Source organism: Rhododendron vialii, chromosome 6a (assembly GCF_030253575.1).
Source record: "Rhododendron vialii isolate Sample 1 chromosome 6a, ASM3025357v1".
Taxonomy (NCBI): Eukaryota; Viridiplantae; Streptophyta; class Magnoliopsida; order Ericales; family Ericaceae; genus Rhododendron; species Rhododendron vialii.
Window position 1 is genome coordinate 21,911,109 of NC_080562.1, and position 60,948 is coordinate 21,972,056.

Here is a 60,948-nt window from a genome sequence, read left to right on the forward strand (position 1 = left end):
TCTAGGGTGAGCACGCTTAAGCCTTGTACAAGGTAGGATTATAATCTATTACTTATTAGGCCTGTCAATGGACCGGATCCGATTTGAATCCGATCCAAATCTGATAGCGTCAATCCGATAATCCGAATCCGGTAATCCAAATTCGGATCAGATCAGATTGAATTAAATCCGTTATCAATCTGAATCCGAACTTTATTTTTTTTAATTTTTTTTTTTAAAATGGTAAATTTTTTATTTTGAAAAAAAATGTTAAATGTATAAATTAAGTATTAAGTAGTTGAAATAAAATATTCACAATTTCACCTTGGAATCCAATTTTAAGATGATCCATGAATTCGATTTTATCTTTAAATCTCTATAAACATATTCAAATTGAATTTTCATAATGCAGTTTCTAAATCTGTAAGAAATTCACTAAGCATGAAAAGTTCAAAAGATAGGTAACTTCAGTCGATTTTCTGTTTTTTTTATTTCTCGAGTCAAGATGACTATCTAAATTAGAAAATTTTGACGAAAAAGAAACAAAAATTCGATAAACATAAAAATAAAAATTATTAATTAAAAATAATTAAATTGTGCCAAGTACCATATTAGGTTGATTACTCGGGTACGGCCTAGTGGTATGAGAAATCAAATAAGTACTTGTTTTTTATGATGTCGCATATTCGAATTCGAATTCAAATGGTCAAATACTCTAAACTTTAGTTCTACTTAAAAATTTGTGCGGTCATTAATTTTGCAAGCTGATCTGATATGGACATCCGATCATGAAAGAAAGTAAAATGTTAGATCATCACATTACAAATACTACGATTATTTGCAGGCATGGCAAAACAGAAAACAATTTACTGCTTGTCCTTTGTTTCTTTTGCCGACCTGCACTGCGCTTTCCCAGAAGCAGCACAAGGAAGGAGGAGGAAGTCATTGGGGTCAGCGTTTGTATCGGTGGCGTGACCCCCTGGCTAATCCCCCCACCCTAGTTCACCCTCCCCATTACATTATCCTATTCAACAAAACCCGGTCAAATTTTCACGTGTAGATACATATAAAATTAATATATAGTACTACTAGGAGAGAGAGAGAGAGAGAGAGAGAGAGAGAGAGAGAGAGAATCATCCAGTTGGTTTGGTGGGTCGTAGAAGAACTCCCAATCAGAGCCATTCTAGCTTGTGTCCATTAGTAGGGGGCATTTTTATTTTTAAGAAGACAAGATAACGCTGAAAGTAGATCAAATCACATTTGACCCCTGGACACACGGTTGTGATTGATGGGTTTCGGATCAACGGTGCTGGCATATTGGGTTTGACAAATATGGTCCCACTTTGATTAAAAAAATTTACCTCCTTTTGTGCCTCTCTAGAGATGCTCATATATTGCTTCACTTCAGCTCCGTCTCCCTTTTCATTCCTCTCTCTCTTCTTTCTCTCTCTAATTGGAGGTAGCCAAGTCAGAGCAGCCGACAGGGAGCATCCGTCTCATCTTCAATACGGTGAGTCCTCCCTTCTCTCTCTTCTATCACTTATCTGAGTTGGTTATTTTGCTTGGGTTTGGATTACTTTAAGCGATTTCATTGCATATCTTCAGTTTCAGTTTATGTATTAGCCCTTGACTTCTTATTGTTTGTGCTGACTTTTGATTGCTTAAATAGCTTCTAGTTTTAATTGGGCAAATAAAGGTCTGTGGTTTTCATGTGATGTTAGGATCAGTTTGATTGGTAGAATTATTTTTTGATAGCTCAGATATCCGGGTCAGTTTATGCGCATCTGGGCCAGTTTGATTGGTAGAATTAGAGATGTGATTAGATAATAACTAATCTTACAGGTTATACATCCACTTACTGGCCAATCAAACATCACGACCTAACATATATTGAGATGTATTCTGGGTTTGGGCAATCTTGAAATGATGTTTGGGATCTTGTTTTATCTTCATTAAGATCTAGTTTTAGGTTGATGGACGATTTCTCGGTAGGAATTTCGTTATCCCAATCCCAACCAACCAAACACCCTCCTTTTGGTGGCGAGATTCGGATTGGAAGGATTTACTGATAATTTCTAAGCTGGAGGGTGCGTAAAGCTTATGTGTGAGTATTTGGATCTCCAAGTTTGGGTTCGAATTTAAAGATGTTTGATATACTTCTTCTTTTGGGTTAAAACTTGAGAGTGCGTGGCTTTTTTTTTTACAAATAAACTATCTTCTGAGAATAAATCGAGTAATCGACCACTGCAGCTTTATCCACCAATGGACAATACGAATTGAGTTTGCCCCCATCTTCCTCTGGGCCTCTACTAATAGCTTCAAACTTGAGTTTTCTTTTATCATGAAAAAATTCGCTCTTTTTGCTTGTTTTTTCCTCTTTTTTTTTTTTTTTTCTTGTGAGGAGAAGTCAAGGGCAGCCGTTTTATTTCCTCTGTTACATTCTTAGTGATTCATTTAAGTTGTGTTTGGATTGTGTTCTTGAAGAGGGATGTCTAGAGGGAAAGGGAAAGCGAAACCTGAGAAATAAATGAAGTTCCGACACTTCATTGTCATGTAACGTTTTCCTTACAAGTTCATCGTCTAAAATGGCAGCCTTCCAGTTCGAAAGACGGCATATTAGTATCCTTGTGCATTTTCAGCTCTTCGAAATTCAATTATACATGTGCCTTCCTGTTGGACAGACTTACATATTAGTATCCTTATGTGTTTCCTATGGCTTGTTTGTTTCTCCTCCTTTTCATTTATTGTGCTTGCAAGTCTGATGAATATCTTCTATCTCACGCCTATTGCATCTTTTCAGAATCGATTTCGTACATCTGAGGGGGAGAATTTGAAATGGATCTTAAGGAGATACCGAAGAAAGTACCCCCTGATCACCAATCTTTCAACAATTTCAATCTGCAGCAGTGTCAGCAGAAGTGGGAAGAAGAAGATTCTTCAATGCAAGACTACGAGATGAACACTGAACAAAGCCAGTTCCCAGAATTCAACCAACCATCTGAAGCCCCGTCTTCAGTTACTCCCAATCCAAATAATGAAACTAAAATCCCAGAATGGGATCCAAGGGCAATGCTGAGCAACCTGTCTTTCCTTGAACAAAAGATCCATCAACTCCAAGATTTGGTTCGTTTAATTATGGGCCGTAGAGGCCAGGGTCCCTCTCGGGCTGATGAACTTGTAACTCAGCAACAACAGCTTGTCACTGCTGATCTCACTTCAATTATAGTTCAACTGATTTCCACCGCAGGTAGTATTCGCCCATCAGTATCATGTTGGTTTGCACTCTAATTGATTCATCAAGGCTGTGTGTGGATCATGGAATTCAAAGAGGAATTTACAGAGGGAAGGGGAACCAAATAAGTAGATATAGGTTCTTCACTTTTTGGTTTTCCCCCCTTTAAATCCCTCCAAATACCATCTTCCGAACCTATCTTACCTGGAACGTTGATCATTTGGGTGTGAGGGATCAGGAACATGCACGTGGACACCACCTGCCCTAGATCATTGTACTTTAGGGGTAGACTTCTAAACATTCAAAAGTATTATAATGTTCTAGTGGTAGACCTCCGATCTTTGCAAAATACTATTTTCCATAATTCGTGCAAAATGTTCCCAGGATAGCTTAATGTCTAGTTTTTAGATGTCTTTCCAAAACTCTAGTATCTCCAGATCTTTTGTTTATTAACTCCAGTTTTTTGCGAAAAACTTTGGCAGATGCTTTGGATTGCTAAATTCACCACCAAGGTGTTGTGTTTCCAGGCATGCATGCATGCCAGGAAAAAAAATGTAAATCGCTAGGGTATTGGTTTCTGGTAACAGTGATCCAAAGATCCTAAGCACAGCCTTTTTGTTCAACTTTTAGCTGAGGTAAAAAAAATCTGCTGCTGCCTATCTATCTTCAATTGTCTTTCAACTTGTTTTTTACTTTCAGGTAGTCTTCTCCCTTCTGTAAAGCAAACCCTGTCAGCAAATCCCTCATTTGGTCAACTTGGTGGAGTTGTATTTCCGTCCGGCCCAAATTTTAATGGAAATGGAAACAAGGTTACTGATCAGCCCAACCATGTTGATCTCAAAACTGAACAAAATTGGACTGAAGAACATGAGTCAAAAGATGAAGAAGATGGTGACGAAGGGGAAAACCTTCCACCCGGTTCCTATGAAATCTTGCAACTAGAGAAAGAGGAAATTCTTGCTCCTCACACCCACTTTTGTATGATTTGTGGAAAAGGGTTCAAGAGGGATGCTAATTTACGCATGCACATGAGAGGCCATGGGGATGAGTATAAAACTGCTGCTGCACTAGCAAAACCTAATAAGGAATCGAGCTCTGAGCCAATGCTTATCAAGAGGTATTCATGCCCATATGCCGGTTGCAAGCGGAATAAAGATCATAAAAAGTTTCAGCCTCTTAAGACCATCTTGTGTGTCAAAAACCATTACAAGAGGACCCATTGTGACAAGAGTTACACTTGTAGTAGATGCAACACTAAAAAATTCTCTGTTATTGCGGATCTTAAAACCCATGAAAAGCATTGTGGGAGGGATAAATGGCTTTGTTCATGTGGCACAACATTCTCAAGAAAAGACAAGCTTTTTGGGCATATTACTCTTTTCCAAGGCCACACTCCTGCAATTCCACTGGATGAAACTAAAGGCTCGCTAGTTGGGCCATCTGATATAATGGAGACTACTGAAACAGCGGATAAGGTTGGATTTCTAGGTGTCAACTTCGGCTCAAACATTTCTAATGCGATTGGTGTTCAAAATGTCGGGGATGTTAAGGGGAGTGCTGATGATGATTCTGCGAGTTTTTTCTCGCCATTGAGTTTTGATGCGAGCAATCTTGGGGGGTTCCATGAGTTCCCACGACCTCCATTTGATGATTCAGACACTTCGTTTTCATTTCTGTTGTCTGGATCATTCAATTATGCGCGGAAGAATGGAGGGGAGTCTGGTTCTAATGATCTTGAATGATATGGGAAAGTTGATTTTGGGCTTGTGGAAGGAATCCATTCCATTGTTTCCTTTTGGTATAGGTATTTGTGTGGTAATGTGATTCCATGTACTAGTAATTTCTTGAGCTTTAATAATAGTAGTTCCTTTCTTTCTGTTATTGGTGGCTCTTCTGTATGATGGTGCTAAGTCGTTCACGGGCCTGAACATTGCACTTGCACCATTACTTGGGAGGGTAACAGTAAATATTTTGCAACAGAAGGCCTTGAAGCAATGTATGAAAAGTAATTACTCAGTGGTCTGGCATGGCCACGCGCCACTCCAGAACATTTTAACTACCATACACTCTTGTTGGTCCATACACCCTTGAAGCAATGTATGAAAAGTAGAGAAATGTTAAGTGTAAAGAAAATAGGCAAAGAAAAGACTCTTAAAGTGTACATGAACGGTTCAGATGCACTGCACAGTGAATTTGAGCCGTTCATGTACAATTTAAAGGTCTTTTCTTTGTTAATTTTCTTTGTTCCTAGTACTCTTCATGAAAAGTAATTACTCAGTGGTCTGGCATGGCTACGCGTCGCTCCGGAACATTTTAACTACCATACACTCTTGTTGGTCCATACACTTATTTATGAGTCCTTTGTCCAAAACTTATGTGGTGCTCCCAAGTGGTATGAGAACACCATACTCCCAATGAATTACAGTTCTTGGATTAAAAATAGATAAATCACAGCCCTTGGATCAAAATCAAAAACTAAACGTAGGGTGTTTTGACAAAAAAATAAAGGATTACTTACCACAGAAATAGGCAACACTTATCATTGACTAAGGCAACATTTACTACAACCGATCAGTCAGGTAACAAGTTACCATTAAGAAAAAAAAAAGAATAAAGAATATCCTATTTTCTGGCTGAAAAATTTGGAGATTTATATATTCACATCATTTTAAGCTATATACACAATATATTTTGCATTTTTACTAAGAATTCGGTAGTGGAAAACTTAAAAAATGGTGTTCGTTTATAAATCTAGTTTAAAATTTTAATTTATTATGAAAATATAATTAGAAGAATTATCTAAAAACAAAAAATTTAAAAAAATATTTTCCATAATTTTCAAATGACATTATAAATATATTTAATTAATTAATTTTTAAATAATAATTTATTATAGATATATTTAAATAACTTACTTTTAAATATTATGGAAAAAATATGATATTCATTTAATATTTTGATAGCTTACAAATTTAGTGTGTGTGTGTGTGTGTGTGTATATATATATATAAAATAGCGCTATAAGTTGATTGTTACAACAAAATTGAACAATAAATATATTTTTGCTTAATAGCTATTGAATAATTTTGTAGAATTCTCAATTGAATTTATGGTAGTATTTAATGAAATTAGACTATTCAATTTTATTAATATAATTTATAGTGATCAATATGATATAATTTGCAAATCTAACAACTAATAGTGTTGATATTAATATACTTGGTAGCGATCAATCAACAAGGATTGAGTCATTTATAATTGATTAAATTGGTTATATATTCAGCCAATTGATTAGATAATTTGAATAGATTAAGATCATATTTGGCAGGTGTGGTAGTTAACAATGATATTGATTGATAGTGATTAGTGAAAATTAATACAATTGGCTAAAGTAGGCTGACTAACTTGTTTAATTGCTTAACCACAGACTTATCTATTTCAATGCTTCAAATTAAATAATTAGCAAATTTCAAAAAATGGTTATTTGATAGTTAACATTGATCACTTGGCAAACGAGGGAGTAACAGTTTTTGTGGTTAACAGTGATCACTTGGCCAATGTAGGAGTAACCACTAATGAACCAGTAAATTGAAATATCTCATTTAATTGATCTTCTTTTGAAAGTAATTTTATTTAATTTACATATAATTAATACAAAAAGATCCAAATAAAATTTAATGTGGTAGGTACTAGGACATTAATGATGATACATAAATGTATACTTACCCGTCATTAATGCCATACTTACTATAGAATAAGACTTACTTACCAAAGCATAAGGCTAGATATACCACAAAACTTGACTTTTTACGATGGATTAAAATTCGTTGATAACACTTACCACGTGGTTGACAATACTTATTATAAAATAAGGGTAAAACGACTGTATGCTTAAATCAGTCTTATCATGCAAATTGGTCACGTTTTGCCACTTGCCTTGTTTACGTATCACAAATTATGATATTAATGGTATTAGGTTTTTTCATACCTACCTTAAACCCTACAAACTTATCCACTCTAACTCCTCTAGCTCCCATTCATCTCTCCTCTTGTCCAAAAAAATAAAGATTTAAGAAGAAGCTCCATAACAAGTTGAAGAAGCTCACTAAGTAAGTTTTTAAAAAAAAAACTGAATTTAGTTGCGATTATTACCTTGTACCAACTTACCGAAAGATTATAAGTTGAAGAATCTTGAATAGTGTTTCACAAGAACCTAATGAAGCTTCCATACAGTTTTTACGATTTAAGAAGAAGCTCCATACGATTTAAGAAGAAGCTCCATACGGTTTTTACGTTTTTTATGCTTATACTTACCATTTCTTATGGCCACACATACCACTTTTTATGGTATTTTTACTACGGATGAAAACCGTATTAGGAAATATTTGGAGAATAAGTTCTCCGTATTTGTGGTAAGCATATCCAGAATTTAGTAAAAAAACCCATTGTATTTGTGGTAAGTATGGTTATGAAAATGGTAGGTAATCTCTGTAGGTAATATAGTTTTGCTTGCCATACCATAGGTAATAGTATCTGTGGTAAACATATCGATGTTAGTATATTTTTGCTTAATAGCTATTGAATAATTTTGTAGGATTCTTAATTGAATTTATGGTAGTATTTAATGAAATTAGGCTATTCAATTTCATTAATATAGTTTATAGTGATCAATATAATATAATTTGCAAATCTAACAATTAATAGTGTTGATACTAATATACTTGGCAGCGATCAATCAACGAGAATTGATTCATTTGTAATTGATTGATTTGGTTATATGTTAAACCAATTGATCAAACGATTTGAATCGATTAAAATCATATTTGACAGATGTGGTAGTTAACAATGACGTTGATTGATAGTGATTAGCAAAGATTAATACAATTGGCTAAAGTAAGCTGACTAATTTGTTTAATTGATTAACTACAGACTTATCTATTTCAATCCTTCAAATTATACAATTAGTAAATTTCAAAAGTGGTTATTTGATAGTTAACATTGATTACTTGGCAAATGAAAGATTAACAGTCTTTGTGGTTAACATTAATCACTTGGCCAATGTAGCACTAACCACTAATGAATCAGTAAATTGAAATATCTTATTTATTTGATCCTTTTTTAAAAGTAATTTTATTAATATAAATGCTTTTATTTAATTTATCATAAAAGTAATACAAGTAGTTTCAAATAAAATTTAATGTGGTAGGTACTATTAAAAATAAATAAATAAATAAATAAATAAATAAATAAATATACACACACACACGGGGCGGTTTCGGGGACCTTTAAAAAAACCCTCCAAATCTTAATCTCAAAGTTTCCGATCAAATTTTGATGATTCGAGTCTCTCAATGTGTTCAGAACGTGATTTTAAGGGTGCCCGAGAGAAACTGGCCAAAAAACTAACCGGGAAGGGCTTGATTTGAGCAGTTTTTTATTAAACCGTTTAATAAAGTTCAATAAAAAACTGTTCGGATGAAGTCCTTCCCGGTTATTTTTTTTTGCTGATTTCTCATGGGCACCCTTAAAATCACGTTCTGATTACATGGAGTGGCTCGGATCATCAAAATTCGATCGAAAACTTGGGAGGTTTTTTTTAAATTTCTCCGGAACCGCCCTGATATATATATATATATATATATATATATATATATATATATACACACATATACACACACACACACACACTCCGGATCCCCTAAGGGATCCCGGATGGCTGTCTTGGTGCGGGCCTCCCCTCCCAGCCGTTGGATTTAATCCAACGACCACAGATTTAAAATGCAAACACGCGGATCTTAGGGAGGTTGGGTCGGGTAATTTAGTTCTCGGATCTCCTTTCACGGGTTAAAATAAAATCCTTTCCACCCGGTTTCCTCCCATTTTTTCTCATTCAAAGCAGACCACGAAGAGAGAGAGAGAGAGAGAGAGAGAGAGAGAAGAAGAAGAAGAAGAAGAAGAACGACGATTACGAAGTGAAGAAGAAGATCGATCTAGAGAAGAAGATCGAAGCAAACCCGCCCCAGGTATATCTCTCTCTCGTATCTCTCTCTTGAATCTCGGGCTCGTATCTCTCAACTGGACTTAAATTAGGGGTTTTTTTTCCTGATTTTGTTCCAGATTGATGAAGAAAGAAGACGAACGACAAGGTCTCTCTCTCTCTCTCTCTCTCTCTCTCTGTGAGTGTGTGTTCTATGTTTGAGACCAAATTTTATGATTTCAAAGCCCTAATTTTGGGATCCGAGTAGAAAAATGGTTTTTTTTTTTTTTCCCTTTTTGGTTCCATGTCCGTGGGTGTTCTAGTTTGAGCACGAAACTGATTTTGCTGGGTAACCCTAATTCGACCGTGGGCCTATGTATTTCCTTATGAAAACATTTGCGAATATTGTTATGTTGTTATGCAAGTTTATGGATGTTAATTTAGAAACAAAATCAAAATGTTTGGCTGATATTATGTTGATTTATTGAAAAATAAGAGTCTTGATGTGCTTATGTGTGTCTCATTTCATCAACACTCATTTAGTGTATAAACCAAGAGTGAGGAAAATGGGGTGTTGCTCATGCTGTAGGTAGACAAGGAACATGCCACCAGTTGTTTATGGCACATTAGCAGCTCCATGTGTTTTCTGTTGGCTGGATTGATTTGAAGCAAAAGAAACTGGGTTTCTCTATGGTCTTAACATTTCATTTTATGTGCTATTCACTGTGTATAAATCAGAATGTGTATAAAACCCTTATTCTAATTCAAGTTTAAACCCTAATCCTAATTCTTGTTCAATTTCATTGTCTCTGCTATTTCCACTTACATATTCAACCATTGGATTTGGACATTGAATAAGAAAAATTACAACTACAGAATTGTAAGTCCTTCAACATGATTAAGCAGAAAATTGGGAAAAAGGGTTCTCTTTAACTGTATGTGCAGAGCATTTGTCTTGAAAAAAACTAATGGTATAGCTCAAGAACAAAAAACTAATGATTTTCTTTGAGTTTAGTTCATGATGGAGACAGAACGGATTATGAGACTCCGGTGCAGCAAAGGATAGATGGAGATTCCGGCACAGCAAAGGATGGAGCGGCTCTCTTGCTAGAGAGCACACAGCCTTGCAAAGGGCTGTAGCACTTGATGTGCAGGAAGCTTACTCACCTTGTAGAATACAAAGTTCTTTCAAGGTTAGCTAAATGAAGCTTTTTCACCTTCTCTGGTAGATGGTACTGAAGAAGTAATAGGCCTTCTAAGATTGGCTAATGAATTTTTGTAGAGTACCAAACATTTTTCCAAGTGTATGCCGTTGATGGATAGTGTTTAGTTGTGTTATACTGTTATGGGAATGTGATTTGTAATAGATAAATTATGTAACGAATATGTTAGCAACAAAGTGGACAATGTGTTGTCTTGTTTGTAATGAAAAGTTTCAGTTGAGATATGTCATATGCCTTCAAATGAATACTCCTGAGTTTAGTTGAGTAATTTACCGCATTCCAAAAGCTCAAGTTCACAGTATCGAACGTCTTAGTGGACAGTGCTACTGCTCTTTATAGAACAGGAATTTTCCAGAAGAGGAGACCCATTTGCCAGGCAAATGCATTACTTGCTTGGGACACAAAAACTAAGTAGTATTTCTTGCCAAAAATTCATTAGGAAACGACACGGATACGGATACGGATTACTTGCCAAGAATCTCAGTCCAAAAAATCAAATTGTGACCAACTCAAATTTTGCAACAAGTCAAGAGGGAAACAGAAAGCCAATAAATTTCAATACAAATTAGCCATACATCCCATTCTTTTATAAAGAATCACACCAAGAAAATGGCCAAGGATATAACCTTGAGAGCTAGCCAAAGGAAACAACGGAACAAAAAAAAAAAAAGAAGCCGAAATTGGCCAACCTATACTATGTTCACCACCTTACAACAAAGCCAAAAAAAAAAAAAAATTCCAAACTTCATTACAAACAAGACAACACAATGTTCACTTTGTTTGTAACACATTCATTACATAATTTCTGCAGCCAGCTTGAAGGATTTTCCAACACACCGTAATCTGAGTAAGCAGAATAAGCTCTCTCAAAATCTGGAAGATGGGCGCCAACATATATCAACATCCGCCTAAGATATATACATCCTGCCAAACTCACCAAAATATACCTACATCAATAACATATCTGCGGCAGAACAGGAAATTCACAAATCAAAGTAAATAAAAGAAAGTCAACTTCAACACAGAAAACAATATAACGACACATAGAACAGTTTTGCCATCAATTTTGCAAATGGGCAATGGTTCATATCCAACTATAGTTTTAGGCAACTATGCGCGCAAGGGTTTTCTGCCCATTTCAAAATCTTCCGAGATACATTAATGATGCAACACAGACGATTACCATATTTATACCAGTTGTAGAAGCTTCCAAATTACAAGATAAACCTTATCACTAAAACAACACAAGGTTCATTGCTGACAACGCTACTATGCGGTATTGTGTACTACCAGAGAGGTTGTATAGTTCAAGGCACCAAAAAATGGGCACAACAAAGATACTACAAAATACTGGTGGTAGCTTACAAGGATACTACAAAATACTATGGATTGAAACTAGTGAAACTCACTGCTAGGCCTACTGCTCCCAATCCAAAAACAAACACTGTTGAGCCTTTCAGTGTTTTGGAAACATTCACAGTAGCACCAAAGCCTAACAAAACAAATGGCCCCATCAAGACTCTTATTTTTCAACAAATCAACATAATATCAGCCAAAAATTTTGATTTTGTTTCTAAATTAACATCCATAAACTTGCATAACAACATAACAACATTCGCAAATGATTTCATAAGGAAATACATAGGCCCATGGTCGAATTAGGGTTACCCAACAAAATCAGTTTCGTGCTCAAACTAGAACACCCACGGACATGGAACCAAAAAGGGAAATCAGGAAAAAAAAAACCCCATTTTTCTACTCGGATCCCAAAATTAGGGCTTTGAAATCATAAAATTTGGTCTCAAACATAGAACACAGAGAGAGAGAGAGAGAGAGAGAGAGAGAGAGAGAGAGAGAGAGAGAGACCTTGTTGTTCGTCTTTGTTCTTCATCAATCTGGAACAAAATAAGGAAAAAAACCCCTTAATTTACAGTCTAGTTGAGAGATACGAGCCCGAGATTCGAGAGAGAGATACGAGAGAGAGATATACCTGGGGTGGTTTTGCTTCGATCTTCTTCTCTAGATCGATCTTCTTCTTCGCTTCGTAATCGTCGTTCTTCTTCTTCTTCTTCTCTCTCTCTCTCTCTCTTCGTGGTCTGCTTTGAACGAGAAAAAATGGGAGGAAACCGGGTGGAAAGGATTTTATTATACACGTGAAAGGAGATCCGAGAACTAAATTACCCGACCCAACCTCCCCAAGATCCGCGTGTCTACATTTTAAATCCGTGGCCGTTGGATTAAATCCAACGGCTGGGAGGGGAGGTCCGCACCAAGACAGCCATCCGGTATCCCTTAGGGGATCCGGAGTGTGTGTGTATATATATATATATAACAAATGGTTATTTAAAAGTAAATATATCTATAATATAGTTTTTTCATAATATTTAAAAGTAAATTACTTAAATATATCTATAATAAATAGTTATTAAAAATAAATAAATTAAATACATTTATAATGTTATTTAGAAATTATGGAAAATATTTGTCAAATTTTTTGTTTTTAGATAATTTTTCTAATTATATTATATCTTCATAACAAATTAAAATTTTAAACTAGATGTATAATTGAACACCACTTTTTAGGTTTTCCACTTTCCAATTCTTAGTAAAAAGGCAAAATATATGGTGTATATAACTTAAAGTGGTGTGAATATATATATATATATATATATATATATATCCCCAAAATCTTCAAAAAAATTCGCCAAACAATAGGGTACTTTTTTTTAATTAATAGTAATCTGTTACCTGACCAACCGGTTGTTGTAAGTTTTGCCTTATACGATAGTAAGTGTTGCCTTAGTCAACGGTAAGTGTTGTCTGTTTCTGTGGTAAATAATTCTTCATTTTTTTTTTGGTCAAAAGTTCACAAAACCATCTCGTTTTTAATAAAACTACCCTACTTTTGGTTTTTGGTTTTGATCCAAGTGATTTATCTATTTTCAATCCAATGATCCATATTCAGTGGGAGTATGGTGCTCCCAAAACCGCTTGGAAGCACCATAGCCGAAGCCCCTGCCTGAATGGTGCGGAGGTCAAGAGTGAGTCCTTAGGCGATACGTCGCAATGTTCCAGTAGCACAAACAATTGTCCTATGTATTATCATCAATTCTCAAAAAATGGAGAAAAGTCAGACTTGGTCTTTCTTTTTGGTTCTAGAAAAATGAAACACGGCAAAATAAATCAGTCATATGCAATTTGATAGACTAAGCTCTTGAAGCTCAATGGTGGTCTGGACAAGGGGTGGCAAGTCCCACATCTAGAGTTCTGAAACTTATGTTGAGATCTCTTATTCATCACATAAAAGAAACTTATGGTTTGAGATGCATAAAGTCTATCTATGAGGTGATAGGCCCCCTCGCCACTCTCAATTCTTGTTCTCATGAACGTTAGTAGTAGTTTGAGATATTCTTGAAAGATAATTTTATTTATGAAATTGTTAGTATTAATAATGGATTGGGTACGGAACTTTTTTTTTCATCTTAAATTAAATAAGTGAAATAGATAAACCTTTTATCTATGGAAAATGATTTTCACACTCTCTTTTTAGCCACCCACACTCCTTTTTTTTGTCTTTATCCACTTGAATTTTGTAACGACCCTGATTTTTGGTAAATAAAAATTTCGTTAAATATTTAAATTTTATTTTTAATTACTTAGATTTCCTTTAAAATTCCCTTTTAACTTTAATAATCCGTCATAACTAGATTTGAGACTTATAAAATTATATTTCTTTGCACCGAACAATCTAGTCATTTTCAAAAGACAAGTGTACTTGTAGAAACACTTGTATATTTTCCTAATGTATAAAATAAAATCTTAAATTATATTTCTTGACTAGAAATCCTACGTGGTAAGTAGAATTAAGTTTTCAACCGATTAGTTGGAAGAACCGAACTACCAATTCATCTAGTTACAATCTCCTAACCATAGATGAACCTTTACCCATTGGACAATAAAAGTTAGGAAAACTTTTATCCATTGGACAATAGGAAATCTAGATTTTCTATCAAAGATATTTTGTGCTAGATTTAATAAAGTACTCATATATAGTTGTATATAGACTTATATACACATGCCTAAAGGACATTTGATTATTTCAAATATTATTCAAGTATATATTACATTATTCCTTTTATCCATTGGTCAAAAAATGCAAGGGAAAATATTATCCATTGGATAATAAGTTAGTCTTACTAACTAGTACTAGGATTTATTAAATAAATCACGTCCTAGATTTTCCCATGTGTTTATATGCATTAAAGATATGTGAATATCTAATTTCCTAGATTTCTAAGTACACTAATAAATATATAAGTACTAGTACTTCTTGAATTATTCTAATAAGAAAATCTTGGCCATATATTTTATTTGATACTTGGAAATCTTGATGGATTATATGGTACCTAATAGTACCTATATTTATATTTGAAAACTTGGACATGTGTGTGTGTGTGTGTATATAATAATAATAATATAATAGGAACATGTGCTTATTAGATTAGTTTATTAGAAAATTTTGATCTTATATTTTTTTTTATTGGATATTTGAAAATCTTAAAGATTATATAGTACCTTGTAAAGTTTTTTACTAGATTTTCTAAGTACACAAATATATTTATATATGGGTACATGTACCTTTTGGCCTATTATTTTTCTAGAAAAATCTTAACCATTGGACAATAATTGCTAGGAAAAATTTTATTTCTTGGGTAATAGCCAAAACTTTTGCTATAAATAGCACCACATCTTTACCATTTAACTCACACCTTCCAACCTTTCAACTTCTCTCTCTGGAAATCTTGAGTTCTTACTTTGTTCTTTCTTGTTCTTGGTGTTCTTGAGTTTTTCTTGAAGTTCTTCTTGAAACTAAGCCGCCACTAAGCCGCCACCCGACCACCCTCTCGATCCAAAAGTTAGTAGTTTTTAGTCAAGATCTAGTTTCGAGAGAAATTGTTCTCTTTCGAAGCTATCGAAAGCTTACCGTAGGAAGTCACTCTGTTCGATAGCCGACTTACTTTTCCGTAGCCGCCCTACCGCCAAGAAGAATGGTATATTATTCTTATCCTCTATCTCTAAGTATATGTAGAATCCCTTGACCACTCACTCAACGTATGGCATAGAACCGTGTTGGAAAGTAAAACGTAGAATCTCCTTATACCCTACCTTTAAGTATATAAGGTTATCTATTTCCTATAAGGTTTGAAATGCATGATAATTAGTAAATTTATTCTCGCTAATGGAAGTATGAACATGTTGGAATAATCGATTTTTACTCTAATAAACATGTGTTATTTTGAACTTCCCACAAAGGAAGAAAGAACGATTTCGAAAGATAAGACTTTGTCGTTTGGTAGAAGTATTCGTATTTTGATCTTTCGGATGGTTATGAGCATTTATACATGAATAGCTTGCATTACTTGTCTTGTTGTAAAGTATAAGTGATTTTCACTCCAAAGACGTCCGTACATGTGGCGTTATGCTTTAAGTAGTGATTTGAGCATGCTAAATAACATAGAGTTGGATGATCTTGTTAGTTTAGTTTCAAGATTATAATAAATGATTTATGTATACGTGAAAAGTCCTACCGCGGTGTCTATGCATGTGACGAGACACAAAAATCAAGAAAGATAGAAACATGATACCTAGGGTGTGTTAATGACAAGGTGTGTTCTGAAATAGCAATGTGGCCGGACTTGCCCATTGTGGGAATGTATGTGTGTGTTCCAATGAAAATCCGGATCAGCGGAACCATTGTGAGGTTGTGTGCGTTCCCATGGGAATCTGGAGCGGCGAAACTATGGTGAGGAATGACTTGGTTATCCGTGGAGAGGAGCTAATGCAAATTTTGTGTGCCAATGGGAACCCGGTGCGGCGGAGCCATTGTGAGGATACTCAGGAGACCGGAACGGCGGAGCTGAGGTTGGGTGTGTTAAAACGATTTTGGAAATGTTGATTTGGTAAGTGATAAATGGAGACACGGTCCAAGACGAGTCGCGTAGGAGGAACTCAGAAAATCATGGATACCAAAGTTAGTTTGAATTGTAAATGCGGATGTGTCATTGTTAACTGTTAATGTTATAATTTAATATTTGTAATTTAAGGGTTAGTGGGTATGGGTTTTCTATTGAGCCTTCGTAGCTCACGGTGTTACCTTTTGGTGACCCTGACATATTATATTGGTGCCGACGCTGGTATAATGTGTCAGATCTTATAGATGAACAGGGTGAACTCTACACCTTGAAGGCCTTTGGAGCTGAAGAGCTGGCTAAGATGGAGGAGCAGGCGGAGCTGTAGTTAGGAACCCTAGTTTCTCTCCCTTTTGTAATGAAAGTAATCTTATAGAGGTTATGATGTAATAATGAGTTCGACTCTATTTAGATATTCAATAAAATTGTCTATTTAACATTCTCAAAATTCGGGGCGTTACAAATTTATTATCTTGTCTTTTACGTATTTAATATCCTTTTACACACATCCAAGGATAATATTGTAAATTCATGTAGAAAAAGACAAAAAAAAGTGTGAGTGGCTAAAAGAGGAGCGTGAAAATCAATTCCATCTATCTATTTCACTTATTCGACTCGATCTTAAGGAGCCTTTCATGTACATGATTCGAATCCGATGAAAAGATTCTCTTCAAGTGAACAAAGACATCTATCTATACAAACAAAGACATCTATCTTCAAATAAATTATCCTTTGTATGGTGCTTCCACGATGGATGGAACAAAGACATATCTGATTATTAATTTTCCAATGTGACAGATAGATAAAGGCATCTATCTGCACGAACCAATCAATAGTTCAAGTTAGACACTCCCATAATCCATTTGCTCTTTGGAGAATTTCCTTCAACTATTCATGTCAAATCAGTAATATTGCGGGGTTGAAGGAAAATACCCAAATTCATGTCTTATTCTTTTTAATAATCCATACTAGACAACAATTTAATTTATAAAAGCGAAAGTAACTTATTTTCCTAGTTCAGATCAATAAAGTCAGGATATTCCGATTTATTTATTTCTTAGTTTACATCTAATGAATTTATCTGGACCAATACATGATTTTCTTTTAGTGTTCCTAACCCTCTGGCCGAAGACTAGTGGTAGGTGGTCCCGTATAGCTTTTGGATTAGGGTAGCCCAGTTTGTAAGCACAACAATGAATCTCAGCGAACCCTCAGACGACCTATCTAAAATTAGGGGGGAGATCCTCAGTAGTGGTGACCCTTTCATTCTTCCACGAATACTACTGACCCTTTCATTCTTCCACGAACTGATACATGTACCAAATGCTTATACGGGAAAGTTGACTCCTGAATCTAGAATCTGTAGGGTTGCTCCAAGAAATCCTGCATGCTAACGGCAATGTTAGGGAAGCTCAATAAATGCAGACGTGACCTCGAGTAGGGGTAGAGGAGGAGCAGGAGACATCAATTCTGACATAGCTAATAGAAGATCAGGATTTGAAACAAGGTAAGAACAAAACTTAAATCATTAACAGAACAACTATTAGCTTCCATCAAATTTCCTTCGTAAATAAACGGCTCATCTACCTTTCTGGAAAGGGTTTTGTTAATGTATGCCCTCAAGGCATATGTCAAGGCACTTGATAAGAGTACATTAATTTCCTTCATATTGCACCACTTTCATAGGGAATGTGTACAGCAATAAATTGAGTTCTCGGAAAGATTACTTTTTACTTTTAGACAAAAATGCCCCTTTGTGTACAGACAAATGTTTAAAAAAAGAAGTAGCCGACGATCCAAGACATAAAATGCAGAAGTTGACTAAGCATGGAACTTTCGAGTAATTTGTCTGCTTAGTTCTTCATGAGGTTTTTTTCCCTCAATGTTTTTCTTTTGAACGGCAAAATTTTTTACTCTCTCTGTCTCTAAATAAATGTCTAGCCCGCAAATCTAGTTTTTTAAAAAGCATAAAAATTATGAACCAAATTATTTTTTTTGGGAATAACGACAAATGTTCCAAAAATTCAGTCTGTTTTGGATTATTTTCATCCTTAGTGAACTCTTTTAAACTTTGCAAGAGAAGTGGAGTACATTTGGTGTCTCATTTATACTCTCATACACATGGGCATGGTTCGATTCCCATAACCACTCATCCCCCTCTCCAAGTCTCCTAAGATAGAATAGATTAAGTTTAATGAATGGAAAAAAAAAAAGAACTCTTTTAAAATTTCGATCATAATTATTTTCTTTTTAGATTTTTCTTATCGAGACAAACTAATAATTCAAAAAAAAATTGTCGCGAAACTAACCAATGCGGAAAAAAGTTCAAACAAAAAAAAAAATTCAACCTTTTCATTTAGCCAAATCCGGCAACAGCTTTTATTTTTCCCATCTTTAGCCCTCCCTTCTTTTCGTTTTCTTTATTGTAGCTTGTAGATTAACAGAGTAAACGAATAGTTGCACTGTATATCATCTTGGTCAATGAGATTTACCGTGTGTTGAAAGGGAAGGCAGTTGAAAAGATATCATAGGGGAAAAGCAAAAGGGTAATTTTGTCTCACTCAGAACAAGTTTTTCTCTTAGTTCAATATTGCCTAAACTATTTATTACGTTTACAACTGCCTATACAAATGGGTGTAGTTGGGCTCATTTAATGATAACTAACATATGCCCTCAGGGCACATATTAACAAAACCCATATGCCTTGCACGAATGGCATGCTCTCAAACCAAGCATGCCTTATATGAGCTATGCTTGGTGACCTCAGTTGAAACCAAGGTCACCAAGCATAGATTCACAATACAGACCTAGAGATGAAGCCACACCCTTCTACGGAGGTCATGAATGGCATGCCTTATATGACCTCGGATGGGTGTGGCCTCATCTCTTGGACTACGACTTGGTAGAATTCATTTTGAGATATACAGTTACTCATGTTTCTAAACTGGGCACACACTTTTAGCCTCACACACGTGCGCATGTGTCTCATTTAGAGACATGTTTGGAAACTTATGGCAGCATTAGTTTGTTCTCGGCTGGAATCATAAATGGGTTGTCTCCTCTCTGATGATCCTTTCTATAGGTAGAACTACTGTGAGCGGTCTAAATTAAACTTCGACCCTTATTTCTTCTATTATGGTATATAGACTCGATTGGTCTAATGAAATCCTGAATTAATAGGATACTTATTTTCGTTATGGCAGCGTAGAGATATGTTAGTATTTTGGTGTGGAACCGAGGTGGTTGGTTTTGGTTTGATACAAGAAAACCCTACTAACTGCAATTGGATGTGATTGTAATGGTTGTGGGTTAGCCCATCGAAAACCCTTGGAGATTCTAAGTACTGCGAGAATCTATTCAAAACCCCTTCATGATTCAGTGGATTCGAAATCGGCCTGTCCCCAACAAGCGTATGCGTCGTATTTAGTTGGAATCGCTGAGGTTGGATCCTTAACAAACTGTCGGTGATAAGCTGAAGGAAAAGATGATGTCATGTCTCAAGCAACTTATGTCTTCGGTGACAGTCCCACAATGGCCGAGCCGTTCAAAAAAAAAGAAAACATCCTACAATGGCCGAAACAGAGACTCACAATCCCATACGGTGAGCTAACTCCAAACACCAATCCTCAAACCATTATCAAAATTACTGCATTCATCTTGAAAGTACATTGCTCCAGTACTTAATTAAGCTAACATGCTTATGTTGAATCTGAAAAGATGAAAGCTTAAGTTCGTAATTGTCGAGTGTTGACAAATCTTGTAAACACTTTGTTTCATAAGTACTCCATCACAATTCCACAACTTGTGCTCACATGACATTGAAATCATCAGACAGACACAACTGAAACATATTCAGGCACCAAATAGGAGCTATCTGAAAGGAATTTGGAAAATTGTCAGTCATCCTAGATTCCTAGTCTCGAAAGGATACAAGGATAGCTATCTGAAAGGAATTTGGAAGAGTCATCCTAGATTCCTAGTCACGAAAGAATACAAGGATAGCTATCTGAAAGGAATTTGGAAAATTGTCAGTCATTCATTTTCAAATTGAATAATAAAAATTGATGTGAGTTAGCCTACAACTTTTTAATGTATTGAGCCGGTTCTAAAAGAGTGACTCATCTTAAGAAAATTTCTGGATCTGCCACTGATAATTATCCAGTGCTATGGGCCAATACCACCAAAAAAAAATTAATTTCTTTTGCATGCAGGCTAACTGAAACTAGATATGCAAACACCAAGCACATATCATTGTACCACATGTATACTAGTACCTTACAGTAGTTGAAAGAAGAAAATATCCGCATGACTGCATATATATTACTGTACCAACAAACTCTCTAACAACAATTATCCCTGTTTCGCAATTTGACAATGTTCGTAATCCAGAGCTCCCACGGATAGGGGTGATATCGGTCCGGTTTCGACCGCTTTGGGTGTTTTTTTTGGTCGAAACTGGTTATCTGGTTTTCATTCATGAGCCATATTTTGGATCTAACACATCAAAAAATTTACAATTCAATCCACAAAATATCAACCAAAAAATCATAATTCAACCTTTTTTTTGGGCCTAACAAAAAATGATCAATTTTGAGCCCAATACATAAAAAAACCCAAAAAAACAGTTTATATATATATATATATATATATATATATATATGATTGATTTTATATAATAAATATATTTATTAGACTAGTATCACCAAAAATTATCAACCAAAAAACCCATAATTCAACCTATCCCCTATGAAATGAAAGTCCCGCATTTTAACAAAGTGAGGGATCCCTCACTTGATCCGTGGTGTATATCAGTCAGGTTCCGGTGAGGGATCCCGCATTTTATTAAAATGTGTGACTCCCCTTCCTGATTAAATTTCGATGATCCGAGCCGCTTAAAGTGATCAGAATGTGATTTTAAGGGTCCTCGCGAGAAATTAGCAAAAAAAATAATCGGAAAGGGTTTCATCCGAGTAGTTTTCATTGAACGGTTCAAAAAAAACTGCTCGGATGAAGCCCTTCCCGGTCATTTTTTTTGCTGATTTCTAGCGAGAACCCTTAAAATCACGTTCTGCACACATTGAACGGTTCGGATTTTCAAAATTTGATCGGGAAATGAAAGTCCTGCATTTAACAAAGTGAGAGATCCCTCACTTGATCCGTGGTGTGTGTGTGTGTGTGTGTGTGTGTGTGTGTATATAACAGGTCCGGTTTCGATCGATTTTTAAAACACATAAATCAGATCGAAATTATTTTTCCGATTTTTATAAACCGGAACCGGATCAAAATTGTTCAACCGGTTTAAAAAATTCGGTCCAATCTCATTTTTTCAGTTTCGATCGATTTTCCGGTTTCGGTTAACCGCCCTACCCACGGATGTCCCAAGATGAATGCGGTCTTGCCATAATGAGTACAAGTTAAAATTCTTCACCCTTTCTGTAACGCCCCGATTTTTGAGAACGTTAATTTAATAAAATTTCCACATTTATTAAATAGAAAGAAACATAAAGTCATTACAAGTCAAATTATCCCCAAATTTGTGTTACACTTATTTAAATAGATAAGGTAAGGGTACTAGGGTAACTTCTACTCTTCTGGACGTCCGTCTTCTTCTGCATTATTCTGCTCAGCACCAAACTCTTTCAAATTATAAAATTCCCCCTGTACGTCTCTAAACTCTGGCATAAGATGCCAGGGTCACAAAAGTAACACCGTGAGCAATTAAGCCCAATAGCTAACTCCTACCCCTATGTTCCATACCCTAACAAAAATAACATATAACAATTTATCATTTCTATAAAAAAAATTTAGCATCACAAAATAACCAAAGGTGTCAGTGTCTTTTAGAGTTATCGCAGCGTATCATAAACTGTGTCATCATTTTTCAAGTATCGATTCCACTTTCCATTTTATTCCTCGAGCACTGGTTCCGCTGACCATCTTTCAGGACCTATCGGGCTCTTAGGCTAAGTTCAGATTTTGCCACCCAAAAGCACTGATTCCGCTGACCGTCTCTTTCAGGACCTATCGGGCTCTCAGTCTTTAATCATTTCTCATTTCATAACGCATACAGGGCACTAGTTCCGCTGACCATCCTTTCAGGACTTACCGGGCTCCTAGGCCACACACGCACACCCGAGCCATGATTCCGCCGACCATTCTTTCAGGACCTACCGGGCTCTCATGCTCACGCACGCACACTTGAGTCATGATTCCGCTGACCATCTTTAATGGACCTACTGGGTTCTCATGCTCACACAATCATTAATCTTTTCCATATTTCTCGTTTTTCGTGTCTCGTAAACATGCATCATTTTCTCGCGTTCACATTATTCTTTCAAAGCTTGCTAAAAATCATGCGATAATAAATCACTAATTTCATGCAATTCTATTTCCGACAACATTGAAAATTATAACATCACAACTTATCAACAATCATGCAATTAATTAAGCACTACAACGATAAAATCAACCTTTCAACTCAAACAATTTAATCACGGAATATCATAAATAAATAGTTAAACATATAGCACATCAACATTATACTTAGGTGAGCAGATAAGAGGTTTCTACCGTTCTTCTTGGCGGTAGAGCGGCTACGAAGTACATTGGGTGAAATCGCGAACGGAGTAACGTCGTTTCGGCTCGATCGAAGAATAAAAAGAGAATAGTTTTTTTTTCCCCTTTTTTCCCTCTTTCTTTCTCTCCTTCTATTCTACTTACTTGGTGATGTGTGTGGTGTGGGGAATGGAGGGGAGGGGTGAAGCCTATTTATACCCATGGAAAGAAGAATCTAGATTATATCCAAGGGATCAAATCAAATCTTACAAAATCTTATAATATCTAAACAAAATCTAATAATATCCAATAATATCCAAACAAATCTTCATCATATCTAACCTAATCTCAATCAAATCTTATCAAATCTAATAAAATCTTATAATATCCAATAAAATCTATATAATATCTAACAAAATCTTTATAATATCTAATAAAATCCAATCAAATCTACGTATATCTTAGGATATCCAATCATATCTTATCCTAATCATATCATATCTAATAAAATCCAATGAAATCTTATCCTAGATTTTTAGGATCACGGACCGAAGGTTAGGGTTTGCATGTACACATATACCTATATATAATAGGGTTTTAGTATTTTCTTTTCTTAAAAAAAAAATTATATCATTTACTAAAAGAATAGTAAATTCAAATATAAGAATTGCAAGATAAATGTTTAGTTTTTATTATGAAAAATTAGGGTTGTACAACCTCTCCCCCTTAGCAAATTTCGTCCTTGAAATTTAAATACGCACTATGATGGAAATAGGTGAGGGTAATTCTTTCGGACAACATCCTTTCATTCCCAGGTAGACTCTTCTACACCTTGGTGCCTCCACAGAACTCGCACTAATTTGATTGTCTTCCCTCGAATATTCTTTTCACTGTGATCTTGAATCTCTATTGGTTGTTCCTCGAATGTCATGTCGTCATTTAGAGTGACGTCTTCCCAATTGATAACATGAGTGAGATGAGCTATGTACTTGCGTAACATGGAGACATGAAACACATTGTGAACTCGATCCAGCTATGGCGGTAATGCCAAACGATAAGCTACCTTTCCTATTTTCTCTAAAATATCGAATGGTCCAATATATCGTGGTGACAATTTCCCCTTTTTCCCAAATCGAATCACCCCCCGACTCGGTCTGATTTTGAGAAATACATGATCTCCAACTTGAAAAGATAGGGGTCTGTTCTTTTTGTCCGCATAGCTTTTCTGTCGGCTCTGAGCAGTAATCAGCTTTTGTCGTATCACTTTGATCTTTTCAGTCGTGCTTCTAACCAAATCTGGTCCAACCAATCCAGGTTCTCCAACATCAGTCCAGCAAACAGGCGAGCGACAGGGTCGTCCATATAAGGCTTCATAAGGTGCCATCTCAATACTTGACTGATAGCTATTGTTATAGGCGAATTCAACCAGAGGTAAATGTCGTTCCCAATTTCCAGAGAAGTCAAGTGCACAAGCTCTCAACATGTCTTCCAAAATTTGAATTGTCCTTTCCGTCTGTCCGTCCGTTTGAGGATGAAAAGCGATATTGAGTCGAATGTCTATTCCCATTGCTTTCTGCAACCCCTTCAAAAGTTTGACACAAACCGTGGGTCTCGATCAGATATTATGGACATAGGTACTCCGTGTAATCGCACAATCTCTTGAATATAGAGCCAACTTAGAGTCTCCATGTTCTCAGTCATTTTTATCGGTAGAAAGTGTGCAGACTTGGTGAGACGGTCGACGATTACCCAAATGGCGGTGTTTGACTTTGGTGATCTGGGCAACCTAGTCACAAAATCCATAGAAATGTGCTCCCATTTCTAGGTTGGAATTGGTAAAGGTTGGAGATCTCCCCCTGGCTTTTGATGCTCAGCCTTGACTTATTGACAAACCAAGCAAGTTGACACAAAGTTAGCCACATCCTTCTTCATTCCCTCCCACCAATATGTTCTTCGCAGATCATGGTACATCTTCGTACCACCCGGATGAACAACGAAGTTTGAGTGATGAAATTCTCATAGTACGGCTTCTCGGAGGGTGCCAATGTTAGGTACAAAAATCAAACCCTTGAATCTAAGGCTATTGTCGGTGTGAATCGTCCACCCAGTAAGGGCTTTTCCTGCAGCTATCTGGAACCGTATAAACTCACAATCTTATTCAAACCTTTGCGCCAGTAAGATTTCTCGATGTAGTGCAGGTACAACAACAATAGCACACAAGTGTGCTTGTCCATTGTTTGATGATGGTTGCAGGTTGAACTCGTTAAGTGTCTCCACCATCTCCCATTCTTTCATAGCTACCTTAGCTTTCTGCTCTCGATTCTTTCGACTCAAAGCATCAGCTACCACGTTAGCTTTGCCTGGGTGGTAAGACATGGTAAATTTGTAATCCTTGAGATACTCCATCCACCTTCTCTGTCTAATGTTCAGCTCTTTTTGAGTGAACAAGTATTTGAGACTCTTGTGGTCGGTGAAAACTTCAAATTGCTCACCGTACAGATAATAACGCCAAGACTTGAGAGCGAAGACTATGGCTGCCAACTCCAGATCATGCGTAGGATAATTCCTCTCATGTGGTCTAAGTTGACGAGATCCATAGGCAACAACCTTCCCATCTTGCATCAGTACACAACCCAAACCATCCTTAGAGGCGTCACAATAAACTGTGTAACCTACATTCCGCTCTGGAATGATAAGTATGGGTGCACTGGTCAGTCTCTTCTTCAGCTCTTGGAATGCTTTCTCACAAGCTTCACTCCATTCAAACTTGACCCCTTTTTGTGTTAACCTTGTCATCGGCTTGGTGAGAATTGAAAAGTCCTGAATAAATTATCGATAATAACCAGCAAATCCTAAGAAACTTCTGATTTCAAACACTGACGTGGGTTGCTTCCAATTCTATATAGCTTCTACTTTGCTATCATCCATAGCGATTCCTTCCTTAGACACAACATGTCCCAAGAATTTAACCTCTTCAAGCCAGAACTCACATTTGCTAGCCTTAGCATAGAGTTGGTTATCTCTTAGCACTTGTAGTACGATTCTGAGGTGTTCTTCGTGCTCCTCCTTTGTGGGTGAGTATATCAATATGTCATCAATGAACACAACCACAAATCTGTCTAAATAGGGTTGAAAGATTTTGTTCATGAGACACATGAATACAGCTGGAGCATTAGTGAGTCCAAACGGCATCACCACAAACTCGTAATGTCCATATCTGGTTCTGAATGCAGTCTTGGGAATGTCTTCGTCTATGATCCTTAGCTGGTGGTACCCTGATCGAAGGTCAATTTTTGAGAAGCAGGTTGCTCCTCTCAATTGATCGAACAGGTCATCGATTCTAGGCAATGGGTAACGATTTTTTATTGTGACACGGTTCAGCTGCCTATAGTCGATACAGAGACGGAGTGTTCCTTCTTTCTTCTTCACAAATAAGGCTGGTGCTCCCCAAGGTGATGTGCTTGGTCGGATGTACCCCTTGTCAAGCAGGTCTTGCAACTGATTCTTGAGCTCCTTCAATTCAGCTGGTGCCATGTTGTATGGGGCCATAGAAATTGGTGTGGTTCCAGGTTGCAATTCTATTGTGAAGTCCAACTCTCGGCGAGGTGGTAATCCAGGGAGTTCATCAGGAAAGACGTCAGCATATTCACAGACAACATGTGGCAATCCTAACTCCTTACGATTAGTTTCTTCCAACTTGAGACTTGCTAGCCATCCAAATAGTTGGTCTTGCCACCTTGACCGTCGGTTTGTTGGATTTGGAGACTGTCTATCCCCCTTAAATTTGAAACAGGTTCCATCAGAAGCGTAAGCTGTCACCATCTTTTGATGGCAATCTATGACAGCTCGGTGTGACGATAGCCAGTCCATTCTCAAAATTATATCAAAGTCAGCCATATCGATTACTCGTAAGTCATAAGTTAAGCGTAGGTTGGCCACTTCTATCTCACACCCTTTACAGATTAGATTTACAAATATCTTTCCTCCCAAAGGTGATGCTACGCTCATGTTCGATCCTAAGGGTTCTGATTCTAATCCTAGTGCAGTTACACAAGCAGTAGATATGAACGAATGCAAAGTTCTGAAATCGAATAAAGCTTGAACACAAGTACTGAATAGCAGTAGCGTACCTTGGATCACAGAGGGATCCTGTTCCTCCTCTTCAGCTTGCAGAGCCAAGACACGCCCTCCGGTGTTCTGCTGTGTTCCAATGGGTTTCTTGCCATTCCAATTATTCTGTGGTGGCTTAGCTGTTTGTGGCATCTTGATATTTTGTTGCGACTGTAGTCCACTTTGATTTTGATTGCCATAGCCAACAGATTGGAATTGCTGCCGATTTCCACCTCCCATTGGTCTCTCCATTCTGGGCTGAGGACATTGACTGCTATAGTGTCCCAGAGCTTGGCAATTGTAGCACTGCACAGTCGAAATGTCCCTAACAGTCCCCTGCGGCGGCCTCTGGAACTGACTCTGCATTGGTCTAGTGTTCCTCCACTGTTGGTTGTTGGGCTGCTGATTGAATGGCCTAGTTGGGTATGGTCCTCGGTTGTTGTTGTTATTACTACTCTGGCCAGTTCTAATTGGTCCTCCAACGGTGGTCACCATCTTTTTCAATCTTGGCGGTAGAGCGGCTACGAAGTACGTTGGGTGAAATCGCGGACGGAGTAACGTCGTTTCGGCTCGATCAAAGAATAAAAAGAGAATAGTTTTTTTTTTTTTTCCCTTCCTTCCCTCTTTCTTTCTCTCCTTCTATTCTACTTACTTGGTGATGTGTGTGGTGTGGGGAATGGAGGGGAGGGGTGAAGCCTATTTATACCATGGAAAGAAGAATCTAGATTATATCCAAGGGATCAAATCAAATCTTACAAAATCTTATAATATCTAAACAAAATCTAATAATATCCAATAATATCCAAACAAATCTTTATCATATCTAACCTAATCTCAATCAAATCTTATCAAATCTAATAAAATCTTATAATATCCAATAAAATCTATATAATATCTAACAAAATTTTTATAATATCTAATAAAATCCAATCAAATCTACGTATATCTTAGGATATTAAATCATATCTTATCCTAATCATATCATATCTAATAAAATCCAATGAAATCTTATCCTAGATTTTTAGGATCACGGACCGAAAGTTAGGGTTTGCATGTACACATATACCTATATATAATAGGGTTTTAGTATTTTCTTTTCTTAAAAAAAAAAATTTATATCATTTACTAAAAGAATAGTAAATTCAAATATAAGAATTGCAAGATAAATATTTAGTTTTTATTATGAAAAATTAGGGTTGTTACACTTTCTTTTCAATAAACAGAAAGTCTACACTTCTCGACCCATTTTCCCGATCGGAATCCCGACGCTTTGCTAGGCCCACTCCGGCCACCGGACGGCTGATCTGAGCCGTCCAAAAATTCTAAAAAAAAAATCCGAGTGGGCCGACACGAGAATCAACGGCATCCGACGTGTTTAGGTGGCCGATTCGAACACTTCCTTTTTTGTGTATATATACACAATTATACACATAAAAAATGGAGTGTTTGGATCGGCCACCTAAACAAGTCGGATGCCGTTGATTCTTGCGTAGGCTCACTAGGATTTTTTTTTAGAATTTTTGGACGGCTCAGATCAAACGTCCGATGGCCGAAGTGGGTCCGACGAGGAGTCGAGATTCCGTTCGGGATTCCTCGGTCGGGAACTGTAGCTTTACTGTTCAATAAATATGCCAAAATGGAATGGCCAAACAGGATTTTTACAGGGAATGTCAACAGTCTGACACAAGGCATTTTGGAGTTGAGATAAGGGCAAAGTCCATTTTAACCATAGGTGGTTATCGTTACGTGCAGATATTCATTTCATGGTTAAAATGAGCACATATAATCTACTTGTGGTTTTTAAAAATAAGCAGATAGACCATTGTCCGTCCATTTTAACGGAAAGTGTTATACACTGTGTGAGGCAGTGGAATTATATAGATTTAGAACGATTTTGCCTTTAAAGCCCTCTCTCTTCTCCATTTCTCTTCCTCATTTCTTCCACCCCACCGCCCTCCTCCATTGAAACCGGCAATTCCCAGTTTGGATTGCCTCGAAAGAACTCGTCAACGCCGAATACGGTAGGAAGAGCCAACTTGCGAGAAGTCCAAGCCGGCAAGGGAACGTCGAGTTGAACGGCAGACCGTCGGCGAGGCTGCTTAGGCGCGGTGGAAGCACCGGAGGAGGATGGGTTCTCAACCCGACGTCATTTCTGGTCTCGAGTCATTGAGGTGTTCGGAGGTTTTGACGAGCAAAACCGCTCAAAACCCAGACGCTGCAGCCTCGCTTCACGATCGTCATACGGAGTAGCCGCTACAGTAGCTCGTTGGTCCTGGCGTGCTACTGTAGCACTCGCTCCTAGCAATATCCCCCCTCTCTCTCTCTCTTCCTCATTGTCTTCACAAGCACCAGATCTGTGCGTTTTACGGTGGTGTCGCCGTCGTTTGGCTCCGACGAAGGTAATAAAGGTTACCCCTTCCTCTCTTCCCTTCTTCCTCTGATGTTCTATTTGGGTTTTCCGGCGGCGAAGACGAGGAAGGTTGCCGGGATCGAACGGTTTTCAGATTACTCCATCTGGATTTTGATTTTCCGGCTGGATTTTCATATATTGTGTTTGTTTGATTCAAAGGTTTTCTGATTATTCCATCTGGGTTTTGAATTTTCGACTGATTTTTAGTGTATCGAAATCGAAATTAAAATCGATAAATTCTTGCCGTGATTCCGATTTGGATGTCGGTGGGTTTTGATATTGATTTGGATGTGCGTAGGAATGGTGTGGCGGTGAGTGTTTTGGTGATTTTTTTTTCATCAGTGTGTATTTCATCAGTGTGTACATTTATGTATATGCAAGGACATATTAGACATTTCTTCATTTCTGTTAACGGTGTAAGAGCATCTGCACTAGTCTTTCTAAATTTTGGACCAAATTAGAAAGAGAAAAGCCACTGTATTACTTTAGCTATCCACTTTTAAAATGTCTACTGCATCAAACTCTTTATTTTCGCTCTCTACCCTTCAACTAAATATTCAAATCTTTTTTAAAATGGTTTCGTACATGTTTACAAAGCATTCCCAGTGGGCTTGTCAGCCACTTCACCGGTGGGTTTGTTGACTCGAATACTGAAATTGTATTTTAATGGAGAGAAGAGTGAATAGTGTCTCTTTTCTTCTAACGAGGTACTGTAGCAAAATTAAAATTTTGTAAAGTAGCGACGAAGTCCACGAGCCTAGTGCAGAGAGGTTTTCAGTCTTTTGCTCTCTAATCTAGCGGCAGAAGAAGAATGGAGAGTGAGATGTGGATGCTCTAAACACTCGACCCCTCTTTTAGAAACCATTAGTAAGTTATGTGCTCACTTTTAAATTTTGAGGAGGGTATCCGCACATGACGATAATCACATGGGGTCAAAATGGACTTTGCCCTTGAAATAATTATGTCTACTTGTCTTCCTCTCTTCTCCAGACTTTTTCCATCATCGATGTTCCACTAGAAAACTCAACCATGGGCACACTTCTAGGCTATATGCTTTCTGAGCGTTCTAACAACAATTTGTCAAGGATAAGCCAGGACTATTTATATACCAAAGACCTATTAAGAGTCTAAGACGCAAACAAATCCATGGAATTTAACCAAACACGCACTGAATCCTAAGGACATGAGAGATATTAGTATGAAAGGGTCCTCTCTTTTTTTGCCAAGCATGAAAGGGTCCTCTTACTAACAGTTTCATCTGTAAATTTTGAGTGATGTGTGGGTAAGTATGTACGTAGAAGAGATTACACAGTATCAACCTGGTAAGACAATATCGTATTGATTCTTTGAACTTGATATATCGACTTCATGCACAATTGCCTCTTGTTTGATCCTCCAAGTCTTCTGTATACCTGCAGCCTCCAAGTAGCCCCCCCTCGCTTGGCATAAGCCACTACAAAATACACATACACATCAACTTTTATTTGTACCATAAATCTAGCTCATGATTTCCTGGATGTCTCTGGACACAAAAACAAAAGAACCAAAAAAAAAAAAGGAAGAAAGGGAGAAGAGGACACTTTCTTTTTCCTTAAAGAGTTTGGGCAATAATCAGAAAGACATGCAAACAGTTATTCAGAATATCATTGAGCTTCATATCAAACAACATTTTGCTTTCTATAAATAAAGAGTTACCATCAACTGCAAGAAGTACAAATTCACATTCTCAACCTTGGCAGCAGCCTGGGCAGATTTTCCATATAATTCCTCTCACAGCAAGCTGACCTTTCAATTTTTTGTCTCTCAAATCCTGCAAATTGTAAATAACTTTGAGGGCAATAGAAGAATAACTAAGTAAACGTAATTAATAAGGTCCAGTTTGGAAAAGTTTTTATTTTCAGTTTTTTATATTTGTTTCCGATATTTTTTGAAACAGGCACCATAAACATGTTTGTGTTACTGTTTTTGTTTACAAAATACATAATCAATTCCACTAGTTTACGAAAAATTCTAGAAACACAAAAAATGTGTGTTCATTTGTTTTGAAAATACTTTTGGTAGCCAAAAAAAAAATAGTATACAAAAACTTTTATGGTCACTAAACATGTTTTTTTATTTTTATTTTTTAATAAATAAATAAAAACTCATTTCTTACTTTTCATAAACGAAAATAAAAAAATTGGCAACTTTACCAAATAGAGCCTAAGAATCTCAAACAATTGTGTCGTACCTCCAAATTAGTGATTTCACCTCTAAGATACTTGTTTACTTTAGTATCTATCTCATCTAAAATCTCTTGCACACCAAAATTTTGTTGCCTCATTTCAGTAAATTTGCGTAAAAGACAAAGTACAAACATAGGAAGAATTACAGTGATACATATAATCAATGTGATACTCGAAGCAAATAACACCTTGGAAATCAAAGCGTTCGCCGCCATACTCTTGGAAATCTCTTTCGCTATGTCGGGTGGAGGCTTGAAAGTCCGATCGAGGCTAAAAGTAGAGTGCCAAATCACATTCCAATTTTAAATTTTAAATGAAAAGTAACGAAAAAAATAGAAATTAAATAGACATCCTATTTAGAAGGTCCATCCCAGTGATTTTGAATGAAGTTAAAATTTTCTTTTCATTTTTTTTTTTGAAACTTCTATATAGGATGCCTATTGTTTGATTTTTAGAGAAAGAGAATGGAAAATTTTAAAAACAAGTTTAACTTTCTCTCCAATTTTCTTTTGATTTTCCTTTTAGGGTCCATTTGATTAGCGAGAAAAATAAAATGGAAAGTGAAAATGATAGAAAGTGAAGTGAAAGAAAAGAAAAGAAAATTATTTTTTTTCCTCACATCCGTTTGATTAGAATAAAAGTTTTGCAAGAAAATAGTAGAAAAAATAAGATATCCTTGTTAGGAGGGATTAAAATTACCGAAATTAGAAGAAAAAAAGTGGAGGGAAGAGGATAAAGAAAGAAGTTAGAGTAATTGTGGTTGATTTTTTCGAGAAAAAAAATTTCCCTGCACATTTTGTGAGAAAAAATTAAGCAAGCTCTCATGCTTTAGAGGGTTGTACAGGAAAGTTCATTTTCTACCGCTTTCAAGAATATTCTTGCTAAGTGAACACAAAAGAAATTAAGTATATGTTTTTTCTTTTTCTTGCATTTTCTTCCATTATCTCGCTAATCAAACGGACCCTTCAATTTCCTAACATTATTTTCTCTTCTTTCCTCCAGTGAAAAACTCCAAAATCATCAGCCACAACAAAACGATATTATCAAATACATGGGCTGTTTTGACCCAAAAAGACAAAAAATTATATGCAATTGCTACTTTTTATGGATAAAATACAATTTTGGATTTTGTATGCAATGAAACAAATCTTAAAATAAATATTAAAAAATTTAGCCATGCCCAGTCTTATCATACCCTACTTTTTTAGATTTTCATCGTATCTAGTACTAGTACTCGTACCGTACATGTATTGCGTACTTGTACCTATGCTTCATTAGTCAAGACCAAAGGAAAAGAACAAAGAAAATGAGGAAGAACAATATTTGGTTGATGAAATTTAAGAGGTCAGAGAAAAAAATTGACATTGTAATTTAACGCAACACAAATTGAATACACACCCAAAAAGACAAGACATGATAACACTGAAATTTGCAAGTGGAGTGAAATGCAGTTGGTGTTTTCCTGAACTCTTTAATTTATACTCTCATGCACATGAGTAGAGCTCGATTTCTTTAAGCACTCATCCTCTCTCTAAGTCCCTAAGATAGACTAGATTCGGTTTGACGAAAGGGGAAAAAAATTAAAAAACAGGGAAATTTAAACAAGTAGGGTTAACCTTGACAGGAACCTGAGATTACAAAACATGATGAGCGCACCTCTACTGCCAATCTTCACCCTTTTTGTAGATGTTGGGTATTCTTTCTCAAGAATCCTTATGCTTCTTTTGTGTGTTCGCTTTCGCAAAATGTGGCAAAGGTTGGCACAATTTGACCTTTGATACTATGCATGCCATGCGTTGACGATCTAACTCTTTCTTTGTACAATATATATCATATCCTATTGTCATTCGAAATTCTTACAAGAGTTTTCTATCACTGTTATTTTTCCGATTACCCTTCAGCAGTAGTAACTAAGGCAAACAACATAGAAAAATCACCCATTTCTGTGTGTTACTCTTTCAAATTCCCAAGAAAGATATTGGGCGGAAATCTTGAAACGCATCGAAACTTCAAGCAATGAACTAATTTCCTAAGTACAAATATTTAAATAGAAAGTGTAGTAGTACTATAAGAAAGAAAAAAGAGATGTTGTAGACGGATGTCACGGTCAAATGCTAAACTTGCGTTGGAAAATCGAGGTTTCCGTTGGTTTCGTTCCCCTTTTTCTTGTCAGTTAAACTTGCCTTGTATTTTCTTTTTCCTCTTATACCTTTAACTTTCTTTCATTTCCATGACAATGAGTTCCACATAGACCCTAAATTTTCATGTGGAGAGAGAGAGAGAGAGAGAGAGAGAGAGAGAGAGAGAGAGAGAGAGAGAGAGAGAGAACACAAGGATAGTTGTTATCCCCATACCATGTCTAGCAACTAAACCTGGCCTAATTAAATATTCTCTTTTCTTAGAGCATAATATACGAGCTCAAAAATTACAATTTGAAAAATAATCAAAACTAAATGCAATCGAAACAAGCAAAATCTCTTTCATTCAATAGTTATTGATAGCTCAGTTATTACGCAAAAGGGCCAAAACAACTACTGAAATAATGGAATTTTGGATTCATGATTTATTTTTTTTGCGCTAGATGAGAGGTTCACATCTAATAATTTACACTAGAAGTGAGCCTTCTTCACCCCAATAAAGTTAAATAGTCTAAATGCAAACACATTGGCACTAAGCCTCCTAGATCCCGTCTGGGTGGTGATCTTTCTCAAGACCATAGGAGTAAAAAGAGGTATTTCAAAATACCTCCTTTTTCACCAGAACAATCTCTCCTAGGATCATTTTTTCCCTTCGAAATTAAAGCAACAAGAGCTTCTTCTTTTTTTGAAACGGAATACCTCTTTTTTTGTTGGCCGCTCACACGAGCCCTCCCATTCATCCAATGACTGATCTAAAAACTCCTTCGTCCTAAATGCATGTTCCTAGAAAGGAAAAAAAATTGGGCTACTTCAATATTCCCGAACTCCTGAAATTTAGAAGTGTAACACATTTGCAAACAGGCGTCGTGGTTTAAAGCAGGAGGTCCCAATTCTGCCCCATCAGTAATATGCCTAGCCACATATAGTATATACTGGGCAAAAGAATATACAAATATGGAGGCTTTTGTTGGGATATGATAATTGTCATCCTTCAAAGAGGGCAATGATACTCGCAAGATGCATAATGCAATAACAGAAACACACAAATTTGCGATCCAAAAAGAATACGGTCGTTTGATTGTAATATACTAGGTATGAGTCATACCACCTTAAATTGCCGAATCACTTTGCAAAAAAGGAGAGTTGAACGCAGGTTCTACTACAAAATCACTGGACCAAACATATCATTTTTTTAACTCACTAAAGTCTGAGCATAACGAGAATTGTGGAGCAGTATTAGCTTCAAACCCTTGGCGCCATCTACAGACTTTGATGGGTTCTTCGTGGGGCCGCTGCAATATTTCTCCCTCAGAATAACATCGTCTTCGCAAGACCAAGTAGGTCCTCTCGGAGAGCTGTCGGTCCACAAGAACCTCTCAGAGAATGGGTTCACCAAACTTTCACGAAATTCTTCTACTGTCTCACAAATCAAACCCTGGAAGAAAAAAAATTCAGTCAAAATTCAGATATTATTATGCTCATACAGTTGCACACATGGGTAATTTTGTTATTTTTTTATCAGAACACAAGGGTAAAATGAGAATGATGAACATATTTTATCAGTTAATGGAGCCCTTCATTTTATTTTAGCTCCTTTTTTTTTTTTGGGCGGGGGACTGGGCTATGTAGCACCGACACTCCAAAAGGGCGCCGTGTCCATGTATTGGACACGGGGACACGGCGGGGACACGCCCAAATACGTATTGGACACGCCCAAATACGTATTGGACACGCCACGTGGCGTGTCCAATAATTTTTATTATTTTTTGATGGGGGACACGCTGGGGACACGGCTGAGGGTCAAAATGTAATATATATTTTTAATTTTGAGGGGTTAATATGAAATTATTCAAAAATATTTGGGTTAAATTGTAATTATGCCTTTATTTAGACCATGGTAATCTTATACATTCATATAGGACATGTCTTCATCAACAGTGGAAGAAAAGAAAAAATATATGTATATATGTATTTATATATATATTTATTTATTTATACACGTGGCGTGTCCCCCGCCGTGTCCGTATTCCCATTTTTTTAGAATTGCCATGTCCCGTGTCCGTGTCCGTAACCGTATCTGTGTCCGTGCTACATAGGGACTGGGGGTGGGGTGGAGAGGGCACAAATTCTACATTAGGTTCACATTCAAAGTAGATATAATCAACTCAAGTTATTAATGAATTCCTTCATTTTAGTTTACTTTCCTGCTTTTATTCCTTCTTTTTTTTTCTTTTTTTGTTGTTGTTGTTGTTGGAGTTTGGTAGGGCAGAGCAAACTTTATCCGCAAGCAGTAATAAGGGTTCTGAGGTCCTATATCAAGTTATTAGAATCTGAAGTACATAAAATAGCCTTATGCAATCTACATAGCTAGTTTTGGGATAATTAAAGACGGTGTAATTTAAGAGAGGGAAAATCAATGCTGGAGTCTTACTTCTGCCATAGATTTGATATTCAAAGTGACATCATTAGTAAGAAGGACAAGCTGTCCATGATTCATGGTCCTCCTAGAGAGGAGAGCATATTCAAGGATGAGGTCTTCGGCAGTTGGTGAAACAATTTCGAGTAAACTCCCCCAAGGAGAAAAGGGTATTTGGCTTGCTGCTCCACCTGGGAACCCACAGTTCCCCTCACTGAACTGAGACATAGGAGAAGCAGGTGGGGTAGGCGCGATAGGCCTTCCCTCCTCCTCTGAGCTCTGAACATGAATCCACCAACTTGTATTCACCATACACTCTTCAATCCATTGTAAAGCAGAAGCAGCCTCAGTTTTTCTTCGAAACAGGCTACCTCGTCGGTTCAAGCAATCCAGTTCCCTTATGACTGATTTTAAAAGGCATTGCCCATATTCGTTAGAATACTAAACACTTCACATAAAATTGTTGGATAGACTTGACTTAAATAAGGGAAAGGAAAATAATGTCGTGAAAATTGATTACCTATTCGTGGAATGATCAACTGTGTTCCCTTGAGACCTTGCAAAAGCTGTAATGCCTTTCTTGACTCCTTGTGCAGAAAACAATTAGTGTCCACTACCATGTTCCACCTCTTCTTTTCCATTGCAATGGACTTTTTCTGCAAGTTGTTATACAACCATATGCACAAAAAACCTCGTTATAACCTGGAAAAAAGTGAATACTACACAAATATCTGAACATTCAGTCATACTTAAAAAAGTTTACTGACCTTCTCTACGGTCTGAACATAGTTAGCAGAATTGCTGTTTTCCATTGTGGCACTAAGAAAAGCAGCTTCTGACTTGCTCTTGCTGCAGGAGTTCTCAAGTAGAGGCTGAAATGGTACTCTTTCGACTCTACTCTTCATTGGCATCAACTCTGGTTTCAGATTTTCTTGATTCCTGGAGTAACACTTCAGTGATTTCTGTTCTTTGAGCACTTTTGGTGTCTGGTTCTTTTTGACTGAAGGGGCAAGATTGCCTTCTTCTAACGGTTGTGACTGTTTGATTTCTCCCATCTTACTCTTCTTCATCATGGACCTTAGTAGAAGAGTATTAGGAGTTAAGTTCTCTTTGTCTGGAGTAAAGGGTTCTTCATTTTCATCTAAACCAGTGGAAAGACCCTTTGAGATCACCTTGCTTTTCAAAGATGATGATTTGTTTGACATGAGAAGACCCATATTCTTCATGGACCTCAGTATAAGAGTATTTGGAGTAAAATTCTCTTTGTCAGGAGTAAAGACTTCATCTGAACTAGATAAAAGAGCTTTTGACATTTCCTTGTCTTCGATATCCAGCTGACATGATAATTCAACATCAGCAGTTCTGTCAGCCCCTTTGCTCTTTCCTCTGCTCTGACCAGTTTGAATCTGAAGAACACTAGAAGGTTTTCCTCTTCTCAACCAGATGCTAGGTAAATTGGACGTCTGCTCTGAATTCATCAAAGGGCTATCTGGGTTTTGTTTTTGAGACCCTCCACTGGAAAAGGGAGTGTGGTGGCTCCGCTTTTCGTTGTTGAATTCAAGAATTTCCCTTTGTTCATAATTGTTTACTGATGGATCCTGGTTCTCAACTATCTGAAGTACTTCAGAAATTTGATGGTCTTCTCTTGAAGGGCACTGGTTTTCCAAATATTCATGTGGAAATAAAGACTCTGTAGTTTCCAACAAATTGAAATTTTGGTCGAACCCTCCACTTGCGGTTGAGTTTTTCACCTCAGATACCATTTCTGTAGTTACAGAAGGTTCTGGGCTCTGGTTATCTCCAGACCAGAGGCTAGAAATCTCCTCATGCTCATGATCCGTCTTTGAATCGCTTTTGTTTCCTATTTCTTCATCAGAAAATGAAGGTGAATCCATGTACCCTGGTAATGGAGGTGGAGCTGACAGTACCATCACATTGTTCAGCAACAGTTTCGAATGATCCTCAGAAAATCCCAAATCCATACCCTCAAAATCGTGATCAAGTGATTGAATTGCGTTATTTTCGAGAATCAAACAGTTCTCATCCTATACAATAACCAAAAATGAAGAAATTAAATGAGTCAAGAAACTCAACAAACAGATTGTGAGCAATCTACATTCCACGTAAATTGAAGCAAAAAATTTCCAAACCCATTCCCCTCGGTGTGGGAGGACCATTCCCTCGCCCACCCGGGATTCCAGAAACAAACCTTTATACAATAAAGTACGGGAAAAAGAGAGGCAAATACGAGTCGAGCAATACAACAATGTCAACAAATATGTGTTGAGAACTCTACATTTCATGCTAGTTGAAGCAATCATCAAGTTATTCAATTAGGGTAGTTTCAAGAACCAAACAATTCCATCCTACTACAGTCAGAAAAGAAAAGAAAACATGAGTCAAGAATTTAAACATTGTCGCCACTCTACATTTCAAGCCAATTGAAGCAAAAGAAAAGAACAAAACTCTCACCTGATCCATTCCTCCTCCTCCCTTCTCCACGGGCCTGGATACATCCAATGGGGACACGAACGGGTTCTCCATGTCGTAGGCACGGCTCAAAGGAACCCAATGAAGCCTGTAGACCCTACTTGAGCCACCTAGCTGCATCGCATCCCCCTCATTCATCTCTACTCGAACCCCCGCTTCAATCTTCTTTCCCGAAACCCATGTCCCGTGTACTAGAAAAAACAGAAATTCAACAACTCATCAAAGCTCAAAATCACATGCATATATGTTAATTGAACAACAAAAGGACCCAAATTCAAGAACACATCAAATCTCAAATCACATGCATGTGTCACTTGAACAAGGAAAAACCAATTGAAACAAGAAAAACCAACAATCCAGAACCCATTAAAGCTCAAAATCACACGTCTGTCAATTGAAACAAGAATACCCTACTATTCAGAACCCATCACAGCTCGAAAATCACCAGGCATATATGTCAATTGGAACAAGAAAAAAAAACCCAAAATTCAAGAACCCGTCAAAAGCTTGAATCGAAATTTATCTATGTGTCAATTGAAACAAGAAAAAACACAAAACTCAAGAACCCTTCAAGGCTCAAAATCACAAGGCAAGAAAAACCCCATATTCAAGAACCCATCAAACCTCGAATCACAATGTATGTATATGTATATGTGTAATGTGTAATACACACACACACACACATACATATAATTGAAGAGTTACCAGATGATAAATCGGTGAGGGAGAGATGGTGGGAAGAGGGGTTGGAGTGGATGCGGAGGTGGAATCGGCTGATGCTGGGGTGCTCCAAGATGATGTTGCAATCTGGGTGTCGCCCAACTAACAACAATGTTTCTTTCTCGTTTTCTTGAATTGGTGATGGTGGGTCACCACCATCTTCGATTGGTTCGTGTTGAGGGAAGGGAGGCGGGGTGTCGAGGAGGAAGATGTTCTTGAGGATGGCGTTGTTCTTCAGGACAGTGAATACTGGGATTGCCTTTTCTTCTTTCTTGTCAGCCATGGTGGGGGCAGAGAGAGAGAGCAATTGGTGGGGATCAGGAAAATGCGGTGGGGTTTTGTTGTTGAGTGGAGTGGAATGGAGGAGGGCGTTGGGGGGTTTTCTGAATTGAATCTTGAAAACTTGAAAAGATGACCGTTACCCATTTTCTTGAAACGCCTATTTTTTTTCTTATTTAATTTGGCATTATCTGAAATATGAGGTCGAATTGTTATTCTTCTGTTGTTTTTTTCTCCAGTAAACATCATTTGTGGACCGTTAGGTATTTTTACATTTTTCTATATTTTTTTAAGCGATGCCAATTAAAATCGGTGGGCTCGTTTTCTCCATTACTAAAATTTTCAGCATGGAAGACTTTCGAAGAATTCTCTCCAATTCTGTCCATCTAAAAATGACTTCGTTCCTCAGCATTGACAGTCCCAGAAATTCAACATAATGAGAGCACTCTCTTGATCACAACTGTTCAAATTTACTTTCCTAATCAACCGCGACGAGATAATACTTAACTCACTAAGGTTGTATATCACCATCCAATATTAAACGGCCGTGAATGCATATGTGAATTTTCCCCTTCTAAGAGCATCCACAATGTAATAATTAAAATATATCACCATCCAATATTAAACGGCCATGAATGCATATGTGAATTTTCCCCTTCTAAGAGAATCCGCAATGTAATAATTCGAAAGAGAGAATTTTACATAAGTCCACTATAACAGTTTCCAAACCAATCTAGTCCACTTCTAAACTTCATAACTCACTAAGTTCACTAGCCTACAAAAATACCAATATAACCCACTATATGTAGCCCTAATCACTATATGTAGCCATATATATATATAAAGTCCGTCTCCCGTAAGGACCACCTCATTTTAATAAAATGCGGACTTTCCTTTACCGATTGAATTTCGATGATCCGAGCCGCTCAATGTGTTCAGAATGTGATTTTAAGGGTACCCGAGAGAAATCAGCAAAAAAAATGACCGGGAAGGGCTTCATCCGAGCAGTTTTTGTTTGTTTTTTATCGAACAGTTCAAACAAAAACTGCTTGGATGAAGCCCTTCCCGGTCATTTTTTTTTGCCGATTTCTCGCGGGTACCCTTAAAATCACGTTCTGAACACATTGGGCGGCTCGGATCATCGAAATTCGATCAGAAAATGGGAGAAACGAGGAGGTCCTCATTTTAACTAAAATAAGGACTCCCTTATTTGAGACTGACCACACACACACACACACACACACACACACACACACACACACACTTTATATCTAATGAGGGATTCCGCACGGGCTTACCGTGCTGGACTCCCCTTTCCTGATTGAATTGTGACGATCCGAGCCGCTCAAAGTGATCAGAACGTAATTTTAAGGGTACTTGCGAGAAATCAGCAAAAAAATGATCGGGAAGGGCTTGATCCGAGCAGTTTTTTACTGAACCTTTCAATAAAAAACTATTCGGATCAAGCCCTTCCCGATCATTTTTTTTGCTGATTTCTTGTGGTTACCCTTAAAATCACGTTCTGATCACTTTGAGCGACTCGAATCGTCCCAATTCGATTGGAAAAGGGGAGTCCCGCACGGTAAGCCCGTGCGGGATACCTTATGGGAACCGGACTATATACACACACACACACACACACACACACACACACACACATCCCATTATATGTAGTTTTATTTCAAACGGGGAGAGAGAGAGAGAGAGAGGCCGTCGGGAACAAGCATCTCGTTCCATCCTCTTGTCGTCGTTGTCATTGCCACCCACCTCGATCCCGTCGCCATCACATCCCGTCCCAGTGTCTGATCGTCATCGCTATCGCCACCCACCTCGATCCCGTCGCCGTCACATCCTGTCCCAGCCTCCGATCGTCATTGCCATCGCCACCCACCTCGATCCCGTCGTCGTCGTCATAGCCACCCACCTTCCGTCACCGTCACATCCCATCCCGCCTCCCCGATCTCACCTCAGCTTCGTTCCCACCGTCACTGTTGTTTTTAACACAAACAAGTAAGTTTAGTTTAGTTTAGGGTTGAACATATAAGGTTTTTGTTACTATTTGTGCAGATCTGGTTTGATTAGGATCTTGGATGAACTTATGGAATCATATAATGTTATATATAAGCTTTTGAAATCATTTTCATTGCAGTGGAAGAACATATGATGCTATATGTTTACATCGAATTTTTTAACATATAACCTTAATTACGTACAGATTGTAATATAATTAGGTCAAGTCCTATGGCCGAAATTACACTCCAAGTCTTTGAAAATATCGTTTTCGCCGCAGTTCGGGATGCTCTTAAAGTCGCACCTTTTGTGCCGTGGGGGCTCCGCTCCCACACCCCCGGGCTGAACCACTGCTGAAGGTTGTCTATACCCCTAACAGTGGAACCATCGTGTATGGTTATATGTACATATCTATGTAATTTATTTTTTTACTCGATTAATTTGTGTGTTTAATTGACATATATGGTTATATATTCAAATTTGTTCTCTACATGTTATAGAAGCCAATCAATGAGGCCGCTGTGCGGACCAATTCAATAAAGGTAATGGGCAACAGAATAGGGTTTTGGTTGTTTAAGTGACACATATGGTTATATATGAGTCTCTATACTTTGTAAATTCAAAAATAGAGAACATATAAAGTTTAATATTTGCTTTGTTTAACATATGTGATTATCTATCTATAGAATGATTGGAGTCGTTTGAAGTGGAGTTATGTGCTTTATTAATGACTTCCTATTTCAAAATGGTAGTCCAATTGCATTGAAACTGGTTTTTTGCTGGCTTTGGAATGTTTTTTGTGCTTTTTTTAAGCTACTGTTGAGTAACATGTATGGTTATATGTTCAGGTCTGTGCTCATACATAATTCATATATATATGAGTTCAAATGTAAACATATAACATTAGGTTATAACATATAATATTGTAATGTAACATGTTATCGTGTAATATTATATGACGTTATATATTCTCATTTTGGTTGTTTATATATATCATTTTGTTCTGGTCGTCATTTTATTCTGTGAATATATATGGTTACATATCCAATTTTGTACCATGTATCATGTTATCATATGGTTACATGTGGACTGCTTTAATATGATTATATGGTTATATATTCAGGTCTATTAGACCACTGTGCGAACCAATTCAATAACATAAATTTAGTAGTTTTATTAGTTTTCATGCATAAATGTATTAGTTTTATTTGTACATATAACCATATTTTAAGAAAATATGGTTTGTTCTCTGTATATGAGACACATATGATTATATATCCAATTATGTACCCTGTATTATGCCATCATTCCTAATATATATGGTTATACTCCCTCCGTCCCGTAATGGATGGCAATTTTTTGGGAAACTCAAAATTTATCTTGACACAATCATTGCACCATTTCTAGTAAAACTTTCCCAAACTACCCTTCCATTTTTAAAATCAATTTGGAGTACTAATATTTCCACAAAAATTGGCAACTAAACCAAGGAGTAGTACGGGTAAAAAACAATTGAGGAGTAGTATACTGTAGAAACCCACGACCAGAAATCAAGGAGTAACTCGAAAATGTAGGCGCCAATTTTGAACTGCTGTAAATAGGGGTGCCTAAAAGAATATTCTGGAGTCAATTTTAAACTTTCCTTCTCAATTCAAAATTTCCCTTATCAAAAAGAAGTCCACTTCCCTCCAAACTCAAACTCTTTCCAATACGGATAATTATCCTTCCCTTTTCTACTCCAACTGTATAATCTCCTCCTACTCCAATTCTCTCCTTCCTACTTCCAAGGTTATTCTACCTACCAATTCAATCACTTGTTCAAAATTTCCTTCTCTTATTTTATCTCCTCTATCCAAGGAAAATATGGATTCACTTTGTGCAACGTCTTCTACCCACAGTAGAAAAAAAAACCACCTAGCCAAATACCATCGTCAAGAAATTTTTCAAGCTCTCTGGTTGCAAAGTGAGAGGGGAAAATTGAAAGGCGATTTTGTAAGGGGAGTTGCTGCGCGATATTCTGTCAGTGAAAGAACGATTCATAGGATTTGGGAGCAAGGAACAGCTTGCATTCACAACAGAATGGTAGTTGATGTGTCTTCTAATTTGTTGGGCAGAGTTGGCCGCAAGCGAGTTGATATCAACTTCAACAAAGTCGCTGAAGTTCGTAAGAGTCAAAGAACAAATATCCACTCGCTGTCAAATGCCATAAAGGTTTCAAAGTCTACACTTCATAGGCGGATCAAAGAAGGTGCATTAAGGCCACATTCCAACCCATTGAAGCCTCATATATCGGAAGAAATTAAAAGAGCAAGGTTACGATTTTGCTTGTCAATGCTTGAGCCAAGCACTCTTGATACCGAACCGATATTTAAAAGTATGTACGATTGTGTGCATATTGATGAAAAATGGTTCTACATGACCAAAGAATCAGAGAAATATTACTTGCTTCCCGAAGAAGAAGAGCCGTATCGTACTTGCAAGAGCAAACAGTTCATTACGAAAGTCATGTTTATGGCAGCAGTAGCTCGGCCACGTTTTGATGCAGATGGAAATGAAGAATTTTCGGGAAAGATTGGGATTTTCCCATTCACGTACAAAGAACCAGCCAAAAGAAATAGCAAAAATCGTGCCGCTGGTACATTGGAGACAAGGGTGGTTACATCGGTGATGAAAGATGTTATTCACTCATGTTTGATTGAAAAGGTTTTGCCCGCTATTTGTTCTAAATGGCCACGTTGTAGTGCAACAAAGACCATATATATTCAACAAGATAATGCAAAACCACACATTCAAGGATTTGATGCTGAATTTCTTGAAGCTGCAAGCCAAGAAGGATTTGACATTTGCTTATCGTTTCAACCTCCCCAAAGGCCGGACATGAATATTTTGGATCTAGGATTTTTAGGGGCGATCCAATCATTGCAATATCAAGAAGCCCCGACAACCATTGATGCGCTTGTTTACGCCGTGGAGAAATCATTTGACAAATATCCATCCGAAAAACTCAATTGGGTGTTTTTGACCTTGCAAACTTGCATGATTGAGGTAATGAAGGCTTATGGAGGTAACAATTACAAATTGCCACACATGGGAAAACTTCGTCTCTTGAGAGAAGATGGCACTCTTCCTTCTCAACTTCAATGCGATCAAACTATTGTAGAAAATGCACTAGTTCATCTACAAGGATAAGTTTCTATGAAGGTCAGGTATGGTTTCCTCCATAAAATTCTTTTTTTTTTTTTGCTCTTTTTCTTCGTTCTTTTATTTTCAGTTTGGACTTGGAAACATAACTCATTATTGATTGAGCAGTAAGTCTACTTCATTTTTCTTTCTATTTCAGGTCAATCTCCGCAAAGCTTCGGTAAATGTTTTTGCAAACTTCTTCAGTTGGAGAGTTGCTTGATTGGCATTGTTCAAGTAATGTAGTTTTGGGAATTAATGTTGAAAGGCAGTGTATGTAAAGAAAGTGTAAATGCACGTGTTGTGATCTTCCTCATTTTGTTTTTTGTAATTGCTCTACTGATGTAAATGTGTGCTTAAGTGAACACGTGATGAAGTTGGCTTTTGTGAATGAATTGTACTAAAGTTTCTTTCTGCCTTTTTTTAAGAATAATTTGAATAGTTAGAGATGAGGGCAAAATGGGAAGATCAAGTGTTTTCATGCTTTTACTTTTGAAAATGGACATCCATTTTGGGACGGAAAAAAGCGTAAAAAATGACATCCATTATGGGACGGAGGGAGTATGTGATTTTTTCTGTTATAGTGTATCATGAAACATATAACATTTAGGTTTTTGTTTGACAGCTGATATCATAAAACATATATGGTCATATACAAATTCTTAAATCCTTTTTTTAACATATAAAGCTATATGTTTCCATCTGTTTATTTTTTTCTTAAATGTGCAGAAATGACGAATCCAAACGAAATAGGAGTATGGTTTCATGAAGTTCCTAATCCAATTTATTGCAAATTAGAGTATTACCACAATGACACCGTGATAATGGAGTTTAGGATGAACTCCAACCTCAGAAGAGCCCTCCACATCAAATCTTTCAACCAAAGGTACCTGATTTTGTTGAAGGGGCACATTAGGATCGTTGAGCCTGACAAGACAACCACGAACATTAGATTTAGAATTTTAATTTGGTTAAAGTCTTTTGGTATAATTTCTTTAGGCTGGTGTTAAATCCACGAGACAATTTTTTAATGCCACGACAATATAGAAAGTGGGACAATAATGCCCTCAAGAGAGTCTACATTCATATCTCTCTCTCTCTCTCTCTCTCTCTCTCTCTCTCTCTCTCTCTCTCTCTCTCTCTCTCTCTCTCGCTTCCTCTCCCCCCCCCCCCCCTTAGTACTCTCTTTGTTTTCTCGCCTTCTCATCTTTTCCATCCCTGATTCCTCTTTTCCATTTTCTGAAGACACCACAATAAGGTGATTTATTCGGAGTTGCAGTCTGTATTTCAAGTTTTCTTTAACAGCTTGTGCCCCCAAAAAGGAAGAAGATGCATTTTGGGGTCCATTACCAGATTCAAACCCAACATTAGTGAACGTCTGGATTTAATAATGACGATAGCCGCTAATCTCATAATCAAGTACAAACCTATAAGTCTCTTTTATGGATATTGATTGAGCATGGACGAAATTTCTTTGCTAGGTTGTGGCCAATGACAGATCCATGGCTGGCATAAGGGGCGATAGTACCTCTAATTTGAAATAATCCTAGAAATCCTATGACTTCCCACCTTCAAAATTGAAATTCTGATTGTTTGATGGGTTCGGTTGTTCCCTGGCCGGATTATGGCGGAGAGATATAGGGAGATACAAAAGAGAGAAAAGTGGGTGGAAAGGAAGTCGGTTCTTCTTGTTGTTGAGAGAGGAAAGGCAGTAATGAAGAGAGAGAAGTGAGAGATTTTGTCTGGACTCTCACTTTAAAGGGCATAATGGTGATTTTGATTGACTTTGTCGTGGCACTAAAGAAATGTCTCGTGGCATTAGCACCACCCTTTCTTTATCGTGTTTTCATATTGCTATTCAGAAAACTCTGAATCCATTTTGTAGATTAATCGATCAAATTTATAACTATGTAGTTGAACAATAACAGACTCTGAATCCATTTTTTATTTATTTTAAACACCGATGTTTTGATTGGTGGATGTAATCGTTTCAATGATTGTTACTAATTGTTAAAACTTGAACATGTATATGCATGAACATATAACCATATATGTTACCATAACCATATATAACCATAGACAACCTTATATGAATTGGTCCGCGCAGTGGCTTAACAGACCTGAACGTATAATGTTAAAATTTGAACATGTATATGCATGGACATATAACCATATATGTTACCATAACCATATATAATCATAGACAACCTTATATGAATTGGTCCGCGCAGCGGCCTAACAGACCTGAACATATAATGTTATCTGTGCAGCGACAGAGCGAGTGAGATCTGGAATATATATATATATATATATATATATATATATATATATATATATATAGAGAGAGAGAGAGAGAGAGAGAGAGAGAGAGAGGTCAAAATTCAAAAGAATGAAAAAAAGCCGATATATATATATATATATATATATATATATATATATAGAGAGAGAGAGAGAGAGAGAGAGAGAGAGAGAGGAGGGGGGGGGGGGGGGGGGGGGGGGGGGGGGGGGTCAAAATTCAAAAGAATGAAAAAAAGCCGGCAAGGACATTTTTGTCTTGTATTAATTCCTTTTTGGCTTGACAATGGCTCAGTTTGGCAACACAAAAAATGAAAGAGAATAAAAATACATTTTTTAGTCTAAACCAAACAAGGCCTTTGTCTGAGTAGACCTAGTGGGTTACAAATATGCTATAGTGAACCTTAGACCAATTTCTTATAATTGGAACCAAAAGATTGCTAAAGTTAGCAACGCGTGCTTAAAAAAGTTTTCATATTGTAATAATTAAAGTTGGCAACCTCCTAACCAATAATCACATTTGGGCATCTGAATAATCAAAAATAACAATGTGGGACTCCACATTGTTAACTTTAGCAACCCTCTAAACGAATAATCAAAAGTTGACGTGACAAGTTTTGATTATTCACTTTTGATTATTACATTGCGGAACCTGATGTTTGTATTAGTTTACATGCACTTTGACTATTTTTAAAAGGAATTTGATATCCACTCCCTTTTTTATCATCTACACTCCTTCTTTTGGTCCTTATCCACATGAATTTACTTTCTTGACCTTTTCAATTCACTTATTCATACATCCAAGGGCAAAAATAGTAAATTCATGGGGATAATGACAAAAAACTGTGTGGATGGTTAAAAAGAAAGTGTGGATATCATTTTCCTTTCAAACAACCGACCACACAAATCTTCAATCACTCAGGAAATTTTTTTTTTTTATTGAAATTTGAAATAGTTAATCGCATTTGTATAGTGAGATTCATTCACCCGGTATATTAGTAGTAATAAAGTAAGTGATTAGTGATACCGTGTTTAGCAAAATGATGTGTATCATAAAGTTGAAGTTTTAGGTGGAAAACCTACCTTAGTTGAAATTTAACTACAGTATAAAAGTTACGAAACTGCAAAAAGAAATACAAAAAGCACAGTTAGAAGCTTGAGCAAAATTTTTTTGATTGGATACCCTTTCAAAACTTGATTTCCTAAATAGAATTTTACCTAATTTGTCTTGCATAATTCCAAAAATAAAACCCCAAAGAATCGTATAAAAAGTTTCAAAAAAAAAGAAATGAAATGAAATGACAGTAACAGAAGCCCAGAAATGCTATTGCTATGTATGTTCGTCACATACAAAAGCCTAAATCATTACGACAACGCAATGCTAAGTATCTGCTCAAATGATTTGTTGTAATCAAGCAACCAAAGCAAGACATGGTTTATACTTACTGATAGATAAGACACAAAAATAATTAAAAACACAAGGTGGCCCGGTTAATTCCAGTGTTTAAAGTAAACTATGTCACTAGAGTTGCAACCTAGACAAATAAGGAAGAAACAAAATGGATCCGGCTTTAGAAGCTGCACTTCAAAGTCGGGAATTCTTTGGTTAGTGAAGCAGCAGAAGAGCAAATCAATCCTCCTTGTTACGTGAAAGTCTAGCACGGTGTCGAAGCTCAGCTTTTTTCCACCTGACAATCAGATGGCATAGAGAGAAGAGGGTGTTCACCTGCAAATTTACATTAACAATTGGGCATTCATATCAATTTTATTTTTTGGTTTGTGTGTGCAGAGAAACAACTCATATATGAACCATGAAGTATAGTGCAGCTCCAAGCTAGATGATAATATTGAAGATACAAGTCAGAGACCATAAAGTAAAGAGAGTAAATTAAGATGAAAAGCTACATAACTAGTGCTAAAACAACTCCCACCGTCTTCTGCGGATTGAGAATTGAAATTCAACTGGAGTATTACACATATAGAAGGGAAAAGGGTACGCAGTGATTGTGAAAACTAACCAATATTATGATGGCAATGACAAGAAGAGGCCCAGACCATAGCACAGAGAGAAAGAGTCCACGCGGATCAAAATAATCCTGGCCTGCAAAGCTTTTCCAGTTGTCTCTCAAAACACTATTGAGTGTCTCAGCAAAATATACACCAGCCACTGCAACACATCAACAGCACACATTAAATCCAAAGAGCATATGTAACGGAAGATGAATTTATTTAGAATGCAGACTTCTGGCCCTGGTACAAATTCTAGAAGTCAAAAAGTTCCAACCTCCTCTTTAAGCGCTTTGTCTCAAGATGGAAAACTAATGAACTTCTAGTAGTATGTTAGAATAATCAAGACCCTCAATATCCTAGCGTTGCGGACTCACTTTTAACCATGAGACTTAATTCTGATGTGGTGAACTAAGTGGTCCAAAGCGACACTGAAATTGTTTCTATTCATTTTGATAAAAGTTCTTACAAGGAAACAAGCCAATTATAAAGTAATTAAATCTAGAGCGTGTAGTTTTGTATAACAAAATATAAAACAGATAAATAAATTAACAAAAATAAGGGATTTGGTTTAAGTGAAGATTTGGGGTTTCTATTTGCAAAGAAGTAATTACAAGTTTTATTCTTAGAAAGCCAAGACACTGCCGTTTCATGTATGTAACTATTTTCAGATTCAAAAGTTTGTTTTGCCCCCTCACTTCGCCCCAAAATTTTAGGAACTCCTTTCACCTCATTATTCTATTCTCCTCACCCTTCCTTCTCTTGCCCACTCTAGAATCCTTGGCAAACCCAACACCATGGCTGCAAACCAACATTGATTCTATTACCGATAAATAACATTTCTAATGTTGGTGGATAAACTTTAACACCATATGGTCTTCGTCATTGTGAGTCTCCTCAAGCTAACCATCCATAACCGTTGACTGGTAATCAATGAATATTATTAGATTATTAACCACCAACTCATCTAAAAGCTTAAGTTATTGGAGAGATGAGCAACTTTATTATTTATATTCTCAACACGCACCGTCATGTGTAGCCAGAATCTCCTCCATTAGGTAGGCGGTGAGATTCGAACTCATGATCTATTGCTTGCTCTGATACCATATTAGATTATTAACCACCAACTCATCTAAAGCTTAAGCTATTAGTGAGAGGGGCAACTTTATTATTTATATTCTCAACAAACATAATAGCATCAGACCCGATATTGCAATCTAGAAGATCCACAGCCTAATCCCAAAAACTTGGGGGATCATCTCAAAAGACTAAACCCAGGTCGTGAGAGGCTAGGCCAGAGATGGTGTAGAAATAATTAAACGAAGAAACCTTAATCTTATCTGTGTTGCGATTCTTGCAATCCATATCAGTGGTTAAAATGGTGGTGATTGTGAAGAGAGAGAATGTAAGAAGAACAAAGAAAATTGATATTCGCGCTCCCTTTTTTGATGGGCTCCCTTTTTTGATGCAGGCGCTCCACTTTGTTGATGAAGTTACTAGTAACTTCACATTGAAAGTGGAGCGCCTGCATTAGAAAAAGGAGCGTGACTATCAATTCCCAAGAACAAATTATTGTATGCTATGAAAATAAAAATCAATATCCCATGGTGTATGATGTTTGCAGATGACATTGTCCTTGTAGATGAAACTACTAGAGGTGTTAAAACGAAACTAGAAATTTGGAGGGAAGCATTAGAGTCAAAGGGTTTTCAGATGAGTAGGAGTAAAACTGAGTATATGGTGTGCAAATTTAGTGGTACCAGCAGTGCGCATGAAGAAATAGTGATGATCCAAGACCAGGAGATACCTAAGAGTGATTATTTTAGATACTTAGGCTCAATTATTAGTAGAGATGGAAAGATTGCCGATGATATGACCCATAGGATCCAAGTGGGGTGGCTTAAGTGGAGGAGCGCTACTGGTGTACTGTGTGACAAGAGGATACTCATAAAATTGAAGGAAAAATTCTATGGAACTGCCATCAGATTAGCGCTGCTTTACGGGACAGAATGTTGACCTATTAAGAATGAAGAAACAACAGGTAAACAAGATGAGTGTAGCGGAAATGAGAATATTGAGGTGGATGCATAGTAAGACTAGATGAGACAGGATTAGAAATGAAACGGTTCGTGAGATGGTAGGTGTAGCACCCATAGAAGAGAAGTTGAGGGAAAATATGCTAAGGTGGTTTGGGCATGTCTACCGTAGACCAGAAGATGCAGTAGTTAAGAGAGCGGATATGATAGCTTTGGGTAGCAATGCTATGGGGAGGGGTATATCTAAATTGACATTAGATGCTGTGGTGCGCAATGATATGAGTATAGTAGGTTTGTGTGAACAAGTGACCCTTGACAGAGCTCAATGGAGGAAAAAGATTCACGTAGCTGATCCCAAGTGATTGGGACATAAAGCTCGGTTTGGTTTGGTTTGATATGAAAATAAAAATCAAATTAACCATTAGAAGAGGGTGAGTGGAACAGACATTTGACATCTCTAAATGGTTGTTTTTGGCAAGTGAATGAAACTACAGAACTTGGCTTCCCAAGATTACCTGAGCAGCACGGATAGGGACACAAACGGACACACAGACTGGGCAATTTAAAATAATAAAAGACGTGAGATGATGAGCACACGTTGGCAGTTGACCATATAGACAATTCCTATATATATACATACACACACGCATACACATTTATGTATATACAATACATATTCCCCAAGAAATGTAACATGACTCTAGTTAACCAAGAAGACTGTATATTTATAACGTAAGGTATGAATACATCATTAATCCAAACTCGTCAAGTGTAAATCTGTTTGTCAGAGGTGCTAGAGGTACAACAACAGCTGTACAAACAGCTTGCACAGATCCGTTTTGGACCCGATTTGGGTCCAACAAAGATGATTGGAGCCGCTCATTTCTGTTTGTTGAATCTCTCCATACATAGATGGCATACATCAGCTAAGACAAACATTCCTAAAGTTAATAAGTGTAAAGGACGACGGATGAAAAGGAAATATGGTTCTTATCATTTTTTTTTAATAAAGAAAACACTAATAACAGCCTAATGGGCTATCTATTGCGGATCTCTCGCATCAGAGAGGAGGGGTTGAGGTAGTGCCGTATGTGAAGTACCATAAAGGCCCACAAATGTTCGTTTTCTTGGAGGACACTGCAAGCTGGAAAAAAGAAAAAATGATGTTTTAAATGGTTGCTGCATTTAGACCCTAGGTTTTAGCTCAATGGTCTATTCCCCCGGGGTTTTGAATCTTGAGGGTGAGGTATGGGTTTGAGCTATGGAGCAGCGACGGCCCTTTTGTAGAGATATAATTTATACTCCCTCTGTCCCATATTGCTTGTCCTGTACGGGAAATCTAACATTTTAAGGGGACATGCAATCAACACATGTCTCCTTAAAAAGTTTGATTAGATTTTCAATATTACCCCTTCACTAAAAACTACTCGTCATCATTTATGAGAGGTAGTTTGTAAAATTTACACACTTTTTAGTTTGACTTTTCAAAGAGGACAAGCATTTTGGGACATCCCAAAATACATTACATGACCAACAATATCGGACGGAGGGAGTAACATACTAAAATACTGTCTTCTGGCCCAAAAAAGAGAAGAGAAGAAAAGAATGATTGCTGAGTGAAAGACTTTCAAATTGCCGAAAACTGTATTCGTATCATGAATCGTTACATTTGTGCACAATTCATGCAGAATCATTGAGGTTTTTTGTAACATAACATTTGGCAAATCAATTAGAACTAAATAGGGGAAAAAAATGAATCAAACGGTTAAGCCATATAAGTAATGAATCAAAGATTCGGCTAAACTAGGGTCATGGGTTTCAATAACTCATTCCTATCTTCATTTTCAGTAATGTTACTACCAGTCATATGGATAAGGTAATGCATTATATCTTCACTTTGTATCTCCTTTAACAAGAAGGCGGTAGTAACATCATTTTGGACACCAGCTTTTTCAACTTTTTTCTTTCCTCATATGTCTAGTTTGGAATGTCGAGAAGAAAAGAAAAAGGAAAATACTACAGACAATGCTTTAAAGACTAATTTTCAAGCTTTAAGAAAAACGATGCACCAGTTCCCAAGATTGTATCACTTTGGAGATTTTTGAACCTTGGGAACCTTTAGAGGCAGTGGGAATTGCATGTTATCTATACATCGCCTTTTCTTGTTTTACACTATATTACAAGAAAAGATTTGAGGTAATCAGGTAATATATACATATAAAGCAAGAAAGGTAACAGAAGCAAAACTGACGAAAGAAAATAACATATATCAGTTGTCAACATATTAATCACCTTATGGACCAAAAGAAGGGCAAATACATCAACCTTTTCTTTAAAAAAATTGGCAAAAATATAACCTTAACTGAAAAGGTATTAGAGCTGCAGTTTCACAATAGTCAGCCACTAAGCCTCATAGCAACTTTCCACAAGGGAAGGGAAGAAAAAAAAGTGATGTCATATTCATTAATGAACTGTTTGGAGAAAAAACAGATCATTCATGAAGGCAATAAACTTACATGCAAGTAGAAACAAGCACATCTGGAAGTTGATATTCTTCCTTGACATAATTACTATCAGTAGCAACACAAAATGGAACAGCATCAAGCACATTAGCCAAGGCTCCTGAAGGAAGGAAAAAAGAAAAAGAAAAGGAAACATAAGATGCAAGAAGATATTGATCAAACTTGTGAAATCAATGCCCGAAAAGGATATGGATGAATTATGCATATTATGTGCATTAATTACAGAAGAATAGTATTGACACGGGCACTCAATGTTCTGGTCGGTGGAGTGGCTTAGAGACAATGTTCCAAAATTTCAAAGGTTTGGCTTATAAAAGATACAGCAAAATTGGATTCATCTAGTGCATAATCACCCAAAACCAAACAAGTTATAATCACCCAAACAAAACAATTCAATTTTTTTTTTTTTTGCGAGATGAGAGATCTAGAATCAACATGCTCAGCATATTCGCAAGGGCGCAATCTATATTTAGCAAATCCATCTTCCCCACTTCTTTCAAAGTTCTAATTCGAGTTCTTTACACAGGCGAGTCACACAACATTTCCAATGCATGTTGAGCAAGAAAAGACTCTGATAAGGGGAGGCAGAGCTGTGGAAACGTTTAGATTCTTACTAACACAAAACTAACGTTAAGATTCTGTTATAATCTGGGCTTAATATTCTTCAGAGATCCCAACAAGGCTACCCTACGATGGCCAAAATCTGGAGGGAGAGTACCTCAGGTACGCTCACTCAAGCACTGGCCTCTTCAAAGTGCAAATTTTCTACTTAAGAGTCTTAGACCCCATTGCTCTTTTGGGTATTCTTGGCAAACAATTAGTTTTTGCCCCTCAGTTGCACAAAGCAGGAGTGGGGCCAGAGTGGAGGCATATAGAAGAGTCTAAGTTGGAAGCACAAGCAGGAGCGTTTACTTATATTATGGAAATAAATTACAAAACATACACATTACTTCTTGGAATTATTTAAAAACTGCTGAAATTTTGTTACTCATGGTCTTGCAGAGGATGGAGAGACCAAGCTTGAAAAAGCCCACCCAAGTGATCTTACTAAAATACGGAGTATCAGTATCAACTTTCCAAAATTCAGTTTTTATTCTTATATACCAACTCATACGGCCTTTAATAACATCATTGCCTTCCGTGATTCAAGAACTGCGTACAAAAAAAAAATTTGAATCAAGCACTGTTGCTAAAAAGTAAAAACCAATAGTGCGTGCCAACTGCCAACTCATATCCACATTTACCAGAATCTCTATAATCCAATACCAGGAAATTAATATGTACAAACTAAGAAACACTGAAACAGATATGAGACACGAACACGACACAGATACTTGATTTTTCCAAAAACTAGGACACAGACACGTTAAGGATACGTTCAGTACATATTTAAATAAATACATTTATATACATAAATTCAATATTATATTAACAATTTTTTTTTTTGGTTCAAAATTAAAGATGGAAAGTCCAATGAAAAAATGAGAATAGCGGATTGTGTTTTCATCGTTAAGTTATTTGATATTGGTTTTAAATTTTGTTCATACTTCATATCTTGAATATTACATTGTTAATCCATTTCAAGTTTTAAAAATTACGTAACGACCCAAAAAGTGTCCGATACTTGTCCAGTATGTGTTGGAGCGTGTCCAAAACTTGTCGGACTCGGAAAAATAATTAAATATTCGGACACAATTTCACATGTCGGACACGTGTCGAGCGTATCCGTGTCCGACACGGATACGGATGGCCTGCAGACGTGTCTGTGCTTCTTAGCATATAAAGAATCTCTCCTCATCCTCTCTCAGTTAGGGTTAAAACAACCGTACATCCATCGTACTGTTCTTTCTCGCTGGAACCTTAGCCCTTTCAACTTTAGGAAGTTTTACCTTGGCCCTTGTTGTAAACATTTCTGCGTCTTCCACCTTAAGTACAATGAACATATATTTTTAAGTCATAGACTCATAAATTCTACTCCGTAGCATGTTTCAAAAAAGGAAGCCTCGTATAAATTTGTCTCCCAATTCTAGTATTTTTCAGACAAATGACGAGTTCATTGCTGCTGCTCCTTCCATTGCTCACAAACTAAATCATTAGTTATAAGATATTTAACTTGCGTACCATGTTTTTCCAACCAAAGAAGTGGCAATTATTGAGTTGCGAGAAGGAGAGAGGAATTCACATTAGCCGGGTGTGCTAGTTCTAAAGAAGTTAAATTTTGAAAGTACAAGGGCAAACTTCTTTTGAGAACATTTTTGCTCACCCCTTATTGCTTTCTAGAGGGAATTTGAAGGAGTACTACTTGTCTCATCAAGAGGGATCTGGAAAGCGTGTGTTCTTCTAATACGAATCGTATATAAATCAAAAGTCCCAACCAAATAGTGGAAAACCACATTGGAGTTTGGACAAGGAGGGCCAAGTGTACCTTCTCAAGTTCTAAATAGTTACAATTATGCCTCAATAATGAAACATGTTTCTAACTGTCACCTCTAATGTTTCACATACGCTTCCTTTAAATCTTTTATAACCGTCCTTTCACCTGGTTTTTCAAAAAAATTCCAGTAATTTCATAACCATTTTGAGTTTACTTAAATTGATAACAGCAAACTGTGCAAGGCCTAACCGTGCATTCCCCCTTAAACAAAACATCGGGGAGTTCCAAGAGTAAAACACCATAGAAAGAACAATAATGAACAAGATCCAATAAATTTAAGTTTGCTCAAGGAGTGATTGTTAAGGCAGATAAGCAACACAGTGCCACATTGAAATCCTAGAGCCTTTAAAATATTGGATGTGTTTTCTTTGTGTAGTTTGATTGAGGTTTATCTATGGAATCAGGCCTTGAGAGTAAGGTTTAGCAAAGCCAAAGGACCAAAACCTTAGAAGCGCTTGACATCATTGTAGTAGACAAAGATTGGGGTAGTTGTGCTCTCTAAGTTTATAGACTTGGTAATGGAAATTGAGGCGTGCTTTCCGCGGATTATTTACTCTCGGAGTAAGACTAACTTCCATCATGATTTGGAATGCTCATTATAGAACTGAACAACATGATTCACGCTGATAGTGAGTATTGCACTCTTAACTAAATAACTCTTTCTACTCCTTTATGATTCCGCTCCTAAAATGACAGGTTGTCCTTCGTTTTATTACTTTCTTGTTGTAATCACGAAACTAAAACTAGCTTTCACAAAATGTCCCCATTAAACAAAACAAGCTAGAGATTCCTCTTTCATCTATCACCATAACTCAACAAATCGTTCTAACCAAACAGCTAGTTGACCCTACTAAGTTAAAGTGGCAATTTGACAGCTCCAGCTACTATGTGGATGTTCCAATTCACAACTAGCAAAACCACAGGTTTGACCCCATCCTCATACTATCATTAAGGACTGACTTACTACTACAACACAAGATGCGCTAACTTTAAGCACTTCTTCCATTCAGCTCCCAACTGAAACCAAATTCACATAAACAAAAGATATAAGGACCCAATTTTGTCGAGATTTTAGACCCAAATCACACTCGTCTGAGTTGGTGGTACAAACAAATCAACAAGTTACGAATATATTTGAATGCGCGCGCGCACACACACACATGTGGAGAGAGAGAGAGAGAGAGAGAGAGAGAGAGAGAGAGAGAGAGAGAGAGAGAGGGTGGACCGTCCAATCAATGGCGTGGAAGAAGCCAAGGAAGTTGTCGTAAGCAGGTCGAAGACCAGAACGAAGCTCGGCGGTGAGTTTCTCGACGAGATCTGCCATTTGATCCATGTGCTCGCCCATTGCCGATTTCAGGTCTCCCATTGGAGGCTCCGATCGGTCTGCAAATCTAGACTGATCCTGAATCGTATAGCAGAGTCGAGACTTGAAATCCAAGCTTTCTGTAAAGGAGAGAAGCGATTATTCACGACCTCGTAGGTCGTATTTTCTCCCTCCGCTGTTCTGCTACATTTCGATAAATAGTTGTTGAAAATCATACATAACATTTCGGTAAATAGCTGTTGAAAAGAAGATTATATTTCGATAACTGCATGTCGAAAATATGTTCAACTTTCAGTAAATAACTGCCAAATATACATTTTCGATAAATAACTATTAAAAAAATATATTATATTTTGATAATTGTATACTATATCTCAACTTCGATAACTAACAGTCAAATATAATTGAAAATTTTTATGGGAGAAAATACTGGCCGCAAATAGGGGCAGGTTTCCCACTTCTATTCTATACATTGGCTAAATTACAGTAACCACTCAACTATGACCGTATTTCATTTTGTACCCTAATGTTCAAAACATGTCACTTAATTCCCTTCAAAAATATACTCCTTATGCTTTATGTGGAACCTATGGAAAAGAAGGGAATTGAAGAGAAAGTTTAAGAAAAATTTCTCCCCTTGTTTGGTTTGAGAGAGAAGAAAGGACAAAGTGGCATAATAGGGTTCTAAGTACAGCAAAAAATTTCATTCTTATTTATTTTCCATTTTCTTCCCTACTTTCTACAAGTTCAAAATAGAGCATTAATGTCCTCGATCTTTCTTTGACATTTGTTCATTTGGCCTGATTAATTATGGAACCCACAAAAGTATGATACTAAACACATAGTATTACAGAGGTGGAAGTGGAGGTTGTGGATCTGTTTTGGAATATCTGATGTCAATATATGTGTATGATCTGTTTTGTGTTGGTGTATCTGTTTTGGTATATTAGTATATCTGTATCTGTTTTGTGTTGTGTTGGTGTATGTGTTTTGGTATATTTATATCTATTTTTTTGTATCTTTTGTTGGTATATTTGTATCTATTTTGGTACATCAGCTATTGATATAACTGTATCTGTTTTGTGTTGGTGTATCTGTTGCGGTATATCTATTATATCTGTTTTGGTGTATCTATATCGGGTATATCTGTATATGTTTTGTTTTAAGGAAAAAAAGAAGACTTTGTTGTGGCTGTGGCGGTGGCTATGGAGTGGTGGTGGTAGACATGGTCGTGATGGTGGTAGACATAGACACCTGACCCTAACTAAATATCATATAAACACTTGACGTATTAAAAACACTCATCAATTAAACTCCTACCGTCAACCTTCGTCCAAAAATAAACGAAAAATATGTTTCTCTTTCCAATTTTGCAAGAGAGAATCTGGAGCAAAACCCAGCATATATTGTTGGCATATTTGGTAGATCTGTATCTGTTTTGTGTTGTGGCGGTGGTGGCGGCGATGGCGGTGGTGGTGGGGGTGGTGGTGGACATGATTTTGGAACTTGAGTGGTTATAAAGGTGCTAAGGGGGGGGGGGGTGGTGTGGTGGAAGTGGTGGTGGTGGAAGTGGCATGGTGGTGGTGGCGTCGTGGTGGTTGAGTTGAAGGTGGTGGCGGCATGGTGTCGGTGGAAGTGGAGGTGGTGGTGGCATGGTGGTGGTGGCGGCGGCGTCGTAGTGGTGGTGGTGGTGGAAGTGGAGGTGGTGGTTGAGTGGTGAAGGTGGTGGTGGTGGAGGTGGTGGAGTCATGGTGGCGGCGTCGTGGTGGTGAAAGTGGTGGTTGAGTGGTGAAAGTGGTGGTGGTGGTGGAGGTGGTGGCGTGGTGGTAATAGAGTGGTGGCATGGTGGTGGTGGAAGTGGAGGTTGTGGTGGCATGGTGGTGGTGGTGGTGGTGGTGGTGGTGGTGGTGGTGGCGGCACCGTAGTGGTGGAGGTGGTTGCATGGTGGTGATGAAGTGGTGGTGAAAGTGGAGGTTGTGGTGGCATAGTGGTGGTGGAGGTGGATGTGGTGGCATGGTGGTGATTGAGTCATGGTAGAAGTGGTGGTGGAAGTGGAGATTGTGGTGGCATGGTGGCGGTGGTGGTGGCATCGTGGTGGTGGTGGTGGAAGTGGTGGTTGAGTGGTGGAGGTGGTGGTGGAAATGGAGGGTTTGGTGGCATGGTGGTTGTAACACCCGTTCCGAGCATGCACATGCATCGCATATGACATTTAATTTTATGCTGCATAGGTCATGCTAATTGTTACACGTGTTGTGTTATCGTTCACATATCATTCATAAATTGTATAGCGATACATGATTAAATTGAGAGTTTAATTAAGTTAATTAAAATGAATTGGTCTTGGTAGGTGGAATGAAGGGTTAAGATGAGTTATGAGCCCATTTGAACCCTTACACCCAACCTCATGGGATAATTTTTCCTTTGATAAACATTCTACGTTGTTTCATCGTTTCCCCTCTGTCCCACCTTTTCTGTATAACAGAGAGAGAGAGAGAAGTGGTGAAGAGAAGAAAGGAAAATTTTGGTTCGCTTTGAATTGAAGATTAGACTTGGTAATTCATTCTTCTTATTCTTGAATATCATATTTCTTGATTTAAATACCATGCTTTGGTTGTAGAATTCATGCTCTAGATGTTGATTTAGGTAGAACTTGGGTTCGGGTTGAAATTTTAAAGAAGCTCAAGAACCCTAATTGAACCTCTTGAATTTCATGTTTAGAACTTATTTTGATGTATGAATTTGAGGTTCTTGAAGTAGCTCCTTAATATATCTGAGTTTGAGCATGATTAGTAAGGTTTTGATGTGAGTTTGAAGTATTTTGGAAGGGTTTAAGAGTTGGAAATCGAAGGAAGAACAAGACGTAATTTTCTGGAAAATCTGCAGAATTGGGAAATCTTGAATCTGACCTGATTTTGAGGATTTTTGTTGAGGCAATTCCTAAACTCCAAAAATTATGAGATTTTTATTGAGAGCTCCTCTATGAGTCTTCTATCTACACTAAAAATTTCAGGATCTAGTTCAAAGTATTGAGCTTTATAGAAATTTTTAACCTAGCATCACTCAAATTCGGAATTGAGCAGTCTGTACCGACACAAGTTAGAAAAACAGTCATATCTCCTCGCTCGAGACTTGAAAATCACATTCCGCTTGCTTTGATGAAAACTAGACTTATAGAGCTTTCCAACGATGCAACCCATGCACTGTGGTTATGCCTGAGCAATAACAGAATTGCTATTAAAGTTTATCCAAAATCTGTCTTTACACCAGTTTTAGTATTATGTTAAGTTATAATCGCAAGGCCGTAGTAAGGTTATCCGAACTCCGTTTTTGATGAATGACCTGTCGATTCGAAGAGGAAGAAGTTAACTTTTCAACGGTTTAAGTGAAATTCTTAGAATTCACGATTATGTATTGGAT

General features: G+C 37.2%; 4 protein-coding genes and 2 long non-coding RNA genes across 6 annotated transcripts; 2 read left to right on the plus strand and 4 right to left on the minus strand.

The window, feature by feature from the left end:
• The first annotated feature begins 1,102 nt into the window (after window positions 1-1,102).
• LOC131329167 (protein SENSITIVE TO PROTON RHIZOTOXICITY 1) lies at window positions 1,103-5,092 on the plus strand. The gene is made up of 3 exons (XM_058362248.1): window positions 1,103-1,489; window positions 2,780-3,226; window positions 3,911-5,092. The coding sequence occupies exons 2-3, from the start codon at window positions 2,815-2,817 to the stop codon at window positions 4,951-4,953; spliced, it is 1,455 nt and encodes a 484-aa protein (XP_058218231.1). The 5' UTR covers window positions 1,103-1,489; window positions 2,780-2,814; the 3' UTR covers window positions 4,954-5,092.
• Window positions 5,093-11,420: 6,328 nt separating this feature from the next.
• LOC131329168 (uncharacterized) lies at window positions 11,421-12,511 on the minus strand. Its single transcript, XR_009200662.1, has 3 exons — window positions 12,402-12,511; window positions 12,278-12,306; window positions 11,421-11,903 (listed from the first exon to the last, which is right to left on the minus strand). It is a non-coding gene; the product is annotated as an uncharacterized LOC131329168 (long non-coding RNA).
• Window positions 12,512-30,751: 18,240 nt separating this feature from the next.
• Window positions 30,752-31,943, minus strand: LOC131330310 (uncharacterized). The gene is made up of 3 exons (XR_009201080.1): window positions 31,686-31,943; window positions 31,178-31,265; window positions 30,752-30,908 (listed from the first exon to the last, which is right to left on the minus strand). It is a non-coding gene; the product is annotated as an uncharacterized LOC131330310 (long non-coding RNA).
• Window positions 31,944-34,848: 2,905 nt separating this feature from the next.
• Window positions 34,849-39,849, minus strand: LOC131330185 (FHA domain-containing protein PS1). The gene is made up of 6 exons (XM_058363681.1): window positions 39,430-39,849; window positions 38,707-38,915; window positions 37,002-38,279; window positions 36,755-36,890; window positions 36,250-36,638; window positions 34,849-35,253 (listed from the first exon to the last, which is right to left on the minus strand). The coding sequence occupies exons 1-6, from the start codon at window positions 39,725-39,727 to the stop codon at window positions 35,011-35,013; spliced, it is 2,553 nt and encodes an 850-aa protein (XP_058219664.1). The 5' UTR covers window positions 39,728-39,849; the 3' UTR covers window positions 34,849-35,010.
• A 3,665-nt stretch (window positions 39,850-43,514) lies between these two features.
• Window positions 43,515-45,478, plus strand: LOC131329381 (uncharacterized). The gene is made up of 2 exons (XM_058362477.1): window positions 43,515-44,939; window positions 45,074-45,478. The coding sequence occupies exon 1, from the start codon at window positions 43,597-43,599 to the stop codon at window positions 44,920-44,922; it is 1,326 nt and encodes a 441-aa protein (XP_058218460.1). The 5' UTR covers window positions 43,515-43,596; the 3' UTR covers window positions 44,923-44,939; window positions 45,074-45,478.
• Window positions 45,479-48,507: 3,029 nt separating this feature from the next.
• LOC131329469 (uncharacterized) lies at window positions 48,508-57,756 on the minus strand. The gene is made up of 4 exons (XM_058362596.1): window positions 57,433-57,756; window positions 53,768-53,873; window positions 49,227-49,375; window positions 48,508-48,934 (listed from the first exon to the last, which is right to left on the minus strand). The coding sequence occupies exons 1-4, from the start codon at window positions 57,571-57,573 to the stop codon at window positions 48,839-48,841; spliced, it is 492 nt and encodes a 163-aa protein (XP_058218579.1). The 5' UTR covers window positions 57,574-57,756; the 3' UTR covers window positions 48,508-48,838.
• Window positions 57,757-60,948: the final 3,192 nt, after the last annotated feature.

Excerpts from the sequence above, each read along its gene's own strand:
- LOC131329167 (XM_058362248.1), top strand. The coding sequence starts at position 2,815 with ATGGATCTTAAGGAGATACCGAAGAAAGTACCCCCTGATCACCAATCT. Across the intron at positions 3,227-3,910 it reads TCAACTGATTTCCACCGCAG|GTAGTCTTCTCCCTTCTGTA; the intron begins GTAGTATTCGCC and ends TTTTACTTTCAG.
- LOC131330185 (XM_058363681.1), bottom strand. The coding sequence starts at position 39,727 with ATGGCTGACAAGAAAGAAGAAAAGGCAATCCCAGTATTCACTGTCCTG. Across the intron at positions 38,280-38,706 it reads GAGGAGGAGGAATGGATCAG|GATGAGAACTGTTTGATTCT; the intron begins GTGAGAGTTTTG and ends GTTATTGTATAG. Across the intron at positions 36,891-37,001 it reads ATGTTCAGACCGTAGAGAAG|AAAAAGTCCATTGCAATGGA; the intron begins GTCAGTAAACTT and ends AACAACTTGCAG.
- LOC131329381 (XM_058362477.1), top strand. The coding sequence starts at position 43,597 with ATGGATTCACTTTGTGCAACGTCTTCTACCCACAGTAGAAAAAAAAAC.
- LOC131329469 (XM_058362596.1), bottom strand. The coding sequence starts at position 57,573 with ATGGGAGACCTGAAATCGGCAATGGGCGAGCACATGGATCAAATGGCA. Across the intron at positions 49,376-53,767 it reads GTGCTTGTTTCTACTTGCAT|TGGCTGGTGTATATTTTGCT; the intron begins GTAAGTTTATTG and ends GATGTGTTGCAG. Across the intron at positions 48,935-49,226 it reads TCATTGCCATCATAATATTG|GTGAACACCCTCTTCTCTCT; the intron begins GTTAGTTTTCAC and ends GTAAATTTGCAG.